The sequence below is a fragment of the Glycine max genome, chromosome 11, assembly GCF_000004515.6.
Source record: "Glycine max cultivar Williams 82 chromosome 11, Glycine_max_v4.0, whole genome shotgun sequence".
NCBI lineage: Eukaryota > Viridiplantae > Streptophyta > Magnoliopsida > Fabales > Fabaceae > Glycine > Glycine max.
In genome coordinates this window covers 1715370-1773779 of record NC_038247.2, presented here as the reverse complement: position 1 = coordinate 1773779, position 58410 = coordinate 1715370, and the positions used below count along the sequence as shown (strand labels likewise).

Below are 58410 nucleotides of genomic sequence, written 5' to 3'. Positions count from 1 at the left end.
TCAAAGCTGTTTTCAAGCTGCACTTTCATGCCACCCAGGTGAGGTCACTTTCATATTCCTCTGAATTTCAATTTTCCTCCTTCTTCTTCTTCTTCTTTCCCCCTCTGGATTTTAATTGTGTAAAAAAGAGACACCATTTTTTTTTACCAACAAGTGTGGATCAGATGACACAGAATTGTTTCAGCTTAACTACTGGTCTCTCGAGTTTTGACAAGGAAAATTTTGCCGGCAGTTACAGTGGTTTGACTTAACTCGAGCGAGATTGTCTCGTGTCTGTAGTCTCATACCGAAAAAAAAAGACAAAAATATTTTCACCGACTGTTTTTTGTTTTCTTGAAAAAAGAAAATGGGAGTTTGGAAATTGAAATAGAATCTGAATTTGAGGATGTACTTATGGTGCTGAATTATATTTGGTTTGGAATGAAGATGGTAAAAAGAGTGGTTGCATTTGGTGATGAAAATTCAGGTGTTTCAATCTGGGATGGATGCATTGGTGCTGTCTATAGTTCCAGGGGACATTGGAAAGCCAACTACGAAATTAGAGAAAACTACAGTTCGTGATGGAACTTGCAGATGGGAAAACCCAGTCTATGAAACTGTCAAGTTTATTCAAGAGCCTAAGACTGGGAAAATCAGTGACAAAGTATATCATTTTTTGGTTTCAACGGTAGGATTTTTTGTTTTTTTGCTCTGTATCATATATTGTAAAATTAGTTTATTTCTGTCAATGTGATCTAATTTCTGCACTCTATGCAGGGGTTACCAAAAGCTAGTTCCATTGGGGAGGTTTCCATAAATTTTGCTGATTATGTGGAAGCCACTAAGCCCTCCTCTGTTGCTCTTCCCATCAGGATTTCTCATTGTGATGCTGTTTTGCATGTTAGTATTTGCTCTCTCACTCTTTCTGACTTTTTTTATAAAAAAAAATAAAATAAAATTGTGGTCCATATGTGAAGTTACTTGAAATTTCAGGAAAAACAAATGAATAGTTTGAGTAAAACATAAGCCAAAGCAATGTTGATCTAGGTAAATTTTATTTGGTGCTTAACAAACAGGTATCAATTCAGAGGCTGCAAGAAAACGGTGATCGAAGGTACAAGGGGGGAATTGCCATTGTTAATTTTGCCTTCAGGTTATAGAGTCTGCCTCAACTCAGTTTTTGATGATGCGGTTTCTTCTTGTTCGATAACATTTGCAGAGAAGAAGATGAATGCGAAGATGCCATACTGAAATCCAATGATAGGAGCTCAAGGAATCAATCAAGTGAAACAAGTAGAAGTTGTTCTTCGGAAGTAAGAATTTCACACTTTTGGGCTAAGATTATTGTCACTTCTTTTTATGTCTCGGCCTATGCTATGTCGCACTTTTTCTTTTCCTCTTTTGGGAAGAAGGGTGCAGGCAAATGTTATTTAAGTTAATGTCATGCTTTCATAATTGAAAATTTCCCTTGATATATAAATTAAACTGGCATGTCCTTTCTAAGTACACATTTATCTATTTCTTTAATTGATATACTATAAACTAAACTGGCATGTACTTTCTAGTTTCTAAGTACATCATTCATCCATTTCTTTTGTTGTTTCACAGGATGTCTCTTCCAAAGCAATCATCAACAGAGCTGAATTGAGTTCTAATTATAGGACATCGAGTGGCTCTGATATGACATTGTCAAGTTCTGATGACAGCTCTGGACTTGATACTCCCCACGAAATTGGATCTAGAAAAAAGAACATCCACCTCAACACAAAAAGGTTTCTTCCAGACCCAGTTTTGCATCATGCTTCAGAACCTCAAAACCTTGCTCTCAATGCCTCAACATCAATGCATGATGTACGTCAGAGATCACATTGGGACTGGTCAGCTGGTTCGGAACATAGGCTAAGTACAGATGATTCAACATATGGTTCTCATCATAATTCTCTTCTGAAGGAAAGCAACCAGCCATCTTCCTCTTTAGAGATTGAAAGTCTCAAGGCTGAACTTGCTGCTTTGGCCAGGCAGGTGAATGTGTCAGACTTGGAATTACAGACCCTCAGGAAGCAAATTGTGAAGGAATGCAAAAGAGGACAGGATCTTGCGAAAGAAGTCATTGTCTTGAAGGAGGAAAGGGAAGCACTCAAGATAGAATGTGACAATCTCAGGTCTTTTCAGAAACGCAAGGATGAGGCCAAAGTGAGAAACAGATCCCAATTGGAAGGTGGAGATCTTCAAGCTCTTGTTGAAGAAATAAGACAAGAATTAGATTATGAGAAGGACCTAAACGCAAATCTCAGATTACAGTTAAAGAAGATGCAAGAATCTAATGCCGAACTGGTTCTTGCAGTGCAGGATCTGGATGAAATGTTGGAGCAGAAAAATAGGGACATATCTAACCATTCCTATATAAATGAGCAGGATAAAAATTTCAAAGAGAAAAGGATAAACCTCTCTAAATGTGAAACGGATGATGATGAAGAACAGAAAGCATTGGAGGAGCTTGTTAAGGAACACACGGAAGCCAATGAGACACACTTACTCGAGAAGAAAATAGTAGACCTCTATGGTGAAATAGAGATGTATAGGAGAGACAAAGATGAGCTAGAGATGCAGATGGAACAGCTTGCACTGGACTATGAGATATTGAAGCAGGAAAACCATGGCCTTGCATATAAGCTAGAGCAAAGCGAACTGCAAGAACAGTTGAAAATGCAGTATGAATGTTCATCTCCTCCTGCTGCAATGAATGACATTGAAAACCACATCAAGAATCTGGAAGATCAACTCAAGGAACAATCAGAAGACTTCTCAAATTCTCTGGCTACCATCAAGGCACTTGAAAGCCATATCAGAGGATTAGAGAAGGAAATGGAGAAACAAGCACAAGGATTTGAAGCTGATCTAGAAGCAGTGATGCATGACAAAGTTGAACAAGAGCAAAGAGCCATCCAAGCCGAGGAAGCTTTGCGCAAGACCAGACTGAAAAATGCTAAAACTGCTGAGAGGCTTCAAGAGGAATTCCGAAGGCTCTCCACGCAAATGACAACCACATTTGATGCCAATGAGAAGGCTACCATGAAAGCATTGACAGAAGCAAGTGAAGTGCGTGCACAGAAAATGTTACTGGAAGAAAAGGTGCATAAAGTCAAAGAAGAAGTTGAGTCAACTAAAGCTGGTTATGAGGTAAAACTGAACCAACTTTCCAACCAAATAGATACCATGAAAGTTCAGATACAACAGATGTTGTTGGAAATTGAGGACAAGTCAAAGCAGCTTCAAAATCAGAAGAAGCACCAGGAACAAGTTATTAGGGATTTCTCTGAGGAGATCGCGTTACTAAAAGCTGAGAATGGAAAGCTTAATGAGGAGATTTCATGCTTACATGATCAAATAGAAGGAAAAGAAATTTTAAGAACTGACTTGGAAGCTATGAACAAATCAATTGAGGAATCAGAGGCACTCTTACAGAAAGGAACTGTGGAAAGAAATGAACTGGTGGGTACAATTGCATTGTTGAAGAAGGAGGCAGAACAGTCATTTAATGAGCTAAACAGAATGAAACATCTTAAGGATAGAAAAGAAACAGAGGTTAGAGTCTTGCAAGCAGAGTTGGAGGCCGTTAGAGCTCAGTACAGTGACGTGAAACTCTCTCTTTCAGAGGACGAAGTTGAGATAGAAAAACTACAAAAGCAAGTTTTCCAGCTAAAGGGTGAATTGAAGAAGAAAGATGATGCTTTAATCAGCGCCGAGAAGAGGTTCAGGGAAAGTAATGGACGCCCACAACTTACCGATGGAACTAAAAATATTCCAAAGAACAAAAAATCTGCTTCAGTTCCTCAGAATTCAAAGGAAATAGCCAGTCTGAGGGAGAAAATAAAAACACTTGAGGTAAGGTCTCAAATACTAGTAGTATGAAGAGTTGGATCATTTTAGAAAAATGCTCGATTCCAAATGCTGATATTTCTATTTATATTTTTCATAATTTCATCTACTATCCATGGTTTTTCACTCTTGAGTATTTTCTTAGGATAAAACTAATTTACTTGTGGTAATTGAGGTGGGCATGCTAATAAAAAGGATTGTTTATGGCAGGGAATGATACAGTCAAAGGAAACTGCCTTGGAAACTTCAACAACTTCATTTTTGGAGAAAGAAAAGGAACTCCAGACCAAAATTGAGGAGCTGGAGAACAAAGTGGAGGAATTCAACCGAAGTATTGCTTTGCAGAAGGTATACTCATATAATGCTAGTGCACTTTATAGACAGTACTAAATTTTAAACCCATTAGTGATTAGCATTGATGCATATTTGATAGCAATATGAAAATTTCTAATTATACTTTTGAGAATTTTGAAGTTTCATTTCTCTTAGGACAAAGCCATTTTGTTCCATGAAGTTTGAATTACTAACCGAATGTTGCTTGGAAAAATTAGAGTTTCATTATTGAATTGTTGATTTATGAAGCTATTGAATTACATATATGGAATAAATGTACATTGGCATGCCCTTCAAACAGGTGGTACAGGATAGAAGCACAGTTGAGCATCTCAAGGCTGCTGCATCTTCCTCAGGGTCTGCATTGTTATTCAAGAGGTCTGAATGCTTTTCTATTTTCCTTCAATGTCCTTTTTCTCTCCCTATGGCAAAGTGGACATTGTTTAGTAATTTATTTAGTAGCAATCTAGTGACTTTTTAGTTTGTCTATGTTACTCTTGTAATTTTATGAATTCAAGCCATTGAATTGTTCAGTTATTGATTATTTTTTGGCCATGGCAGTAACGTAAACTTGCCAGAGAAAGAAGCAGGAACCAGTCTTGCTGACTTATTAACTGAGCTAACGTCATTGAAGGAGAGAAACAAATCAATGGAAAGGGAACTTCAAGAGATGCAAGAGAGATACTTAGAAATGAGCCTCAATTTTGCTGAGGTAGAAGGTGAAAGACAAAAGCTCGTTATGACTGTACGGAATCTCCAGAAAGGCTAATAACTAATAAGTTCCTCCTGATATCTTTGAGCCTGCATTGTATAGTTGAAGCAGCGGCCTTTGCAGCAACTAAACACATTTCTTAACAAATAAATTAATGTGTACAATGGTAAAATACATTTTTTTTCTTAGCCTTGATATTTGCTTCCAAGGTGCTAAATGTGTTCCCCGTTGGGTATCATTTTACAAAGTTATCAGTTTGTAATGCCCAAGTGTTATATTGTTACCAGTGGTTCTTTCTTGTTGTCATGCTCGGTAAACTAGGATCAGCTGTTTTCTTGTGTCAGTTTTGCTTTTATAAACATACATATCCTTTAATCTTTATTGTATCTATTAATAGATAATACAAATGATTAGTTCTTTTATTGATATAATAATTATTTTTATCTGACTTTATTGTTAAAATTTATGTCTCTTGCACACAAACACACACACACACACACACACACACACACACACACACACACACACACACACACACACACACACACACACACACACATTTTAAGCTTTATGAACTTGGGAAGAATTCTTTTATCAGCAATTACTTGTATGCCTAGTAGCCGCCATGTATTCAACTTCTATAGTACATGGAGCTACAACAATTTTAACCATGTATTCAACTTCTATAGTACATGGAGCTACAACAATTTAAAATTTGGGTAACCAACTTATCACCTATCCTTCAAGTGTAAACACGGAGCTGTTTTTTATTATCAAACTCTAAATGGACATAGCCCCTCACAATAAATTACGATCCTTCAAAACATAATACAACATCTTAGGTTTCTTTGATGAATCTAAGGATCTACTCAAACATTCCAATGCTCTCTGCTACAATCTATCATAAATCTACTAATCACTCTCACTACTTATGCAATGCCTGATCTTGTAAAAATCATAGCATACATAAAGCTTTTCATCAGTAATGTTGACAGTACTCGAAACATTTTCATCCTCTCCACTTTACATGTATTTAATATAGTCTTTAATATATGTTAAAAAAAATATGTATTTGATATATATATATATATATATATATATATATATATATATATATATATATATATATATATATATATATATATATATATATATATATATATATATATATATAATGTATTTAATGTAGTATTTATTATATTTACTAAATATTAAATACAATAAACTTTAATAATATTAAAACATAATATTTTATTAAACTTAATAAATACTGTGTGTTTTTTTATAATCTAATTTTTATCAACATAAGAGTATAAAAATTAATAAGGTTACCATTATTTTGCACATTTATTTAGGGGTCACCACCTTAAAATGAACATTATAGGGTGTTAATGTTTTTCTTACGTGTATTCATTCCTGAATTTTAATTTTGAAAACTATTTTACTTTTCATTAGAGTTTGACCGATATTTCTTATAAATAAACAATAATATGATTTGTCATGTGAAACTTTGTAGTTGGTGATATTTGAAGTTGTTATTTGGACTAGCACATCCATGACAAGATATAATTGTCTTTTTATTTTTATTTTACAGATTTATAAACTAAATCCGAATTTTTATTATTTTAAGAATTAAATTCTAATTAATTTATATATTGAGGATTAAAATAGTTATTTATCTCAAAAATAATTTTAAAATAATAAATAATTTTTATACTTTTTGGTAAATATTTTTTTTTTAAAAAAAGAAAAAATGTATGTACAAGTTAGAGACCAATAAAAATACTAGGTTTATATTAAGAATATAAATAATATCATGCTGGCTTGTTTATTAAAATGGTCCCTCGTATGCCATCCAAAAAATGTGCACAAAATGAAACGTCAAAAAATGGCATTGAACGTTCCGTGGAAAGTGCAAGGCTGACAGAGGAACGTATATATAAACAAATGATATTTTCACCTGTAATTTATGTATCTATCTGCCATATATACTAAGAATGCTTATGATTAGTGATGATAGAATGTGATATATGCGTGGCGAAGTTATGATAGAATGTGATATTGTGTAAAACTGGAGACATTATATTGCAGGAAAAAAAGTAAAAACAAGCATGCAATTACTGTTATTTATTTATTTTACTGAGAATAAATAAGTAATGATACATGAATCTACTACATCTATCCCTTCAAAATCTTTTATTATTCTCGATCTCTGTTTTTTTTATATCATATTAAGTTTAGATTTAATTGTAATTTTGGTTTTATAATTTTTTAAATTCATAATTTTGTTGCCTTAATTTTTAATTACAATATTTTATCTTTTAAATTTTATAAATTTATGATTTTTTTCTGATAGATTACTGATTCATAATTATGATTATTAAGATATTAAATTAAGTATAAATTAAATAAAAATTATTAATCATTAAAACAATTTAATAAACGATTATTAATCCTAATATAGTGTTATTATGGTGAAGTTATGTTGACTAATAGAGATAAAAAAAATGTGGTTGCGGAGAAGAGAAGAAACACTATAAAAAATTAGGATTAATAATTTTTTATTTAATTTTTTAATAATTAATGATTTTGATTAATTTATAATAAAATTAATAACTTAATTAATCAAAATTATTTGTTAATAATACATTAAAATGATCGAAATCGTTAAGACCAGAGAATTAAATATTATAATTAAAATTCACGAAATTAAAATAATAAATTTAAGAAACTAGAAAGAATAAAATTATAAATTATTCTTAAGTTTATTATACATTTTTTTCCTTCCCTCTACACGCATATTTACTTATTTTGTCCAATTAAAGTGCTGCTGGATCAGGATTGGCTTTGTGGCTGAGAAATACTTTCCAAAACAGACTCTTATGTCTTCCCACCGATGAAATATTCAATTAATGGCCACTTTATCTTTCACGTACCAAACTTTCAAAAGAGTATGAGATCCCTAAATATTTGGTCAACATCAGTGTGCCCAGCGCTGGATTGGTTTAGATTTAGATGATTTTTTTTAGATTTAGTTATATTTTCAAGTCAACAGTACCACTTGAACTTAATTAGTAAATTAGTTATATTTAAAAGATTTAATTAGGGTTTTATTTACTAAATTTTAGGGTGTGTTTTTTTTAATCCATGAAATTTAAAAATATTTTTTTTAGTCTTTCAATCTTAATAAATGATTTTTTTAGTGTAGGACATAATAAATCGATATTTTATCTCAATTTTTAATACTTTATGATTATTTTTTAGCATTATGACAACTTTAAAATGTAACTTCAAACAGTTAAAACATAAAAATTAATTCATGATCACTAAATTCTGTCACAAAGTTTTAATTTATTATATCAGAACCTAAAAAGAATAATTTGTCAAAAGAAAACCCTAAACAAAAGAAACGGACTAAAAAATTAAAAATACACACCCATAATTTAATAACTAAAATAGTAATTAAGTCTTGTTTAAAATTGTTCTGATAATCTAATTTGTATATTTATTTCAAAAGTTGTTAAAACTAATTTAGCAAAAAAAAAATGGATTGATTTTTTCAAATTAAATCATAATATTAGAAAATTTTGAATTGATGGATAACTTTTGGGTAATTAATATATAGTGGTGCATGTTTTTAGCTTTCATAAATTAATTTATTTTTTAGACACTTGAATTTACACTTTAAAACTGTTATAAAGTATTAAAAATTATCATAAAGTGTCAATTTATTATATCATGAACTAAAATAAATAATTTATCAAAATTTAAGGATTAAAATAAAATTTTTAAACTTAAGAATGAAAAAAAACACCTCCAAATTCAGTAAAACAGTAATTAAGCTTATTTAAAATAATACTTTAAATTTAAAAGTATAGTTTTATTTTTATAGTTAAAGTATGATTACATATAGAAAATTGAAATATAAATTCTTCAAAATTATAAATATCTATTTGATACTTTCTATATTTCTGCCGTATAATATTACTTATTGAAGTATTATAGGGTTTTTTTTTTTAATGCTGAAGTATTATAGGTTTGTGCGCATACAAAATTTGTTTCACTTATATCTATTATTATTGGTATCTTTCTCTTATATTTTCTATCTCTCTCAAAACATAAAATGAGATTAGAGTGTTCACAAAACATTTCCCTCATAAATATATCTCCCTTGTAAATATCTGTTCACCTATAAATCAAGGTCTAAAGTCAAGGCAATCTACGTACCTTTTTGAAAATTAAATCTATTATCCCATGCATCATCATTATTATTTTGAGAAAAACTAATCACAAACTTAACCAAACTATATTTCAATTGTTTTTCAACGTATAAACTACTCTGGTGTACATTTTATAGTACTTCTAGAATTTAAAATGAAGGGGCCGCCGGGCTGGTGTGAGTTGAAATATTTTCGCTCACATTTTTTTCATACAAAACAATATACAAGGTGTATTATATTAAATTTATTGTCCGGATAAAAAATATTAATTTTTTCACATTTATGTTAGTTTTTGGGTATGGTTTGTTGTTGTTTTTCCATGTAATGCCCGTGTTCATTATTTGTAATATAGAGGCTTTGGAAAGCCAGAGGTTAAAAAAAAGGCTTGGATGTAGTTTTGGCATGTGATGGTATACGGTTCTTACAGTTGATGTGTAATTGTTCTATATCTCTAACAGTTTCCTTTGATTTCTTTCGGCCATGTACATAGTTCAAAGCTAAGGCAGGAACTGCTAGTTGTTAGTTTTAGAGTGGTGTATTAGTCTTGTATCTAGATACAGTTTTTTTTTTTCGTGATTTCTCACCTTTTGTATATGTATAGTCAGAATAACTCGTACTTTTTTTTCTTATACATTCTTCTTTGGTTGCTAAAAAGAAACTTATATATAATATAAATTAAAGGATATAAATTTCACCTATTTTTTTCCACGGAATAATCTATATTTACAATATACGATTTCAAATATGTATGGTGTTGTTACAATATTATATAAAGTAAAATAAATATACAACTTTTTCTTATGTACTTAAAGGTGGTTAGTACAATCCTTAATTGCACCATATCTATTATTGTTCAACTTTATTTTTACTTGGGTTGTTTAAAATAACCTTTTTATTAAAATGAATAAAATAGTAGATGGTAGGCCAAGTTTTTCATCTAGTTTTGTGCCTTTCTTGATTATTTTACACCGAACATAAATACAATATGAGAAAAGAGAAACGTATCCAAATTCATCACCATTCACCATAATACCAAATTCCTGTCACAATCTTCTTGGTATGTACAGTAATAAAAATAAAGTCAAATACGGTCTACAAAACTGTTTATTTGGAGAAAATTTAAAAAAGCAACGATGATGATTTACATAATCAGGTTTCAGGTACAGCGAAGCCATATGAGTGCATGCTGATCTCAGAATATATGTTATGTATAGAGACACACACATATATAGAGTGATAGATACTATTCACAAATTCACATTTTGCCGCAAATTAATCCGAACACAGTGACAAAAGCCATTATAAGAGAATGATCTATTCCGCCCTCTACATCCAACGTTAAAACATCATTACCCAGAACAACTCCCGATGACGAGTGTTTTTGCTTTGCCTGCATATTGTCAAAATAAACTAAAAAATCAACACCAAAGTCGAAGTACTATGTATATTTAATTTATTATTTTTGAAAAAATCACAATATCAATTAATGGATCAGAACACAATCTGAAAATCACAATATATATATATATTACGTACATAGGCAACTATGTCTCCATCTATGTTGACAATCTGAAATGTCGTTTTGCCAGCGATTTTCTTTATGCAGTACTTTTTGCACGCCACTGTAATCTGACACGTTACTTTTCTTGTGATCATCTTATAGCATCTTTTAACTTGAAACCACGGCTTCTCCTGGATTTTAAAGTCAGAATTATCGCTACCTCTATAGACATTCCAACGTCCAAAAGCAAGTAGTTTCTGCAAAATATATATGGTTGAAATTAGAGTAAGTTAATTGAAACCGTATTGAATGATCTAATTAGTTTAATAATTTACAAAGTGGACACAATATAATTCCAAGTAGCAACAAACTAATTAATTACCTTGTGTATGGTACAGAGAACTGTGCCTCGCAGATCCAAAAGGTTAACGTGTCTTCTACCCTTTGTGTCATAATTATCAACGCGATAAACGATGACACCATTTGAATCATACACGGTGCAACCGTTAGAGTGGAGAACAAGTGATTTCATCCAAAGGGTATATGATTCTGGTCCATATGACATGCAGGGAGAGGAAGTGGGATCATGAGGGTAAACCTTGGTCATTTTGGCCAAATGATAGAGAGAGATGCCCAAGACTGAAGCGGTGGAAAGGCCAACTGCTGCTTTATAGCTATATCCCAATTAATTACCAACTTGGCAAGTGTCTTCCAAAGGTCAAAGACTCAAAGTACCTTTTCACTATCGTCACACGAAATATTAAGTACTTTTCGCTTTTCAGAATAATTTAATTCGATATATATATATGTCGTACTCGCGGAAAGTGTACGTAAGCACACGTCATTAATTGGTGAATGAAAATTGAAAAGAGGAGAACGTTAATTAAAAGCAACTCAATTAATTAATTAACTAATCCGTTTTCAACTAAATTAGATAGTCTTCTAAAAAAAATTAGTTTGTTTTGTACGATAGATAATAATTAGACGTGGAAGTAGGTTTAAGCCAATGAGATTTTGTTTAAACAAGTTTAGTGTGTTTAAGAAATCTAAGACTTGAGTCTTGAATAATATGCTATTTGTTATAAGTTCTTCTTTTTTAGGGCTAATCTTTTTAAAAGTCTAATTTAACTCGTTAACCAATTTAAAAGCTAATTTCATATAAAAAAACTTCATAAGTGTAACCTATCCCTAAACAAATTAATATTTTCTCTGAACTCATATAAGTAAAAGTAATTAATTTTTTTAATTAATAAAATTAATTAACACAATGTAATTTAAATAAAAAATAAGATTATTGACTAAAATATCCTTAATTTTTTTATTCGTGCTAAAATATTTTTCATTGAAATATGCAGGAGTAAAATGGTGTCAACTTAATAAGGGTTTTGAAATGAAATTTTCTTTTAGTACTCATCTTTTTACAAATTATTTTAGAAGTACAAGATAGATAAAAAGAGGGGGAAAGTTGTGAAATAGATTTTTTTATTTGTATGAATTGAAGACATATATAAAAAAATTTATAATAATCTACACATTATGTTTAATCAAATAAACTAAACCCTAAGTATAATTTTTTAATAAAATTAAATATCTTCTTAAAATAGAATAACCCTTTCCAATTCAAAACTAACAATCTTTAGTTGTTGTATATATAGAGGAAGGAGGTAGAGAGAGTCAAAATTTCCCATTAAAGCACATTTTCAGGATTAGATTGGGCTTGTAATGCAGACAAAAACATTCTATTAAGTTTAGAGGAGAGAATAAAGGGGTGTAACTCGGTTGGTGGAGGAAAATGTGTGAGGAATATAAATTCTTTGATATCATTTACAATTTTTAGTGATAAAACAAGAAAAAAAATTACATCGCTTTATTATATATCGTAAACAAAAATTTATAATAAATATTTTAAAAGTAATATCAACATTAAATTATACTTAAATGAAAATATTAAATTTTTTATTGTCTGTATATAATTATAGTGTATTTTGAAATGTGGGTAAAAAATAAATATAACAAAAACAAGTGATGAGAAATAAGAAATACTCTATACAATATTACACATGGTGTCAATTTTGACTTTTATGAGACATTAATATCAAATAAAGACTTGCATCACAAGGAATCTTTTACTTTTTTATGGCCCAACCCTTTATTTATTTGATCGAACTAAATGGAGAGAGAAAAAAGTTTAAAATTTAGATTGAAAATAAAATAGGACAGAGAAAAATATTTTTAAAAAGTGTTTTCTCATTTTCACTTTGATCAAACAAATATAAATATATCATTCTTGTATTTTATCTGTTTTTATTTTCTTTCTTTTCATGTAAACACACTAAAAATTAAAAGCTGAAAAACATAAATGCGTAGATTTCCAGGTTTCCTTTCTTGACCTGTCATAGTTTATAAATTTAAACTAAAAAATCATCTTATTGATTGATTGATTTTTTTTTTTTTTTTGTAAATGCTTGGGATTTTTTAATTTATATATATTTAACCTAGTTCTGTTGATGTGATCGGAGTTAAAACAAGCAGTTGCATTTGTGGAGTTATCTACAACATGTTGGTAGAGGGCGGTTTATAGAGTATAGATGCCATGCCCACAAGTGATAATAATCTTATTTCTTATGTACTTATCCTATCTACTACATCTTAATTAATCATTACAAGTCTCTCTCTATTTCGGAAAAATAAAGAAGGAAAGAAATGAGTGTTATGTGATATATGACATTATAGCCAGAGAGGAGCAAAATAAAATAAATGGAGCATCTGATCAATATTACAGCCACTGAGCACTTCTTCTGAGATCATAGTTAAGTCAATATATACGGGATCGAAAAGAAATTAAGGCACTGTTAGCTTTTCGTAATATATAAAAAAATTGTGACAAATATAAAAAACGAATTCGTATATACTATTTCTGATTTGTTTTTATTTTGTTACTAATATCATTCATAATAGTAACTAATTAAATTATAAATCATCACAACAGAGGGATTTTATTAGTAGGTGGTGAGAAGGGTCTCACGGGTTTATGCGCTATCCCTTAGTTCCTAACAATACTTGATTACTTATTGTTATTCTTGTTTTTGGCATATTTTGCGCTTCTCAGTAATCTATTTTCCTTGTCGAACCAAAAAACAACTCAACATTATAATTTTATTAATAATGACAAAAATACATATATCATAGATAAGTTGTCACTAATATGAAATATTAATATTTTTACAATTTAAAGAGTAAAAATGAATATTTCCACATTTTATAATAGGTGTAATGTAGATTAATTAAACAAAAAATAAAAATAAATGAAAGAAAATACGAAACAAAAAAAAATGTTAAAATTTTGAATTCATGTTACAATCAATTCTTACCATGATCTTGACGCATGTTTAAATGTAAAATTATTATTGAATTAACTTACATATTTTTTAATATAATTCAGTATTCAAAAATAATTTTATTAAAATTAATTTCATTTAATGTAAACATATGCTTAGTTTATTTCATGATTAAGGTTTTGTTTGAATAAAATTTTCTATAAGCAATACGAGAAAAATAAAATAAAAAAGTAGATGAATAGAGTTATCTTGTAGGTTTAAATTAACTAATGCACCTTAATTTATTGAAAAGTTAGATGGAAAAAAAACTCTATAAAAGTTAAAATCTGTAAGTTGATTTTAATTTATAAGAAAATTTTTATTTATCTGTTTTGAATTTTTCTTCTACTATAGATATTTATAGACATTGTTTCATTTGATACATTAAGACTTCAATTATTGTTAATATTTTGGTCGGGCTGGCAAAATGGGTATGACCCATGCCCAGGCAGGGTTAGACTAAATACAGAAAAATAAGTCTTTTTTGTCCGATTTGTATAGTATGACGGGTCAAATGGATCCGGACCGGGCTGGTCCGAATAGGAATAAAAAACCCCAAGTCCCTAAACCTAAAAAACAGACACCAGCGGCAGCACGCAACAAAAACTGAAAAACACGAGACCACCGCAGTCATCACTCGCGACGTGAGACGGCGAGACCTCCACCTCCTCACCGCTGCCTTGCTGCGCCGCCGCGACGCGAGAGTGAAAGACGGCGAGACCTCCGCACCGCTGCGCCGCCACTAGAGCTCCTCGCCCTCACCCTCGCGAGACCCCCTCATTCCTCATTCAGTCTCAGACTCTCAGCACCTCACCGGCGCCGTTAGAGACAGTTCTCGTTGGACCTCACCCTCTCATCCTCACGGACCTCGCCGCCATTGATCCTCATCTTCACGGACCTCAGGTTTTATTTTCTATTCACCCTCCTCAAGCTCAAGCAGTTTGAAGCTTTGAATATACTATTTCATATTAGTTTGGGAAATTATGTTTTCTGGCTCTGCTATTTCATATGGGACTTGTGCTGGTGTGAGAATTCTATGTTCTGTTTGTTTTCTTATCCGTGTTAGAGGAGAATTCTATGTGCTGGTGTGAGAATTCTACGTACTGTTTGTTTTCCAGAAATGCTAAAGCAGTCGAATTTGCAGTTAATCTTAAATTATATGTTCTGTTTGTTTTCTTATACATGAACCTGATAACATGGGACTTATGCTTGTGTGAGAATTCTGCCACAGCCTTTAAGCCCCCAATTTTTTCCAATAGTTACTATAAAATATTATAATCTATATAGCATGAATTATGATTGCAGATTGTCAGATTGCTATTTTGATCGGTAGATTGGCAGATTTATATTATGATTGTTAATGATAACTAATTGTAATTTGCCATAGCCTTAACTGATTGACAGATTACTATTATTAAGTATTAAGAAATTGTTTCTTCTTGATTCTTAAATATAACGGATAGAATATTTTAAAAATTGTATATAGAATTGTTACTATAGTTTTTTTTATTCATATATACTTTTGTTTTTTATCCATATATCCAGAATCTTTTTGGCCCCTCTTTTTTTATCCATATATCCATATCTATTTTTTGGACACTACCGCAAATTACAAATAGTCCACCATTAACTTCTATATAATTCCAATGTTGTTTTTTGTTATACTAAACACAAATATGAGAAGTGCTTCCTACTGCATATCTGGTTGAGATTGTCATTCTTGTGCATGATTATTGGATATAATTTTTGGGATCTCATTATACAATTGACTTTGATTCAGGAATGCCAGAACGCAAACCAGTTGTTGGGTTATCATGGCAACCACAGTTGCCTATTCCATCATCATTAAAAGCCACTGATGGGTCTCACACCAAACCTCAAACTGAGGCATCAAGCACTGTTAGGAAATCCAGTTCAGAGCTGGTTGATGGCCTTTTTGTCCCTCCAAATGATCCCAAAAAATTAAACAAGTTACTGAGAAAGCAAGCTAAAGATACTGCTGGGAAAAATTGGTATGCAAAGCTTTTGCATTTCTGAATGCTAGCAAGGCTGATTTTTTTTTCTTTGGTTTTTTATCTATTCATTTTTGCATAGCTTAGCTGGATGTAGTGATGGTAACCTGTTTTTTAATCAAACAGCAACATATTCATGTCCATTTTATGCAGTTATCTTTTCTTATGGTTTCTCTTTTTCTAAGTTGGAATATAAAATGGAATTATCTTATTATATTAATCTGTCAGGTTCAATATGCCAGCCCAAACCATCACCCCTGAGTTGCAGAAAGATTTGAAGTTATTAAAGGTGCTTTTGAATTTTAACATATCTACCTTCCTTTCTACAATGTTTTCTGAATATGGTCAAATATGATGTTTTGTGAAAGTAGCTTGGATTAAGCTAATAACATAACGTACACATACATTATATTCAAAATGAAAAGAATTAATGAAAGTGAAAACATCAAAGTGGGTGATTCTGCTTTCTCCAAGTGATACGGTAATAGAGGAACATTTAGGATTTTAATTTTTATTATTGTTGTGGAATGAAAATATTAGGTCCTTTTTATGTTCTACTTTTACTTTATAAGAAACCTTCTCTTTGTCTGGAACTTGGATTATGTAGGATGTAAATTTAAATTCTTGCTTCTCGCTAATTACTGTATGTTTCAATGATTAGTAGTATTTGCTGCTTCCTTTGTGCTTTTACCCCATTTAAAACCAATTAAAATTATCAGCCCTGATCTGTAAATGTTGAAGTGTTACCTTAGAACTCTTCTGGAAACTTCCTTGATGTGGTGAAATAAGATGCATATTATTGTATAAAATATTAAGTTAAACTCACGCAATGGCTATGTACATTTGAGGATGCAATGACAAATGTTGAGTCTTATTAAAAGCATCAGAAAAACAAAGTCATGCAGAGATTTGAATGTATCTCTAAATTTGTGTTGAGCTGTCTAGTTTTGTTTTGTGCACCAGTTCTTATCCTTAGACATTAACAAGCATGTATGTTGATGGTTACAGTTGAGGGCTGCCCTTGATCCAAAGCGGCACTACAAGAAAGGTGATTCCAAATCGAAGACACTTCCCAAATATTTCCAGGCAAGTTTTTGGTTACATTCTAATATGCTATAAATCACACAAGCATATGTTTTAGTGTTATTACTTCTTCCATCAAAATATGAATTTCTATTTGACAGCTTTTTTATCATTTGAAATTTTGAATATGATCAGGTTGGGACAGTTGTAGATTCTCCGTTGGACTTTTTCTCAGGCAGATTAACAAAGAAGGAGAGGAAAGCAACGCTTGCAGATGAGCTGCTTTCTGATCAAAACCTTGCAGCCTATAGGTAAGACGGCCTTAAACGATATTACTGTCTGGTTAAATATGAAAAGACCTCTCTAAATTAGAGAGTTGTTTATGCATGTTCCGATGCTCTCTAGGTTACTTATTGTTCATTAACTAATTTTTCTAGGAAGCGGAAGGTTCGAGAAATTGAAGAACAAAATCGACCAGCTGGGAATGAAAAGTGGAAGATTAAGGGTAGTAATTCCCGTAAGCGAGCTAAGGAAAGGAGGATTTACTGAAGATTAAGGGTAGTAATTCCCGTAGGCACAAATTATAATGCTTTTTGCAGTTTAGAATTATTACAGGTTATTTGAAATACCTTAGCTGTAAAACCTATTGATGATGCTATGTGTTCTTCTATCGTGTTTCATATTGTCATCTTTGTTCACATTATAAAGATTTAGGGGAAATTGCACTCACCTTTCCACACGTCTTTTCAAACCCTTGTAGTTTTTAAACACTCACCTCCCTTATTTGTTTAATTTAATCTAAAGATAAAAGAATACCAATGTCTTTGTTTGGGAATTTTGTGTTTCAGCTTAAAACAGGATTTTTTATAATGAAGTTAAAGAAATACCTTTCATTTTGTTTTAAAAAAAGTATTGGGGTTATTATATTTTTAGACCCTAAACTAATATTCCTGTTTTTAATTCCCAATTTTTTTACTGATTGACATCATTTAATTTTTTTTTCTGACCTTATTTTTAGTTTTTTAACTATTTTTTTCATCATTATTTTTATTCCCTTAAAAGGGGGATTAAAATCAGTTTATAAAATTTAGGGGCTCAACAAAAACAAAATTCTGTATTGATGTGTACAATTTTTTTATTCGTAAGAATTTAACATAGTATTAGGGAGTTTACTTATATACACATTTTATTTAATCATCTGAGTTAGATCCTAGATATTGGTTTGGATAATTTGAAATTAGATGTTAAATAATTTTCAAAACTGTTATTTTTTATTTTGAACAAAACTTATGGCAGGTTGAAATGTAATGTTTATTATTATGTATGGATTATTATCCTTTTATAGTTGCTCTCTTTTATAGTTGCTCTTTTGTTTTGCAGAACGTATAATCCAGTACTTTTTATGTTAATTTCAATTTTTCTACCTAATTTTATTTTTTATGCTCGTCATTTTATTATTTGCTTTGTATAATAATAAATAATAATTGCTAGCGATTCAGTTATGGTTACTCATAATATGAATTATTATCTTCATCGCATTAAGTTTTTAAAATGTTACTCAAAAGTTTTTAGAATGTTTTTAGCACCCACATTATTTTTAGAACACGTGTCATCATTTATAATTTTATATTGTCCTCTTATGGTTTGAAGTTGGCCTGAAGTTAGAAAGTTAATTTTTAACTGCAACAGTAAATTTATTAAATTGGAAATATTTAGGTCAATCTTATAAGGAACTTATATCTTATTTGTGTGTGGCTTGTTAGGATCAAAATTATTGAATTATGATTAAAATTTAATGGGGACTAAAATTGTTGGATTAAGATTCAAGTGTTGAAATTTAAATTAATTAGTTGAATTAGAATTAAAAATGTTGAATTAGGACTAAAATTGGAATGAGAATTTTGTTTCTAAGAAATTGAATTTGAAGTGATTACGTGTTTAAAGAATTAAAAGTAAGTAATTTATCTCAAACAACAATTTGAGAGAATGATAATTGATTATTGTCTAAAATAATTGATTATTTTGTAAGATAATTGATTATTGTCCAAAATAATCAATCACCCTAGGTGTGAAATATGTAAATAGATGAATATCTATTTAGATGGCTAATTATTAATTAAGGATGTGAATTTGATTTAATTTGGATGATTTAATAGATAATAATTTTTTTCATAAATAAAATTAATTACTTTTTTTGAAAAGAAATCTTTTTTAATATTGACTTTTCTTAAATCTATTTCCTACCTCTTAATTAATCTTAAGTATAGGCTTAAGCATGATTTAACTTGACTAATCATAATAAAAAGTAATCTTTCATAAACAAAAAAATAAAAATAAACAAGCTAAGTGAGACTTTAGGAAGTGTTCTAGTGTTTCAACTTTGCAATATGGAAACAGTGTATATTACAAAATTTCTGGTACACTATTCCAATTCCCTACTCTCTTTTACAGTGCATTTATTGATTGCGTGTCTACTTTGATAATTGTTAATTAAATTAATTTGGAATTTTCTCTCTCTAAAATTACAACCTTCAGTATTTATGTACGGCAATTATTTTGCGAAAACTATAGAAATAACTCTATTTACTTCCTTATTAAATTATAGTCATTTGGTTACAAAGTATACTTAAATTTCCTTGATGCGTGAAATAGTTTGTTTTCTTTCTTTTCTAATAACAATCGTAACCATCAAATGCAGAATACTAGATAAGGTCTCAACTGTGTTCACGATATCCAGCACTGATGAATATGTTCCTAGAATTCCACAGATTACTCCGAGCAACCTCCTGATGGTATCATAAACAAGAGAACTAAAGTAAAGAAAGATATATATAGAAGGAATACGTAAACAAGTTGGGATAATATTGCATTATTATTCTACAGTAAATGTTAGCCCCCGTTACTCATTTTTAATATAGTATTGCATTATATATGAAAAAAGATAAGCATACTTGGATAGAAGTTGCTTTTTTTCCCCACATCTTTCATAAAACATAAACTTGGTATTATCACTTACCGAGAAAATTTGCATTTTCCAAATTAGATTGCAATATAATTGGAATTTCTTACAAGAGATTGAAACAATAACATAAATTCATGTAAAGTTGATGTCAACAAAATATAATAAAGATAGGTGGCAATTATATAAAGCAAAATACATAGGTATTTTGATATCTTAAAAATACAGTAAACTCAATGCTTAACATATTCTTCCATACTAGTGCCTTGTGTTGAGAAAACAATCTTAAAAATGCAGTAAGTTCAATGTTTCATATAAACCGAAGTATTTTGACTTTTGGTCTAAGACAAGTGCATAACCTTGATTACAACCATGAATTAGGTCTTTTCATAAAAAAATCACTGCATAAAATCATGACTTCCTAATTTCATTCATGGAAAATGAACCATTTGTAATTTAGACATCAAAGATGGTGAGAAGGAAATATATGTGTTCCTCTGTGTATGTGAGAGTAATTGTAAGTCTAGTGTGTTTGCTTGCTTACCACAATAATGAAGAGAGAGCCAGTTAAAGTCATCACAAACCCTGAAATTATAATAAAATTGATATGAGTCATTTAGGTTCATAAGGGTTCCCATTTTTTATATTGGAGATAGAATTTAGGCTAAGTAGAAATAGTACAGAACACACCCATAACAACAATCATAGTATTGCAAAAACTCCTATATATCATAACAAAAATTTCATTAAGGACATGCTATGTTGTAAAACTGAAAACAAAAGGAATCTCTTTTACACTTTGAAGGACCTGACAGAATAAACATTATACGAAGATCCTTCGGCCAAACAGTGGGGATAGTAATAAGTGCAGCCAAAAGTCCAAAGAAGTGCTCAGAGTCTATCTGGAAACTACCCAAATCTAACGAGGTGCCAGGAAATAGGCCAGTGAGGTTATCTCCTTCCAAGGTGATGAATTCCACACATGACTACACTCATAAAAAGATTTCTAATAATTATAGTGCAGACTAACAAAATTCAGGTGTTATTAAAGGAAATATAAGAAATGATTACAGAACTTACATATAATTCAGTGTACAGTATGATCTACAATAATTCCATAAGTATAAATGGATTAGTATAACCACTAAATTTTGCATTAGTGAGAAACATTATATCTCAACATTCTTTCTCACTACTATGACATGAGTTTGGATTATAAAACAAATAAAGATAAAATGTGAATCATCTTTAGAAGTAGTCTGATAGGGCCATAAGTTAAAATGAAGAGATCAAAGAAAGAAGGACTAAAATCAGAAAAAATCATGGTACAGAGATCAAAACAATCATCTAGCAAGAGTAAAATAAATTGACTTTGATGAGGTCCAAAGAAAATCCAATGCTAGATCTAGAAGGGAGAAATTTAAGCCAGTAGTTTGAAGTAAATCCTAATAAACACTTTTCTAAAAAGCATTGCACAACAATTTTCAATTAATTTAAATAGAAATATAGATAAACTCACTGAAACAATAATACGACCATATTTTCCTAATGCAACTTCTCCTATGTCTGGGTAGCTAGTGATTACTTCTCTGCTTTCAAAGCAGTATCTCATGAGGGTGAATGTATAGCAACAAATGACTGTAAAAAGAACCATCAACACCATGCTTATCCACCCAGCTTCTTTCAATGTATAAGGTGTAGACAGAATGTGAACTCCATCCATCATATTAGTAGTCGATATCGATCATCTCATAAATTAACCGGGTAGTAATAGAAATTGAGAAAATGTGGTTAGACATTTTTAGATAGAATACTACTTACATAACAAAGATTAAAAAAATCATAATCTTCTTAAAAATCCTTTCAATAAGCTTTTGATTATAAGTTCTTTTCAACACCAATATACATCGAATTTGCAATGTTTATGAAGAATGAATTCATATCATATAAAGTGTTCAAGGATACAACAACAGCTTGCAACGAAATAAGTAAATAACATACCATTGAAAACTGTTTGAACGAAACTGCATCATGACCAATGGGCAATTCACCAGATAAATGTTTTTGCATTGAACCTTCCTTCCACGATGTTGAGTCTTTTCATCTATGTCCAAGTTATTCTTGGAACGATTTTCAAAACTGGAATATATGATACTTGGTACTCGTAGAATTGATTCAAATTTTGGAGTTGCAGCAAGTGTGTAAGAATCTGTGGTCTCTCTGTTGGAACAAAACAGGGAAAAAAGTTAAGATTAAAAGATTGAATTCTAAATTTAAATTAATTTTGACAGAAAAAAGTGAAATAAAACAATATTAAGACTATGTATTTCATGTCTTTAGAAATCACATTGTAATTGCGGGTCAAATGCGGTTGCGGCTATTAAATTTGAGCGCCCTTAAAGTTGTAGGTAACTCAAGTTTTTGTTTCTTGACTAAATTAGGATACAATTTATGATTTTCAACATAGCTTCGCATCAATTCAAATTAAAGAATTTAAGTTTATAACTAGGATTCTTAAGTTGGAAGAAAAAGAAAAATAATGCCCTGTCATATTTTTTTTTTTCCTTTCAACATGTTGGGCCTTTGTCTGAATAAACGGTGAAGACTGAAGCCTCTTGAAAAAAAAACCGTGAATTCTGCCGAGAGTCCAACACATTATTATAATAAGCCCAAGGAATTCCCAAGTGTGGGCCTTTAGTGCTTATTTGCTGAACCTTAAAAACGGAGTTCGTGCTCATACCAAGACCCAAGGCACATTAGCCACAAAAAGTAAAATATTACAGCAGGTGAATGCATGTAAAATGTTGGCATTTTAATACAAACAAACCTTTAGCTTCAAAACGTATAAGGAGAATGATATTCATACATCTCATTGATCTCAATTCTTAACCTCTTATATTTCACTTTCACCCAATTTTTTCTCTCTTTCTACTTCTATGTTAACCCAACCTTTAAGATGATGTGAACTTGAGTAAAACTTCTATTCTTTTTTTTTTTTTTTCAATAACCGAGTAAAACTCTAATTCTAATCATAAAATAGTAAAAAAACTTTAAAAAAACGTATCTAGGTTTTATCCTCTATATATATAACTATTAAGTTATATTACGATTTATTCAGCCAAAAAATATTATATTACGATTTAATTAGTGGCAAATATGTTTTCGAGTCTTTACTCATGAGGTACTTCTTGTGTTTAAGTAGAGACATACTTCAATACATTTTGCTCATCGAAAAAAAATTAATGACAAACATGTTATCTCACACTTAAAAGTAACTATTATAATTTGTTATCAGGGTAAATGTATGTAGAACAAAATATTGAACAATACCAAAAAAAAAATTTCAGATAAATTAAATTAAGAAGCACTGCATCACTTGAGTAGTATTTATTCGTGGCAGAGTTTGGGAAACATGATAATGTGACTGAGGAAGAACGTATGCAGATTAAAAGAAAGCATGAAACTTATGAACGTCATAATAATTATCAAGGTAGGACCAGCGGCTCTATTTCCGCAGAAATATTCCACAAGACATTTTAAGGTCATATATGGACGGTGTGAGAAAAATCTTTGATTGCAAGAGAGGCAGAGAAATGAGACTGACTATGGTGGGAACCAATTCAAAGCAAAAAGCAAATAGAGAGCTGGGAAAGTACGTAGAGGAATTCCTCTATCTAGGGTATTACTTGAAAATAAAGTTATACATGTGGAGGTCCTTATCGATAAAACTTAAAAGCTCATGGCCATGTGACCGTACTCTACATACAAGCAAAATGAGGACTTGGCATGGGTCTGCCTTTTACAAAAGCTAAAACTATTGCGTACCCGACCTGCTTCATCTTCGATACTTCATATATCTAATCCATTGGCTCTCTTAAAATCTATTTTATACTCTGATATTTGTTCCTTTGCAACAAGGGAGCTTACTGGTGTTTTTGGCAGAAATGAACAAAAAAAAGGGTGAGAAATAGAATAGATAAACATACAAAAGAGAGAAATAAAGTGTATGGAAATAGATTAAAAAAATAGTATAGAGATTGAGATGTTTGTTTTGAGAGAAACATTGAAAAATAAAGAAGGGAGAAATAGGAAAAAAAAAACAATTTTAATTGATTAACCAAGTTCATAATTGATTAATATATTCCCTCAAAATCTAAACTAACCATTATCAAACTTGATAACCGATTATTTTCAATACGAAAAATAATTGATAATCGATTATTCAGAAAAAATAATCAATTATTTTACATGAAAAACACATTAATTATTGTAAAAAATCTCGACTGTTGTACAAGAAAATAAATCAATTTGAAACCCACATTTTTTCTTCTATTTTCACGGTGTCAAATCACTAAAATTTCTTATCTTCTCTCCATTTCTCCCTTTTCCCTCCTTTCCTATCTTACCGTCGGACCACAAGTCTTCACTTTTAAATTGTGTCTATTTATGAATTTTTCTCTATGTTTTTTTTTTCTTCAGAAAATCAAAACAATCAGAGCTAGCTAGTCTGATGGGAAATTGCTTTTAAACGCATTATTTTTTTAGTTCTGATAATTTATGATTTCCGATTGATGGTATTTAATTTTCTTTTATTATTATTTTTACAAGCATAATTAACTGCGTTTTAAAGGCGTCTAACTATGCACTCTTGATTCGAAATCATGACACGATGAGGTTTCTCCTTCCTTTAAATATACTCTAACTCTTAGAATGTCTTGCTTGGAAGCATTAGTGAGGGCCTTTCAGGTTTGAAAAATTATCTCCATTTGTCTCGTAATTAACCCCTAACATGTATGGAGAAAGTGACTTTGCCCTTACACCATTTAAACATATAATCATATCAGAGTAACGAAAAGGTGAGGGGAAATCAATTAAAATGAAAGGGTCTTCCTATTTAATTAATTATTTTTTCCATGATGGACAATGCTTTATTGTTTTAGCCATAATATTAAACAATAAAGTAAATGACTAAACAAGTACAGAGGACATAAACATGAAGACAGAGGCGTAAATATTAAATAAACTAAAATTAACCCGAAGACTCATGATGGCAATCTTTATTAGGTATAGTAGCCTATTGTTGATATTCAAAAACACAATCAAGAAAACGAAAGGTGGAGTGGGGTTTGTTATATTTCAAGGCTAGAAGATGTTTTACACATTACACATGCTTTGATATTGGTTTTTGTTGGAGAACAACTGTGAACTGTGGAATTTTGGAAGCGTCTCATGCCTTTTCAAAAAAACACTTTTGTATTAAATTAAATATCAAACCGACCAGTAATCACGGTATAAAAAAATACAGAAATAATTAATTTGGCCCGAACAACGCTTTACCAAATGCATCATTCGTATTATTTTTCCAAATAGTTATCCAGTACACTTAAAAAAATATAGGGGAAGAAAAAAAAAAGTCAAGACAAGCAAAAGGAAACAAAACAATAATATAAAAACGCACCGTTTTACGTCTTGAAAGAACGGGAGGAAAAAATCACGTTTACTGTGATGATTTTTTTTTTATATTCTGACAATGATTGATTTTAAATTTTAACAAGTCATTCTATGGTAATTCCTGAAATAATTTTTTTACAATATTCCTGAAGTAATTAGATACAAGCTTGCTATAATGCTATTGGCTTTTTATATATCGCAATCTTATGATAATCTTTTTGTAACAGATCAAAATTGATAGAAAATAACGTTTTTAATGAATAAAATTAAGAACATTTTCCTTAAAGAAAAAGTCTTCAAAAAAAGGAAAAGAAACCTGTGAAATTGATTGAATATATACATGTTTGATCGAGCACAGGATGTGGAGAGAAAAAAAATAAGCACAACAATTAATTAAGCAATGCGCACTTTCACAGAAAATTTTGTCATTATTAGATAGAAGACCAATCCCTTGGAGTTTGAACATCTCGTAATTTATGATTACTCGGTGTTTAACCTACATAGTAGTTGTTGACTAAAGTAGAACGACTTTCGTCAAAAACGTTGAGATATCAATTCCTTCTTTCACCAACTCCACGAGATAGTTTAGTCATAGTAGTAGTAATCTATCCCCACTCCATCATCAATTACCTCACTAATCACTCTAATTAATTGATTTGACGAAGCATAAAAAGAAAATATGAAAATAGTTGTCTTTACAGCATAAATCGTCATTTTGAACATATTTATACGTGTTAATATAATACCTTTACTTTTCTTACTAGATTACTTTCCTTGATGACATAAATTATAAAAATGAAAAGGCCTATCTTTAACAGCTTATGTGTATGTGGCAATCTTAATCAAATTAATTGTTGGCACTTGCTTGTTGGCTAAACTCTCTTTCAATCCAAGTTTTCATTTTTGCTATGGTTTGAGAGTCCATTGTCATTGTCACCCTAACAATTTGCTCACTTTTAGTTTTCTCTGTCTCTCATTCCAACCAGCTAGTTGGTTATTCTTTCCACCGGTAGTTGCCAAATCTTGGATTTTTAAACTCCTCTTTCACTCTGCTGCAAAACCTGTTAGTAGCACACAATGCTGATTTTTAGAACCTTTTATAGTACTTAGTTGCAGCTTTTCAATTCTTCTTCTTCTCATGAGTTCTACTCTTTCTTGGAAAGTGCTTTTGAATTCTGTTAGATAGAAGTAAAGTGAAGTTAAGTGAGTGGCTAACAAAACAAGATGAAGCCTTGCACTTCATTGTTGTTTCTCGCTTTGATTTCCGCGCTCTCGTTTGTGGTTTCTGACATGGTGCCCTCAAACGAAGGTATATCTTTAGTTGGAGTGTTCACTTTCTTTTTCAGATCTCAGCTATTCACTCATGTTATACTACTATCTTTGTCTGCTCCTAAAATCTTGTTAATTTTTTTTTTCTACGGTACTAATGTGTTAGGTGTCATTAAGTAGCAAAGATTGGTAGGTAGCTCAATTTCCTGTGTCAACTTGCAAGTTTCGAGACTGTGTGATTGGTTTTGCTTTTCATGGATGTGGTCTTTTTTTTTTTTTTGTCTTTTGGCTACCCGAGTTTTTATTACGGTGCATAGCAATGAAATTTTAAGTAATTTGCATTGTTTCTTTCTTTTCTTGATAGTTTGGGCGCTTAGGAGCTTCAAAGAAGCTGTGTATGAAGACCCATATCAAGTTTTATCCAATTGGGATACGGTGGAATCAGATCCTTGTAACTGGTTTGGCGTCTTATGCACTATGCTTCGCGATCATGTCATCAAGCTGTAAGATATTATTGGTCTTTTCTGACTGTTGCTTTTTCTGTTGTTATTGGTGGTGGTGGGGGGTAGGTGTACTGTTGCTATTTGACAAGGTTCATGACGTGAATTTCTAAGTTAGCACATTTCTAGTAATAAAGATTGGGATTCTTCTTTTTTTTGCAGGAACATTTCAGGATCATCATTAAAGGGGTTTCTTGCACCAGAGCTGGGGCAAATCACCTACTTGCAAGAACTGTATGTTCATCTTTTCTCCTAGCCATACTTGATCCTAAAAAGTGAAAATCTTTGGTTTAGTCATTGTGATTACTATGTGTCTTGGTTCTGAAATATCATGGTTGAAGCTAATTTCTGCTTCTTATTTTTATGCAGAATTTTGCATGGCAACAGTTTCATTGGAACAATACCTAGAGAGTTGGGTGTGTTGGAATCTCTCAAGGTGTTGGATTTGGGAATGAATCAGTTAACGGGACCAATTCCTGCAGAGATTGGAAATCTAACCCAAGTTGTGAAAATGTAAAAGAAATTCAGTATGGTCTTCCCGAGTAAATAAAATTATTGAATCTCATACTTATTCAAATTTGTTTACATTCCTGTAGAAACTTGCAGTCCAATGGGTTGACTGGTAGGCTACCTCCTGAGCTTGGAAACTTGAGATACCTTCAAGAACTTCAGCTGGATAGGAATAGGCTTCAAGGACCTGTTCCTGCTGGTGGTAGCGCAAATTTTGCTTCAAATATGCATGGGATGTGAGTGTAATTTTTATAATTGAGTTGTTATAGTTTGATTCCAAGATTCCTTATCCTTATTCATTTTCCTAATAACTGGTTGTTAAGCACTTCCTTTTATGAGTACAGCTATAGATTGTAGCTCCCCTAGATACGTGTTGTGCATAGTGATTGTTAGATGAGCTTAATTTTGGACTTGAATACAATTGAATGGATGCAAATTACTGTTTTTTTTTAATGTCACTTGTTTCACGATTTCACCACTCATTAGTCGTGACTAATGGCAAAAGAGAAATTTTATTCATTTTTTATTTTATTTTATTTTTTGTATATGATCATGCTTTAGATTTATCTTTGAAGTTTACTATAAAGGAGATAATTTGGATATATGCTAAATGAAATAGGATAATTTATTATTGGCAATGACTAGTTTCAAGTTTTCAACATGTTCAGGAGCCATTAAATGCCCTTTGGGTTATGAATCGGCTTAAAACTATTGTGGCTGAGCAACATGTAGACAGATTCAACATGAAGTATAAAAAATCAAGTTAAACCGGTCAAAGATTGAATGTTGTTAATCTGTCTCTTATAAATTTGTATAATTTCTTCAGGTATGCTTCAAAGGAGAATGTAACTGGCTTCTGTCGTTCGTCTCAGTTGAAAGTAGCAGACTTCTCATTTAATTTTTTAGTTGGTAGCATACCCAAATGCTTGGAGTATCTTCCAAGGTACTTTTCTGATACCCTGGTTGTGTTGGCATTCTACTCCTACACTATATTTAGTAAACATATACTATGTCTAACAGGTTAAACTTTCAAGGGAATTGCCTCCAGGGTCAGGATTTAAAGCAGCGGTCTTCTATACAGTGTGGTATGTATTGACATTACCTTTCAAGAATCTAAGATTTAAGGCATGGATCAAATGTCTCTTCATAGACACCTCATAAAATTTGAATCATGCAGAATAGATGAAATGAGCTGAGTCTTGAGTTTACTGGTATTCACTTAGTATTCCTCTTTTGAAAACCCAAGCCCATGTTAAGAATGGATCTATGCGATATTTACAAATAAGAATTTTGTCAAATCCAACATATGCTGTATAACACTTTTTACCATAAATTGCTCCTTCCTAATTTTGTATCTAATACTGAACTATTATTTCATAGCGGGTGCTTCACCTGCCAGTGCCAAGAGCCAGCCAGTGGTGAATCCAAATCACCAACCTGCTGAATATGTGTCCAAGCATCACAGAGCATCGAAACCTGTTTGGCTTTTGGCTCTAGAAATAGTAACTGGAACTATGGTGGGCTCTCTCTTTCTGGTTGCTGTTCTTGCTGCTTTTCAGAGATGTAACAAAAAATCATCTATCATTATTCCTTGGAAAAAATCTGGAAGCCAGAAAGATCATACGGCAGTATATATAGGTATGTAGATTCTGTTTCTTTTTCCCTACTTTCTATTTACATCTAGTATTTCTAGAGCTGTTTTCAACATAATTGGCTTTATTAATGTGCAGACCCTGAGTTGTTGAAAGATGTGAGAAGGTATAGCAGACAAGAGCTTGAAGTTGCCTGTGAAGACTTCAGCAACATAATTGGGTCCTCACCAGATAGTGTGGTGTACAAGGGAACAATGAAAGGTGGGCCTGAGATTGCTGTGGTTTCCCTCTGCATCAACGAGGAGCATTGGACAGGATATCTTGAGCTCTATTTTCAGAGAGAGGTAATGTAAATTTTCCTATGCCTACCGCATGCTAGAATTTGCCCACAAATAGTTGTCCAAATCTCTTAATATTTCTTTATGCCATTCAGGTGGCAGACTTGGCAAGGTTAGATAATGAGAATATAGGAAAACTGCTGGGCTATTGTAGAGAGGACACTCCATTTACAAGGATGTTGGTTTTTGATTATGCTTCAAATGGGACACTTCATGATCACCTACATTGTTGTAAGTCAAGTCTCTCAGCTCATGTGTATATTTTAAATTTTAAGTGTTTCAGTTCCTTCAGCATGCAATTATGACTGCAGATGAAGAAGGATGCCAATTCTCTTGGACACGGCGTATGAAGATTGCCATAGGCATTGCACGCGGACTCAAGTATTTGCATACAGAAGTGGAGCCTCCATTTACTATCTCAGAGCTGAATTCTAGTGCTGTATACCTTACAGAAGAATTTTCCCCTAAGGTGCACGCACTAGCTAGTTCAAATCTTCAAATTTACCAATTACAATTTTTCTCAATATCTCTTGAAGTCAAGAATGAGCAGAAATAGAGTAACATGCACCTATGTTTATATACAATGCATTATGTTGGAGATCCAAAAGCTTGCTTAAGATTCTCATTGTCATCAACCTGAACTGCAGTTGGTTGATTTTGAAAGTTGGAAGACAATCCTTGAAAGATCAGAAAAGAATTCTGGTTCCATTGGCAGCCAAGGTGGTGTCTGTATTCTTCCAAATTCCCTTGAAGCACGCCATCTTGATACCAAAGGAAACACATTTGCTTTTGGGGTACTTCTGCTAGAGATAATCAGCGGGAGACCTCCATACTGTAAGGACAAAGGGTACTTGGTGGACTGGGTAAGAAACTTTCCAAAATTTGATGTTTAAAAAGAGTGAACTCTTTTTACTAAGCTGTAACGTATATATATGTGCTGCAGGCCAAGGACTACCTTGAAATGCCAGATGAAATGTCACATGTGGTGGATCCTGAACTGAAAATTTTTAGATATGAAGACCTCAAAGTGATATGCGAGGTAATAACTCTTTGTATCAACCCTGATACAACTGTGCGTCCATCTATGCGAGAATTATGTAGCATGCTGGAGAGCAGAATTGACACATCAGTAAGCGTGGAGCTCAAGTCATCATCTTTGGCTTGGGCTGAACTTGCACTTTTATCTTAATATAGTCAAAACTCAAAATTAACAGATCTACACTAAAGCAGTTATACCTTTTCTGATTACTTTCTTCTCTTCTTTTTTCATTTTACTCTTCAAATTTCATTTCTACTGTAAATGATTGCTCAAAAAGGGTTTGTGTTAGGCTTAAGCATGACAAGGTCTCGTTGTATAGCACTAGAGAGGACTAGTAGAAGTCCAGAAATTGTTAAAATAGAACAAGATTGTATTGGACAAGTGTTTTCTTTTGTGTATTATACCGAGCATTGTGTTGTTCGTCCCGGACCCTTTACCCTACGTGTTTTTCAGAGACCTGGCAGATTACGTTACCTATATTATGATGTAATAAGGGTTACTTTTTACAAAGCTCAAAGTGGTGTTTTGAGTTATTATAGAAAATCTCAATCTGTATTACTCGCTCCAGTCTTTTTTATAAAAAAACAAATGATAGTGTATTAATACTATTATTTTTTACCAAAAGGACTAGATGAAGTATTATTTTGTTGGGTTTGTTACCCACCTTGGAAATGGTTTGGTCTGCGTGGAATAGAATAGTTCTCGCAACTAACCTGCATCATATAAGGCAACGGGAGCATGAATTATTGAATCGGTCAGGATATCTGAGCCTTTAGTAATTTCTCTATTGCTTGTTTGACTTTGAATGAAGAGAAAGAAACGTTCTAATAGTCATGTCAGTGCCATGCACTGTCCCGTTTATTTCTAATGGTTGCATTAATGTAAATCACGAGCCTTTTTGTTTGTTTAGCGCATATAAATATTGTATCGAATAAGAGAAGTGTAAAAAAGAGGTGCATATAATAAATGCTTTTACATAAGATTGGCAACCTATGATAGATGCTACTTGATCTTGAACCAGCCACTCACATAATTTCCTCTTGAAACTAACCAAGATCAATGGAAAACTGAAAAAATGTTTGGAAGAAAGATGCATTGTAATAATACATGCCATTTTGGATTAATCGTTGTCGAATCCAGGCTAAAATAAGCAATAACACACAATGGCCCCCAATGTTGTCAAATAGTTAGGAAAAGAAAAGCAATTTATAACTGTGAAGGAGAGCTGAGATAGCAAAAGGGGGGGGGGGGGGGGGGGACTTAGAAGGCTCGCGCTTTCACAAGGTCCAAGCTCATTTCACTTGGATCAGTTGCTTGCATATCGACTTGAATGCCATCCAGCTCCCTCTTGAATCTATCCTTGGAACTTGCATACACCATCTTCATCCTCACCTTTGAAGTGTCTGGTGACCTGCACCCAAAGAGTATTCAACAACTTGTCTTATTAGTCTTAAGATGTTTGCATTACTACATAGAAATATAGAATGCCAAGATATATTAGAAAAGTGACTTTGGTTTCTATTGAAGCCAGGTGAGTCTATTAATTAACCAAGTGCAAATTTGTATGTCCTGTAATAGACCAGTACCATGCAATGAAGAAGATCTTGCTTTTCTGGCAATTCTCATCAGTTGTGAAATCAAAATCATAGACGGCATAACGACACTCATCAGCTGGCAAACTGGCCTGAAAATCATCATAGCTTTCCGTAGATTCCCCTATTTTGTCGACCACAACTTGTTGTTGCTCAATTTTGAATGTAATGAAGCGGTAGACTCGCTTTGCTTTAAGCTCCTGGAACCTCAGTTTGCAGTCATCATGCACAGCCATTCCAGACGCTGCATTTGCCTGTCCCATAGTTTTTGTCATCAAATGATTCAATCATTTGTTGTTCCACACTTTTTCCATTACAATTCAAGAATTTTATTCACTCTTTGTCACAGGTCACAACATGCAAATTTTATGTTGTTTTGAGTTAAGGTGAGAATTTAGAATTTTTCTGTAGTTCTGTTTCCCAAATTGTGTTCCAATTCCCATTTTTAAGAGGACGTAAAACACGTAACCTTCATGAGACATTAAGAAACATAGAAAGTTTTAAATTGGTATCATCTTTTGAAAATCGTTGATTTGTTGTAGGGGGCTTGCATGCACATGATGAAATGGCTTTTCATTCTCCTAGACATTATCGATCATATCAGCTCCTACTTTGATAGAAAATTTCCAGTTTAATTAATGTCTCAGAGCTCAAGTTTCATCATCATACGTAAAAAACAATCCTAATTATATGAAATGTAAAATATTCAACTGTAATATAGTATATACAAAGAAACCATATGATATGAATATGAATCGGTGATAATATTGGCATTCAAAGGTCGATTGTCCGAATTTTCCAAAAAGTGGAAGGAAGGTAAGAAGAACACAATTATTGTCAGCAGGATAATTCTCAAAGCAGCAACAACTGTTATACAGCTAATAGGCTTAAATGACATGCAAAAAAGAAGAGAAAAAAGATAATCAAATACGTACCATTTTGCCAGCTATGAGGAAGAAGCGCCCTTTGAAAAGTGTATGAAACGAAAGGGATGGGAGCAATAGAGAATGGAAAAATGGGAGCAACAGACTCAATGAAAATTATGGAGTAATAACTGATAAAGATCCTTGTTTTTGGGAGCCACGAGAGGTGGAATTTTGAGAAGAATAAGATTGTGGTTAGAGAATAGAAACTGGGTGAGAAATTAATGGATGGGTCTGTTGCAATCGAATTTGCTTCCTTGCCAATATTATGCACCAACGTTAATTTTAACTGGCATTTTCCAAATTAGGAGAAGCCTTAGAGAAATCATGTCCCTAGTGACCAATAAGTTTCCAATTAAATTTGATGATATAGATTTTTTTAAGTACATTTTTCATTTTAGAGAAAAAGTATAATGGGATAATAATGTTTTAAAGAAAACAAATCAAGATTTAATAATGTATAATTTTTTTAATAAAATTTAAGTTGTTGATGTTTCCTAAGTAGAAATAAGCTAGATCAAATATGAATTTATTTAAAAAAAAATAAATTATGTATGATGTACTTATAATTGTAAAATAGTTTTTCATTATCATTTAATTACATATTAATATATATATGATAAGTTTGTTAACTTTTATAATAATTATTTTAAAAAATTTACATTAGACTGATATATAATGTAATTTTATATTCTAGATTAGTGCAGGAAACAATTTTGAGGTTGGAGGAAGCAACTACCTTTCATTCAGATCTAAATTTCTAACACATCCATATTAACCCTGAGATGAGATGTGGTCTCAAGTTAGGAAAAAGTTGGTGCAGAATTAGGCCTGTTCTGAGAGTGGGTCGGTCAGATAAACAGCTAAGAGGTTATTTTATCCTGCACTCTCCATTATTACATCCTACACCTCCCATTATATTTCGTTCCCGGAATGTAAATTTACATTCCAGAATAGACTCTTTGAAAAGTAATTGAGAGGTGTCTGATGCAATAATGAAAATGCAGGATATAAATGTCCAGCTAAGATGATATTTCAATAGCCTAATAATGAATGGGCTTTCTTTCTAGAGTCCAAGTCAAGTTTGGTTGGCAGGCTCTAAACATAATGGATGACGTCTTTGATAGCCCAAATAAGAAATACCATTGAATTGAATAAAATATATAAGGAGAGAAAGACAAAAGGAGATAATAAGGGTTCCAATCATGACAATTTTTTAGTGCTTCCGTAAACAATGTAAAATGTATAAATTAATATAAGTGGTAATACATTTTCTCTCGTCTTCTTATTATAATTAACGTAGTCATTTGCGTAGAAACTATGATTTTGGGATTAACCAATCACCAATGGTTGTATATATTACCCATTCCATGCATGAAGTTTGCGGAGTTATGGTGTCGTATTCTCTGTAAATGTCGAACATGACGGTATATATCTGAGTTTATATTTGGAAAATAAGGTAGAATCTATACATGGAGGCAATTGTTGATCCACGCTCGAATCCGTTCTGCAAACCCTTCACTGCGTCCTCGAAGCCCGTGTGGGCCTGACCACCGAAGAGGCCCAAGTCCTCACCAACCACATCCTTCAAGCCAAGGCTTAAGCAATATAGACCTCCACGTGGAAGCCGATGACCACTCCATGAAACTAATCGAAGATTCTCTGCGGACACTCCCAGGAATTCAGGAAACAGGGAATGGGAATTGGAATTTCAAGGACAGAGAGATTCTCACAGACGCCAGGAAACAAAACACTACTATAGATCTTTCTTATGGAGCTTGCTGCTTATGTATGTTCCTGACTTCCTGGAATTAAGGACGCGCTGGATGCGAAAATCGTGAACATGCTTACAGTTGGGGTGGTTGCACGGTGGGTGCTTTCTACACCGGTTCAGTTTGTGTTGGGGTGGCGGTTTTACTATGGTTCTTATAAGGCATTGCGTCGCGGCACTGCCAACATGGATGTTCTCATTGCGTTGGGAGCAGAGTCACGTAAATGAGAGCATGATAACAGGGGTGGGATCAGAGAGTGCTCTTTCGCAGATTGTTCGTCTTGTGGAGTCAGCTCAGATGGCTAAGGCGCCTGTTCAAAAGTTTGCTGATCGCATTTACAAATACTTTGTGCCTCTGGTAATTATGAATTGTGTAATGTAGTGAAGTAATTTGTTTATTTTTATTGAATTATTGTTTGTGCTTAAAGGGGTGGAAGTTTTCTGTGCAGGTGATTGTGATCTCGTTCACTACTTGGCTTGCCGCTTGCCTGGTTTTTGGCTGGAAAATATCATGCTTAACCCAAGTCTTGGATACCGTCTTCTATGGACAGCTTTGAGCTTGCTCTGAGTTTGGAATATCGGTCATGGTCATAGCTTGCCCTTATGCTTTGGGTTTAGCAACGCCAACTGCTGTTATGGTTGGGACTGGAGTTGGTGCATCTCAGGGCGTGTTCATCAAAGGAGGCCAAGCATTGGAGAGTGCACATAAGGTCAGCATTTGCATTTCACATTTGTTAGCCACTTTATTTTTGGATTTTCTTAGTCTACGTTGGTGGGCTTAATATTGAACAGATAATAAAGTGGCAAGAACAAAATAAACATGGGAAAGACCATTAATATATCAAGTGCTGTTTGAGATTCATTTCTGCTAATTAGGAAAGGAGTACTAATGTTGGTAACATGTTCACTTTATATCATTTCTCAGTTCATAATATGATGTATTGTTGTTTGTTAACGTTGTGCTGGGTGAAGGGAAATTGTTATTGGATATTAGTATAATCTGATTTTTATTGTGTTTTTTCATTCCTGTCTCTCAAAACTTGGTTAGAAGTTAAAATGGAGAAACTGCTCCTTGGTTGTATGTTGTGGCATCTCAAAATTATCTATAAAAGCTTTCTTGATTTTATCAGGATTTACTCACTAGTGAATATGTTTATGATTTTCTTGTAGGTGGACTGCATTGTTTTTGATAAGACGGGTACTCTCTTGAGGTGTGAATTTGCCACCCCGGTGCAGTTCATCATAAGGAGAAGGTTCTATGTTGGGGCATATAAAGCATTGCGCAAAGGTTCTGCTAACATGGATGTGTTGATAGTCTTAGGGACAAATGCAGCGTATTTCTATTCTCTTTATGTCGTGGAAAGAGCAGCTTTGTCTCGGCATTTCAAAGGCAGTGATTTCTTTGAGACCAGCTCTATGCTCATTTCGTTTATTCTGTTGGGGAAGTATTTGAAAGTGTTGGCAAAGGGAAAGACATCTCAGGCCATTGCAAAGCTTATGAACTTGACACCCGAGACAGCAACCTTGTTAACTCAAGATGATGAGGGAAGTGTGGTTAGTGAAAGACAAATTGATAGCCGGTTGATACAAAAGGACGATGTGATCAAGGTTGTTCCTCGTGCAAAAGTAGCATCGGATGGTTTTGTCATATGGGGACAAGGTCATGTAAATGAGAGCACGATAACTGGAGAGGCAAAGCCTGTGGCGAAGAGGAAGGGTGATATGGTGATTGGAGGCACTGTGAATGAGAATGGGGTTTTGCACGTTAAGGTGACAAGGGTTGGATCAGAGAGTGTTCTCTCTCAGTTTGTTCGACTTGTTGAGTCTGCCCAAATGGCTAAAGCTCCTGTCCAAAAAATTGCTGATCATATTTCTAAATATTTTGTTCCTCTGGTAAGCCTAGTACTACTGACTATTTTTTCTGATTTTGCTCATTAGATGATTATTGATGGAGTTAGAGGAATTACATCTATGCTCATCAGTGCCTTAGTTTGCATGTCATTGTTCTTTCTCTTTCAACATGGCTTTCCTGGTTTCTAGCTGGAAAGTTGCATGCATACCCAAAATCTTGGATACCATCTTCCACAGATAGCTTTGAGCTTGCACTTCAGTTTGGGATTTCAGTAATGGTCATTTCCTGCCCTTGTGCTCTAGGCCTAGCCACTCCTACGGCTGTCATGGTTGGTACTGGAGTTGGTGCAACACAAGGTATGTTGATCAAAGGGGGCAAGCATTAGAAAATGCACACAAGGTTAGTAAGTGGCGTTAACATTAATTGCTCTATAGGTTTCATTAATAAAATAGATAAACTTTTTGTTACATGCTGAAATTATGTGGGTTCCACTTTATATTTAGTGAATTCTATATAAATTTCACTCAATAACAAAGAGTGTTTAGAAAAGAATATGTTTAGTAATATTAAATTCACTCACAACTTACGAAATTGCAGGTGAATTGCGTTGTGTTTGATAAGACATTGACCCTCACCGTTGGGAAGCCAGTATGTGGCTCCTACCAAATTGATGTGTACAATCACTCTAAATATTGTCTTGGTTTCTGTCTGCTATTTATAATCGTGGTCTATCCTACTAAAGATGCCCATTTTTATCATGCGGGATACTTCAAAATAATTTCACACTTTAGTCCTGAACCTATGTAAATAAAGATGTGTCACATTTTAGCGATAAAGTACTACAAAATACTACATTATTAAACAAGGATGCCAATCCCTATTTTTTACATTTAAAATCTGGTGTTACATTATATATATATATATATATATATATATATATATATATATATATATATATATATATATATATATATATATATTCACTACTATTAAAAGTCGGAATATCGAGTTTTATAAAAAAAAATATTTTCAGCACTCCACCATAAAAAGTAGAATAAAATAAAGGGTTAATCATATTTTTAGTTCCACACTTTTTAAATTTTTACTTGCTTGAATAAATTTTTTGACTGATTTTAATTCATGAACTTGTTTTATTAATACTTTGATTTGTACGGTCAAACATCATTACTAAATAATGATGTGATTTAATTTTATTATTATTTAGTAGCGGCTTATTTTGAGTGGTTTGTTACCAACCTCATTTGTTTCTGATTTCTCACCAATCTCCGTTGTATTTGTATTTATTTATTGTCTGTATCTGTATGTATGAATTACTTGCAGACCCACTGGCATGACCATGATATGAGACAAAGACACCAATGCTAAAGCCTGTTGGAAGAAAAGGCCATTTCTTAAAGTCTGGAAAACAAAGATAAAAGGCAAGATGCACATATGGAGATTGTTGTGGCAATAATGGCCGAATTAAATACTGGAGATGGCATTACAAAGTCAATGGAGCCCATGACGTTTAGCCCAACTTGAAAGGGGAACTCCATGCTGCAATTAAAGGCGTCGTTTAATATTTCCCCATCACATTAATGACTCATGTCATGCTAGCGCAAAGTCATTGGTTATTTATCAGTAAACTCCCTTAATTTTAAAATCCAATTAACTATTAGAAATCAAAAAATAACATTACTTGTAAACAGTCTAAAGACGAAAATACCAACAGACACAAATACTAGTCGCTGTTCCTTAACCAAGGAATTTATGATTCAAATCCTAATCTTAATATAAAATAAATAATATTGAAAAAATATTTATCTAATGCGCACTCACGAAAAATTAATCACAACTATAGAGTGAATAGTTAATAGTAATACCATGTTCTATAAGCCGTTTTTTGGAAGTTGGTAAGTTCAAATAGATTTATACAAAAGAAATAGTAGAGTGCTACGAGCCTAGTCAGCAGCAGCTTATGTGCACTTTGGGTTGGATACGAATGAGATGTGATGCGAGGTGACATACATAAGATAAGATGAAGATGGGCGCAATGCGCATGGTAGCATTAGCAGTTACCAGAGAAGAGAAACGAAAGTTACGAAACTATAAATAGAAAAGGGACGAGTCAGAGTCAGAAGCTGAAGCACGGGTAGCCTTTGTCTTTTACACCTTGCATTGGAGACAGTGTCTGTCTGTGTTGTTGTTGGCATTCACCTCTCAGAACTTAGTAATATAATGCCATTGTGTTTGTTTGTGGTCACCCATTCTATTCTATTTCTAACCTGACCAGTGACTGTGAGCACCAACCACTTCTTTTCCCTCCTCCTCTCCCACTCAAACACAAACACGCCTTTTTATTTTTTTTTGTTGCTTCCTCCTCGTCACTTCCACCATAAACGAGGTATTCTTAACTAAGATCTTGTTTTAAGAAGCAGATCCACTACATAGTCCATACTGCAACTTTTTCTCTCCTTTTCTAATTTTTTTTAATCTTTTACTGTTATTTAAGAGCCTTCATTTTTTTATCATCGTGCATGATGTTGTTGTTAAGTCATACTAGTATTTGTTTATTTATTTTCTTTTAAATTTGTGGGATGAGTCCATTCACCTACGCAAAGCTCATGTGTGCGTGCCGTGTTTAATGGATCACTAACTTGGAGCTGAAAAAGCATGCAATGCCACATGCTCATTTCTTTAAATGCGTGTTACATAACAACGGGTTTGCACTTGAGCTAGATTTATGAAGAAGTAAATTTTGACCCCCATTTTGCTTTTCTCCTGCTAAGCCTCATATTTGCTTATAGTTTGGTTTGGTGCTCGCTAACTCTACTCTTATTTCTAGTGGCTTTGCATTGATCCATCCCATTGCTCACTGAACAGAAAAAAGAACAAATCTTGTTGAACTTGTTACTCGTTTAGATCCCTTGCAAATCTGCTCTCCAAGGTGATGTATCGGTTTTGTATCTCCCTTATTTGTTTCCTTTAGTAGAACTTGTGTTACTTTGCCGCTGAGATTTTTTCCCCCATTCAATATATTTTTTGATTGGTTTTATGAAACAGTAGCCGTTACATTACATAGCTCCTCTCCCCAAAATAATCCACTATCATGCATCATAATATTCAGTGCGTTCATCTCCTAATGCAAGCTCTGTTATACCATCACTCCCACATCTCATTAAGTCATTGTAACTGCCTCTTTTTTCCGTAACATCAAGTTATAGACTAGGTTCCCAGTAGAGTAGCAGCTTGCATCTTGTTCTAATTATGTTTCTTATGGAAATATGCATTAATGAATATAAACTTGCAGTTGTACAATTATTTTGGCGTACTTTGATCAAATTATGTTGATTGTGAAAATGGTCCATCCTTGTTGCTAGCTAGTTGTTCATCGCTATTATAGTCTTCCTTTGTTGTATAGATGCATGCTCAACCCTGTATTTGTATAGTATTTGCCACACTCATTACCTTCTTGGATGTTTTGTTATGTGTGTAAATGTAGATGCAAAATATACATAATTATGCATCAAGTGAGTCATGTAAGATTTGTACTCATATAGTCAAGCAGCTTTGTCCCATCATTGAGATTTCAGTTGCTTTGTCATAACTTTTTTATTCCTCTTTGTAGGTATCTACAGTTATCGAGTTGTTCCCACTAGCCAAAATCTCATTTGGAAATAGAAACCTGACTGCCACATTCAATTATGAACAACTTCAAGTTAGGGGTAGATGTGGTTAGTGCTCACAATCTATTACCCAAAGATGGGCAAGGTTCATCCAATGCCTTTGTGGAACTTTACTTTGATGGACAAAAGTACCGTACGACCATCAAAGAAAGGGATCTTAACCCAGTTTGGAATGAGAGCTTCTACTTCAATATATCTGACCCTTCTAATCTTCACTATATGGCACTTGATGTCTATATCCACTGCCACACCAAAGCTACTAACTCCACTTCTTTTCTTGGCAAGGTTAGCCTTACCGGGACTTCTTTTGTCCCTTACTCTGATGCAGTTGTCTTGCACTATCCATTGGAGAAGCGTGGTATTTTCTCTCGTGTAAGAGGAGAGATTGGCCTTAAAGTTTACATCACTAATGATCCAACCATAAAATCATCCATTCCAACTCCTGTTGTTGAGTCCATGCCAACAAATTATTCAAGCTCAACACATTCAGAAGTTCGAGCACCTGCAAGCACAATGACAAACAGTTTGCCGAATGAAAAGGTTGAGTCAAGACACACATTTCATCATCTCCCTAACACAAACCATCACCAGCACCAACAGCACTCCTCTGGCTTTGCAGATACTCATTATGTAACAAAGTATGAAGCTGATGCAATGAAATCTGAACCACAGCCTATGAAACTAGTACGCACTGCTACATCAGTACAACCAGTTGATTTTGCACTTAAAGAAACAAGTCCATATCTTGGTGGGGGAAGAGTTGTTGGTGGTCGTATTGTTCATAAAGACAAGACTGCTAGTACATATGATCTTGTGGAAAGGATGTACTTTCTGTATGTCAGAGTTGTCAAGGCTCGTGAGCTTCCTGCTATGGATGTTACTGGTAGCCTTGATCCATTTGTTGAGGTGAGAATTGGAAATTACAAAGGTATTACCAGACACTTCGATAAGAATCAGAGTCCTGAATGGAATCAGGTGTTTGCATTTTCAAAGGACCGGATGCAAGCATCTGTACTTGATGTTGTGATCAAGGACAAGGATCTCATCAAAGATGATTTTGTAGGCATTGTGAGGTTTGACATCAATGAGGTTCCTTTGAGAGTACCACCAGATAGCCCTTTGGCTCCAGAGTGGTACCGCCTTGAGGACAAGAAAGGAGAGAAGAATAAAGGTGAGTTGATGCTTGCTGTCTGGATTGGTACTCAAGCAGATGAGGCTTTTTCTGATGCATGGCATTCAGATGCCGCCACTCCTGTTGACAGCACACATGCGATCTCTGCAGTGATGCGTTCAAAGGTCTATCATGCACCAAGGTTATGGTACGTGCGTGTCAATGTTGTGGAGGCGCAAGACTTGGTTCCTACAGAGAAAAACCGTTTCCCTGATGTGTATGCCAAGGTGCAGATAGGAAACCAAGTGCTGAAAACAAAGACAGTTCCAGCACGAACACTAAGCGCACTCTGGAATGAAGATCTTTTGTTTGTTGCTGCTGAACCTTTTGAAGACCATTTAATTATTTCAGTTGAAGATCGGGTTAGTCCAGGAAAAGATGAGATCATTGGGAGGATCATCATACCACTGAACTCCGTGGAAAGGCGTGCAGATGATAGAATCATTCATTCTAGATGGTTCAACCTGGAAAAGCCAGTTGCTATAGATGTTGATCAGTTGAAGAAAGAAAAGTTCTCAAGCAGAATTCAGCTCCGGTTATGTTTAGATGGAGGATATCATGTTCTTGATGAGTCAACTCATTACAGTAGCGACCTCCGCCCGACAGCAAAGCAGCTGTGGAAGCCACCAATTGGGGTTTTAGAACTTGGAGTGCTGAATGCTGTAGGACTCCATCCAATGAAAACAAGGGATGGTAGGGGCACATCTGACACATACTGTGTAGCAAAATATGGTCACAAATGGGTCAGAACAAGGACCATTGCTGATAATCTGTGTCCAAAATACAATGAGCAATACACTTGGGAGGTTTTTGATCATGCCACGGTTCTTACAGTTGGTGTATTTGACAACAGCCAGCTCGGGGAAAAAGCTAATGGTTCTTCAAAGGACTTGAAAATTGGGAAGGTCAGAATTCGCATCTCTACACTGGAAACAGGCAGGATTTACACTCACTCATATCCATTGTTGGTTCTTCACCCAACCGGGGTTAAGAAGATGGGTGAACTTCACTTGGCAATACGGTTTTCATGCACTTCTTTTGCAAACATGCTTTACCTATACTCACGACCACTGCTGCCCAAAATGCACTACGTAAGGCCATTCTCTGTGACGCAGCTAGACATGCTGCGTCACCAAGCAATGAACATAGTGGCTGCTAGACTTGGCCGGGCAGAGCCACCACTTCGCAAAGAAGTGGTGGAATACATGTCAGATGTGGACTCCCACCTTTGGAGCATGCGGAGAAGCAAGGCGAATTTCTTCAGACTGATGACTGTCTTCTCTGGTGTGTTTGCAGTTGGAAAATGGTTTGGTGATATCTGCATGTGGAGGAATCCTATCACAACAGTGCTGGTTCATGTGCTCTTTCTCATGCTTGTTTGCTTCCCAGAATTGATCCTTCCCACTATTTTTCTGTACATGTTCTTGATAGGGGTATGGAACTTCAGGTATAGACCAAGGTACCCTCCTCACATGAACACAAGAATCTCACAAGCTGAGGCAGTGCACCCGGATGAGTTAGATGAAGAGTTTGACACATTCCCTACGAGTCGTAGCCCGGACCTAGTGAGAATGAGGTACGATCGCTTGAGGAGTGTGGCTGGAAGGATTCAAACAGTGGTTGGTGATTTGGCCAGCCAGGGAGAGAGGATTCAGGCACTGTTAAGCTGGAGAGACCCGCGTGCTACATCCATATTTATTACATTGAGTCTCCTATCTGCGTTGGTGCTCTATGTTACTCCTTTTCAGGCTGTGGCTGGTTTGGCAGGGTTTTACATCATGAGGCATCCCAGATTTCGCCACAGGCTGCCATGTACCCCAGTCAACTTCTTCCGGCGCCTCCCTTCAAGAACAGATACCATGTTATAGGTAAGTGATTTTTCAAACCAGTTTTTTTTTCTCCTTTTTATTGTTTTATCTGGTATTCGCTGTGTTTTAATTTTGTAACGCTATAGTTTGTGATACTCCCTAGCAAGCTCAAGATTTGTATGTGGATTATAATTCTTTTTCTTCTATTTCTAATGTTTTGGGCTTTGACTTGCACCTAGTACATGTAAAAATGAGTCAAGAACTTAACCGGTATAGATTTTGGGAAATCCATTCCAGATCGAGACTAAATTTTTTATCACCTAGTTATCATGAAAACCTGTTTCATTTCAATTAATTTCGTTTTTTACTATTAGGAAAAAACGGTTGAGAAGAGTGATATGGAGATCAACAATGTTTTGACTTTTCAGAAAATCAAACATTTAATATACCTGATTCTAATGATCAGTTAGTTTCCACCTCTTTCAGAGGATGAACGTTAATTGAATTATGAACTTCAACCGCTAAAATATGCCGTTCTACAAACATATTGTATCTGGGAGCACGACCGCACAACGAACACATAATTAAAGCACATCTCGACGTGCACATTATTATTCAGTCAACGGAAAAAGTACTACGTGCTTGCATGATAAATGGTATAACGATTGAAATATATCAACACGCAATTGTAGGAAATCTTTGCGTGTTTGGAGTAAGGATGAGAAATAAAATGGATTTACTACAATTACATATTTCGACTTTTCCAATACAACGGTATTGAATATGTACAAAAATATACTAACACTATCATTTTTTAATGTGAAGAAACTTGAATGAGTGAAGTGCTACGGCTCTTTATTTATAAATGTTCATATCTATAGTGTGAACTTATTCTATAATATTGGATAAAATATTTATTTTGCATATGTTTAGGATAGACCACCAATTATAAAATGCAGACAGAAATCAACAAATATTCAAAGTGAATATACTCAACCATTTGGTAGGGTACATAGCCACATTCATTAAATAAGTTTAGGTTAATCTATTGATTAACCTCGAACACTATTTAGCAGGATTCACATAAAACTTATGGACTAGTATATAAATGTTCCATTAAAAAATATGGTACTAATCACCAATCCTTCGTATTTTCTGGCTGCATGAATCGCTCCTACAATCTCCAATCTTATCCTAACGCTGAAGCCTGCAGGAAGAAAAGGCCATTATCATGTTAGTCTGGAAAACGATAAAAAGAAACGGAACTAGGAAAACGGAAAGGACGTATCAGAAACTGAAACTGGGGTAACCTTTGTCTTTTTCATCAAGCATTAGAGACCATACATACGTGTCTGTTGTTTGTAGGCATCAGTAGTAGTAAACACTAATGGCCTAACATTGTGGTCACCACTCACCACCGCACACCCTTTTATATTTCTAAGCTTTTGCTACCCCTTCTCCCCGCTCAAACACACCCTTTTTGGCTGAGCAGTGCTGCTTCCATGTTCTCTCTCTCAGGTTTCTAACACAGTGCTGGCTATTCAAGTAATGTGGTGTTTTGAAAAGCAGCACCATTACATAGTCCATATATATCTCAAGAATACGGCTTGTATGGAGTATAACTACAGTTAGATAGTTAAAATGAATTTCTTAATTTGTTGTTACAGGCATTGAAACTGAATAACTGAGTTGTTATTGGCAGTACTATAGTTAGTTAATTAGCTCGGGTGCAATATATATTCTACTGTGACCTGTGTAACATGTGATTAATTCATTTTTTATTAGCTCGGGTGCAGTTCTATCACGGAAATCCTTCTCTCTTTTCTTCTTGTTTCTCTCTTCCAACTCAATCTCATCTGACACCTCTGCTCATTTTTTATTTTCTTTTAATTAGAAGCATTCACGGTTAGTCTCTAGGTAATAGAAAAATCCGAAATTATTTTTGAAAGTTGGGATTAACGAGTTTTGTTTCTTATAGTTAGCTTTGATAGAACGGTTTACGTGCCGCGAAAAATGTGAATATTTGACATTCACAACTTTTTCAGATTGTTTTTTGCCACTGCAAGTTTCCTATCTATTTTTTTCTTCTTCTTATAATGAATCAGGAGCAGCAGTAGAAATCCTTTATTATTTTTTCCACATCGTGCATCATGTTGATGTTTAGTCACAATTTTTAAAATGTGTGGATGAGTCCATTCAACAGATGTGTGTGCCATGTTTAATGGATCACTTAGAACTGAAAAAGTATCACTGCCACATGCGGATCTCTGCTTGTAGATAATTTTTACAAAAAGTTTTGTACATGAGCCCGGTTTATTAAGTTACGGAGATGTTGAATGTTAATTGCATTATGAATGTCAACCACTAAAATATGCCAATCTGTAAACACACTGTATCGGGGAGCACAACCGCAACGAACATATAATTTAGCCCAATGCGCATCTCGACGTGCACATTATTATTTAATCGAGGAAAAATTCCTCGTGCTTGCATGATAAAGTATTAGGTGAGAAAACCATGATTAATTCTTCCTCTACTATATAAAAAACCAAAGATGAGGGAATGAGGGATACTAACATTGTTCTCACCCACCAGAAAATGGCAGTGTCTATATCCAGAAAAAGATCAAAATCATCTAGAAAACCAGAGGCTAAACAATCTTACTTTTGCCTTACCATCGTATACAACTTTCTTAGTAGAATTTCTGCTTTAGTCTTCCTAATAATCCTTATCTACATGTGGTCCTCCTTCTCCACCTTAATAACAGGAAACATCATTCATGTTTGCTTTTCCACAAGGAAGGTCAACAGCCTCTATTGTCTATCTGCAGGCACTCACCCCTCCTTGGAAATTCCAACCTCCACAACAAACAATAGTAGTTCTATTATTACTCCTGGAATTGATCAGGGTAATGCAACTAATGAACCTGCTAAGTTTCCAGATATCTCATATCTGGTTACTACTAGTAGTAGAGTAGATATCAAAGATAGAGATGACAAAGTTGCAAATGCTGTTAAGGTCGTTGAGGAACAATTGCAGCTCCATCGATCCTGGAGGTCAAAGTCAAGCAAAAACCAAGCAACTTGTGATGCTCAAGGAATATATGTATATGATTTGCCATCCAAGTTTAACAAGGACTTGGTGGGTCAATGTCGCGACATGGTTCCGTGGCAGAACTTCTGCGGCTATTTAAGTAACGAGGGGTTGGGCGAGCCTATAGCCAAGCTTGGCAAAGGGTGGTATAAGACTCATCAATACTCACTAGAACTCATATTTCATTCAAGGGTCATGAAGCATCCATGCAGGGTCTATGATGAAAATGTTGCAAAGCTCTTCTATGTTCCATTCTATGGTGGTTTGGATATCTTGCGATGGCATTTCAAGAATGTATCGAATGATGTGAAAGACAGCTTGTCTCTGGAATTGGTTAAGTGGCTTGAGAGACAAGGAACATGGAAAAGGAATTCGGGTAAGGATCATGTGTTTGTGTTGGGTAAGATTTCGTGGGATTTTAGGAGAAGCAGTGACTCTCCTTGGGGTACTAGATTGTTAGAGATTGACAAAATGCAAAACCCCATTAAGCTCTTGATCGAACGACAACCGTGGCATGAGAATGACATTGGAATCCCTCATCCAACTAATTTCCACCCTCACTCAGACAATGATATAATCTCATGGCAACTGAAAATCATTAGATCAAACCGCAAAAACCTCGTCAGTTTTGCTGGAGCAGCAAGGGATGATGCAGAGGACAACATAAGGTCAACATTGATTGACCAATGCGCTTCATTAGGTAATGGTAAGTGCCATTTTCTGAATTGTAGTTCTGTTAAGTGTGATGAGGCTGAGTCAGTTATAGAACTTTTTGTGGAGTCTGAGTTCTGTCTGCAGCCTCCAGGGGATAGTCCAACAAGAAAATCGGTTTTCGATTCACTCATATCGGGTTGCATTCCGGTTCTTTTCGATCCTTTCACGGCTTATTACCAATACCCCTGGCACTTGCCTCATGATCATGATAAATATTCTGTGTTTATGGACAAAAAAGAGGTGGTACAAATGAATGTGAATGTTGTGGAGAGGCTAACCAACATTTCTTCTAGAGAGAGGGAAAACATGAGAAGGTATATTACATATGAACTGTTGCCTGGATTGGTGTATGGGGATTACAACGCTGAGCTTGACAAGTTTCAGGATGCATTTGCCATTACAATGAATAATCTGTTTGAGAGGGTTAACAGGTTAGATGAAGCACACAAGGATTGACTCTGTTCTTCTGTTTATTTGTTTGATACTTTCAAAAATGCTATGTAATGTTTAGATTTTATTTTATTTTTTGCGCTTGATGCTCTGTTCCCAATTACTCACTAACAATACTTGTAATAATAATATAAAGTGCAACAATGTTAATTTTTTTTCCTTGTTTTTTTTAGGAAACTTAATTGATTGAATTTACCTAAATTATACTCGCTCAATGTCAATGTATTGTGTACTTTACCTGTTTCTTCTTTTAAGATTATATCTGAGCACTAAGATTGGGAAGTCTTTTTCAAGTCATAATTTGTCCCTGAGCTCATTTTTCCTGGTTTAGTGGACATTTTTTTCTTAGAGCATAATGAAGAAATCCACTAAAGTTTTTCTACTTAATGGGTTTGTTTGGTTTGGATTGTAGCGTGAACATCGAGAATATACCATTGCATTGCATTCTCGTGATCCTTAATCTAGAGGCTAGTAGAACTACGGATTGCGGTCCTCAAGTTGTTGTTCTCTACTTACCTTGACCAATCTGGATGCGAATATTAACCTTGCAGACGCTTTCACACAGTCCAAATCAGATTAATTCTAGAATATAGAGGGAATAGCAATAAGAAAAAAAAAATGATTTCGTTGTAGTACTCTTGAATACAGAAGCATAATTTTTGTAGTTTTCTTAACTTTAATCATTAAATAAAAATTACAACGAATTGCATTAGTTTTTATTAAACGATTATAGTAACATTAGATAAATAATTTTTATAATTCAGTAAAAATAAATAAATTATTTGTATAAATGTTTATTCAAATGCAATATTTTCATTTCCTAGTAGTCAAAACAATAATTTTGTAAACTTGAATTTTAATTTATAATTATCCCTTTAAAAATAATTTTAAATAAGATCAGAAAATGAGAAAAAAAATAGGTATATAAATATAAGCATTTCTTTTTCATATCGCATTATTTATTATATCTCTCACTTTAACATTTTTTCTTCTACCTCCTCACCCAACAAAAAAAAAAAACAGTAATTTTACAAACTTGAATTTTAATTCAGGATTATCCCAGAAAAATATATTCTGATACACGATGATACTAGATTTAATTTGTTAGTTTATTTTTAAATAATAATTAAAATATAATAAATCAATTTTATTTAATTTTAAAATGTATTAAATATATAATAAAATTTGAGTAAATAGTATATGATAAAAAAAATTATCCTATCATCTGATAACAAATTATTATATATATGAAAGGTTATCAATGACGTAACGTAAGTCCGTAACCTTTGAGAAGCATTTGGTGAATGGTGTTGACACTTGGTTATACGCTTCTCACTTAATTACGTTACGTGTGCATGTGTGAAGCCTCCACGACGCGGAGGGAGGGAGGACGCTATAAAAGTGAAGTTATCCGGTTGTTGAGTGCATTTAACTCTCATCATTCTCATTTTCATTATCTTACCACTTTCAATTCCAAATTCACTCTCAGAAATTAGAATGGCTAGCCAATCAAACACTAAATCAGTTCACGATTTCACAGTTAAAGTATGTTTGCTTACACATTGATGATTCCCACTTGTCTATCTCTTGGACCAAAATGATTATGTTTGTTTGCAGGATGCCAGGGGAAATGATGTTAATCTCGCCGATTACAAAGGAAAGGTCCTTCTCCTTGTCAATGTTGCCTCACAATGGTACATACTAATTAATTTATTATATGCTTTATGCACTTTTGCCCTTGATTATTTACTTTTTCTTCCTATTTTGATGTTCAATATTTGATTGATGCAGCGGCTTGACTAATTCAAACTACACAGAGCTTAATCAATTGTATGAGAAATACAAAGGGAAAGGTATGCTTTATAATTATATATATATATATATATATATAGCTCTTTGTTTTATCCTAGTTCGATCTTCATGTTACTGCTATGTTCCTTCACGCACGCTTATATATATTTATTTAGCAACCATGGATAAGGGTCTCCCTTTATCTCATTAATTCTAAAATACTCGGTTTTCTAATTCTTTTATGTAGGACTTGAAATTCTGGCATTCCCGTGCAATCAGTTTGGGGCTCAGGAGCCAGGAACTAATGAAGAGATTGTGGAGTTTGCTTGTACTCGCTTCAAAGCTGAGTTTCCCATTTTCGACAAGGTACGTAGGTTCTGTCCTTAATTAATTCTTCTCACTTATCTCATTCTTAGAATCATCGATCTGTTTCATTGAATTAGGTGGATGTGAATGGTGACAATGCTGCTCCACTGTACAAGTTTCTGAAATCAAGCAAAGGTGGACTCTTTGGGGATAGTATCAAATGGAACTTCTCCAAATTCCTTGTTGATAAGGATGGAAATGTCGTTGACCGTTATGCACCCACAACTTCTCCTCTTAGCATTGAGGTAGGTTCATTTGTATGATGCCATGCATGCCACCAATATCAATATGCTTGCTTTTGAGATAACACTAATATAACAAATTTTTCGTGTTGATGTCTGCAGAAAGACATAAAGAAGCTGCTAGATGCATGAATGACTGGAGTGGCCACTAAATGAAAAATAATGATTAGAATAACATCATGAATAATGTACTGCAGATCAGATATTAGTGGAATTTCCTCCGAATTTGTACTGAAACAGTTGCTCTGCTCATGTACCTCTGAATTACTATTTGCTTCTTCATCTATATATAAATTGTGTTGTGTATCAATTTATATATGTAAACGAAATTCATTGCTCGTTTCATTCTTACTCACTGCTCAAACGTGACCCTTCTTTGCTAGTCCGTGTTCTATTAATTATTATGTGTAATATTTGAAAAATAGATATAAACATTTAATTAAAACAATTTTGTTAGTAAAAAAATATAAACCATACTCTTAACGGAATACAATACGCACAACTAAAAAAATTCTTAACGGAATTATTTAAAGCCACAGAATCCCTTTTTTCAGTTATCAATCATATTTTAATTGGATTGAACGTGTATAACTATCGGTGCATAAGAGTTGAGAAAATGTTTGTACAGAATTTTATGAAATAATTTAATAAAGAGAGAAATAAAAAGAAAAAATAATTGATATAAAAAGTATTATTATAATATTGTGGTCGTACGTAGATACGACAAGAATCGTACCACGTGTGGAATCCTTACTGGTCACAGATTTCAACGTTTGAGTCTGAAAATTGAAGAGCTTATGTGTTTCTGTTCCATTTTAACGTGTATGTTCTGTTCTACTTGCTCTCAAGTTTCATCTTGGGCTGTAGGCTGTAGCATACCATGACCACCAAGGATCCAAAATCCGTGTACGACTTTGTTGTCAAGGTTGGTCCTCTTACTTCATGTGTTGCTTCTTCTAAATTCTTATCTACTTTCCCTCATCTCTGTCTCTATGTTGAGTTAAATTACTTGGATGAACTAAGACTGTTACTTACCTATTTTGGACTATGGAGGTGAAAGAATTGCTTTTGTTTCTTTCATTTTGAAGATTCTAGACTAAAAAAATAAAGGTTAGACGATAAGAGCTTTAACAATTACTTGCAGGATGCTAAGGGAGATGATGTAGATCTCTCCTTTTACAAGGGAAAAGTCCTTCTGATTGTCAATGTTGCTTCTCAATGGTATTCTTAATTTATTACTTCTTTTTTTTTCCTTGATTGTGCCTTTTATTAATTTAAAGCCTTCATATTTTCATCTTTCTATTCTTTTCATTACCTACTCTCCCCACTAATGTTATAAATTTCGAGAGAATTTTACAACAATAGTTTGATCATGTTTGGGATTGAGACAGCGGCTTGACCAACTCCAATTATACGGAGCTGAATCAATTGTATGACAAGTATAAAGACCAAGGTTTGTTATTTGTATTGCTGTTTATTTTTAGTCGTTTTCAACTGTGTAACCATCATAACCTTACTGTTTATCTTTGTTTCTTTCTGTTGTCTTACAAGTATATTACTGGGTTGATAAACTTAATTAGGCCTGGAGATTCTGGCATTTCCATGTAATCAATTTGGTAAGCAAGAACCAGAAAGCAATGATAAAATTGTGGATTTTGTCTGCAGTCGCTTCAAATCTGAATTCCCCATCTTTGATAAGGTAGTTCAACATATAACTGATCTTGGAAAGTTTACCTGAACTACCATTTTTAAGCACTCCGACTTGTCAAAATTGTGATATGATACTACTAAAAAAAAAGTCAGATTTTTGTATTTTCCGTTTTGCTATTCTGCTAAATTATTTGAAGAACCGTGACGTGTACTGGTATTATATATGTGTCTCCTTCGATCTTGTGCTAGATTGAAGTGAATGGGGACAATTCTGCTCCTTTGTACAAATTCTTGAAGTTGGGGAAATGGGGAATTTTTGGTGATGATATTCAGTGGAACTTTTCCAAGTTTGTGGTTGATAAGAATGGACAAGTAGTGGGTCGCTATTATCCCACCACTTCTCCTCTCAGCCTTGAGGTAAACACTATATTATTCTATAAATTACTTCATATGCTTTTTGCTGCTTCTATTGTATTCACAAAAAAATAACGCCGCTTCTATTGTATTCACAAAAAAAAAATGCCGCTTCTATTGTAATTCTTTTGACATCCTTTTTTGTACTGCAGCGAGACATTCACCAGCTTCTGGGTATTTCTTGAAGGCAAAAAGATAATGTCTTCCTGAGCTCATTATGTTCCCTTATGTGGTGAAAATGTAATGCAAATATGCACAAACTGATGCAATTAATCTTATGGACATCATATATACCATGTTCCATATCATGAATTCGTCCATATGTCTTTGTTTCCTTTAATTTCATCGGGGTGGTCTAACTGTCTCCAAGTAAAAATGGGATTAAAAAATCTCATATAAACCAATAAAATTACATAGAATTGTACATAAAAAAGTCTAAACAAATTGATACAATTTTATTGGGTCACATTACATAGAATGAGATTGTTTAACCTCATTTTTAGTTGGGATTAGTTATACAAAACCTAGTTATAAATAGGTTCACCTATGAAAGTTTCAATTTTAATGATTTTTTTCTTATGCTGCTTATCTTTTATAAATGCTACAAGTTGAATTTTACCTTCTAAACTACCAAAAAAATTATTCAAAGAGAAGCTTAAAGTTCAAAACTAACTATCACTTTAGTTCATTACGACTTACAAGCACTATGCAAAAAAAAAATTAAAAAATAATATTGACAAACGACTTCAAGTTATGTTTTTAGTGTTTTGCTCCCTAAATGACAAAAAAAAAGCTACTGTACAACAAATCAGCCATGTCGAATGCTAATTTTCGTTGTAAATTTTATAGTATTAAATAAAAACGGCCTATAAGGTATGTTTAAATGTTAGAAATTAAATATACAAAATCTATTATCCTTTATTCGTGATTATTAATATTTTATAATCATACTTTGGAAGTAAAAAACCTAGATATCTAACTCCCTCAAAACTAAAATAGCCGTACTCTAATTTTCTATAAATACATAAAGTATTCAAAGACAATAACATTAGAACTCAACTGGAATAGATAAATATTTCAATATTTTTGTTGAAAGCTCAACGTGCATGAAACGAGGGAATATAAATTTTAATTGCCTCAACTAATTAGGAGCAACCACACTACCTCCAACTGAACCTTTCTCACTATTCTTTTGAACTGCCATTAGCCAGTCATTTTCCAATAAACCTGCATTCGTGGGTTGTACGGAGATAAATCAGTTTCACATTCCTTTTTTATAGATAATCTATGTAAACTGTTTAATTGTGAACCTCAATAGATTGCCTGGAAAAGTAACGAAATAATGCATTTAAGTGAGATCCTAGATGTGTAATAATCAGCACCACATACTTCCCACTTTTTTAATCTTCACATTTTGCCTTTCATTTTTTCATCAAACATTTTTTGCAAAGTCAAGACTGTTAATTAACCCTGAAATCCATTGGTTACAGCATAGGTTAGCGCGAACTTGTCACCCATCAACAGTGATAGATACGAAGAGTCACAATGCTCACAAATTCGGTTCATTTACAAGAGATCTCTATACAAAACTACAAAGTCTCTTATAGAATAATAAATGGTCTTCACCCACGCGTCAAGTCAATACCAGTATGTGGATGTGCACTTTTAACCTCTACTGGCCTTGACGATGCAGGCCAAATGCCTGGGGACGGAGAAGAAGAGGTGTAGTTTTGATTAGGTGGAGGAGCACTGGCTGGAGACGCTAACTTATCACTACTCTGAGGCTCTGAACTGCTATCTTTTGTAGTAGTAGTGGTAGTGGTCACTTCTTTAGTCTTTGGCTTGGAGCCCCCATATACGAAACTGCATGCTACCACCTGCACCAAGCAGAGTCTCAATTTCTTAATGCTTTGGATTGGGGAAGGTTTGGATCTAAAGCATGCTAAGATGCACAATAACACCGATTATTATTGAACGTCCCTATGCACAGTAACAACTTGCTGTTGCTGAACTTACTATTCTAGCATATCTTTTTTTTTTTTTTGATCAGCATATCTTGAATGAGCATCCAAGAAAAATAAGAATAATTAGTACAAGGAACCGAGATTTTGGGGCAATACCTGCACTGGGCTTGCAGCAACAAGCCTAGTAACACCACCACCAATGATATGACCATCAGGACTAGAAAGGGAAACACTCATGCCACCCGTTCTATTGTGAGGTCCACCTTCTTCAGCAACCAAGTAAGAACCAGACAAGCATAATATTTGAAATCGGCCCTGCAAAAGGTAAAAAATAAAAGATACAATGTTTATTATTGCATAAGAACCAATAACCTAAAGCACTTTAAGCAGTACTCAATCTCATTAGCTGTTGCATAAAGCTGAATTTTTACACACTACAATACAATACCAGAATTGCTGAAATGAACTTCATTAACCTCTTTATACTTGAACAGCGCAGAACTATAACTAAATTAATTAACTTGCTACACAATAATAATTTATCACTAAGTTGGAACCATGAAAAGGAGATAGAGATGACAATGCAGAGGATACTTCTGATGTTAAATTTTCTAGTAGTGAAGGAAAGTAGTGTTTAGTTCTTTAACCTCATATGTAACACTGATGCTAGTAGAAGCGGGTTGGCGCAGAGTGACTGAAGAAATTGTCCCAGTTCCTGTTAAGATGCACACAGCCCTTGGTCTCTGCCTTGCAAATGACAATAACTTTGCTACAATGTCCTGAATCATTCAAGGAACTTCTGAATTAATGTGAAATAATAAGTAACAACCTTGAAGGTTTACATGATGAATACAGCAATTATGCTTATTATTTGAAGGTTGAAAATCAAATTAGATGATTCCAATAAGTATCATCAGTTGCACACAATCAGCAACCACATTTATGTGTGATGTAATCTTCTGTAGTTTATATGCCATTGATAATCCAAGACTGTGACTATTCAATCCTTGTGTGCATTCAGCAATTGCCAATTATACAAACCATCCACGAGGCTTGCATGTCATGAATGGAAAAAGAAAATAATCATATCAATGGTATTAAGAATAATAGAGAAGCACCCTATAATTTAAAAAAAATATATCCAATGATATTTTCTGGATGTCAAAAAAATTTTTTTTGTTTGGAAATTTCGGGGGGGGTGTGGGGGGGGGGGGGTAAAATTTAAAAATATCCCACATGAGCCCAAGGATTTATCAAAGAAAAAGAATTAAACAAATAATCAAACCTATAGCTCTTCTGAAATAATGGAAGAATATAACTACCTCCCCAACTCCAACGGTGATAACATGAGGTGAAAAGGCCAGTCCTGCAGAATTGTTCATCCATTCACCTAGGAGAAGAACAGAAATGCTGTTGAAAACTCTAGCAAAATTGATAGAAGATAGCATTTTCAATTACGACTGTTAGTTACCATCAAAATAATAAAAAAGAAACAATTGCACCAGAAAGGGAAGGGTAAAGGGCAAAACTAAGGGTCTAGGTTTTCATGGTTTCAAAATTCTTTTGGGATGAGGGGTGAATCTAGACCAGAAATTTGAATGGTAACTGCCAATAATTAAGTATTGCAGTCTTTACATAAGATATATAAGATTGACATTTGAATCATGATAGTGGAAACTTGCTTCTGTTTAAGCACATGCTTGAGAATCCGCAATAAGTATTGTGATCAGTATATAAGATCAACATAGCAAATCATGATAATAGACACTTGCTTCTGTTCAGGTGCTTGTTTGAGAACCTACTTTTTTTTTAGTTATTTCAAAAGCTATCTCAGGAAGCTCACAAAAGAAATGTCGTTTTTCAAAATAAGCAGAACCAAACTCGCATTAATCTCCTCAGTTCAATCAATAAATGTCCAGGAAATCCATGTATTGTAATGATTACCAATTCAAGGATTCTTGAAGCAGGATTTATGACTAAGAGGTAATGAGATAACAATAACTCGGAGTCCAGGACCACAAACATAAAGCACAATAATGGCAAAAAATAGAAAAATATTCCAAACAGATAAAAGCAAAAGAAAAGAAGAAAATAAAAATTGTCACTTCAAACAATAGTGTGTAGAAATGGAAAAGTAACAGTATGAAATGAAAGGATGCGCATCCACTGCCTTTCTTTAAAACATTATAAATGAAAGCAAAATAGGAAACTCAAAGTCAGGATGTAATCAGAAACTAATACCTCATAGTTTGTTATACAGTGCATGTATTTGATCATAATCTCATTTATTAATTTTCTCGGAGAAAATACATAATTTAGTCTCTTAAAAGATGTTTAGATGTATTGCTTTGGTCCCCGTTTTTTTTTTTCATCCATACCCCAAAAGGATGAATTCAAAACTTAAAAGCAAGTTAACAATTTCAATAGGAAAAACTTGTCAGCGAGCTGTCAACTTCAGGACCAAAGAAACAAAGCAACATCTTTTGGGGACCTTGTCAACAATTATTAACAGATCACTTTCCTCTTTCAAATGATACTTTCACTTTTGAGAAGCTAGATCCCAATATGAACAAGATCAAGTAATCAACAGGAAATGATAATTTCAAACTCTCACATAATTATAAAAGTACCTAGAGTGGCAAGCTGTTGCTTCCTTCCACTTCCAGGTGGGCGCCCCCTGGGTCGTTTCTCCGAAGAAGTGCCCGATCCCGGGGTGGAATTAGCAGTGGCAGACATGGGAGAGAGCATCAAGGAAACAGATCCATCAGGGCCATACTTCCTAGGCCTCCCTCTTTTCTTCTTCACAGGCTCACCAGAAGAAGGCACTCCACTTCCACCATCAGGAGAGGAACCTGTGTTAATGCCATGACTAAAACTAGCATGTTGAGGCTGAGACTCTACTTTAAATGCAGAACCTGGAGAGACATTTGACAAAGCTCTAAAGCCAGAGGGTGGTTGAAACCCTCCACTCTGTGTCCCGGTTCCTGGAACAGACCCACCAACCCCTCCTCCTCTATGCTGCATGTAATATGGAGCAGAGCCACCAGGAAATGCCATGCCTTCTCTCCCATCCATGCATTTACTAACAGGTTTGTCAATTGTGATAATTTTTCCTCCTCAACTTCAAACCCTTTCACTGGTGCTACTAACTTCTTAAACTATGAAACTAGTGAAGATGTAAAAACAGGGGTTTAGCTAGGTACCCTTCTACTAGTCAAAAGCAAATAGCTTTCACAATGATGGAAAAAATAGATCTTTAACCCTAATGCAAAGAAGAAAGAAGAGGATCTAAAGCCCAGAAGCTAGCTCCAGATATTCAAGTAACAAGCTCGGAGATTTTGTCAAGTGAATGCACGTACAAGGGTCTCGTTTACCTAGAAACACCACAAAGAAGATGAGTTGCGAATGCCAAAAGGTTGAAGAAAATAAGAGAGGGAGTGGCTTTAGAGGTGAAACAAAATCAGCATTGAAAATCCCATGGCAGAGGTTAGCGAGGGAGGGAAAATGTAGAAAAACCAGAGGCTAAGATTGAGAAGAGAAAAGTGAAATTAGCAAGGGTGGGAGTTCAGTTCCTGAACCAGAACCATAACCATAACCGTAACAAGTTAAGAAAACAAAACCCTAGATTTGAAAATCTAGGGTTTTGACAGAGGAATGCAGTGTGGGGGTGGTGAAATGGGGGAAAAAGGGGGGAAGAAAAGACAAAGAATGGACTTCACTTGGGACTTGAGACGAAAGAGGGGAAATTAAAATAAAATGAATAAATAAATAAGAAAGAGCATTTGAATTAAAGTGCGTTAACATTGCCAAAAGAAAGTGGGTTAAGCAACCCAAAAGTATTGTCGTGTAAGATTATTAATTTTTGAGGCAGTTTAGAAAATATCTGATCTCTGGCAAGGAAAGAAGAAGAAAAAAAGCGCGTGTGTGAATGTGAAATGAAAAGGATAGCTATATGTATCTGCATTGAACGAATATGTTGAGTCCGAAAATGGATAAAAATAAATAAATAAATGGGAAAGGAGAATAGTGGTGTCAATTTGGAGGGACAGTGTGGGCCTACCAAACACAGACCAAATGTCCTTTTTCGTATAACTAATGGTCAGGCTACTGACCCCCTTCGCCCTGCGGAATCAAAACTTACAAAATACTGCTATCATTATTGATTCTTTATTTTAAAGTTTTATAAAAGTAATTTTAACCAATATTTTAACGGTTTAAAATCTATATTT

At 33.8% G+C, this 58410-nt stretch overlaps 12 protein-coding genes and 1 pseudogene across 16 annotated transcripts in view; 9 read left to right on the top strand and 4 right to left on the bottom strand.

The window, feature by feature from the left end:
- The window catches only part of LOC100792680 (putative leucine-rich repeat-containing protein DDB_G0290503), a 5725-nt gene extending 521 nt beyond the window's left edge, over positions 1-5204 (top strand). Inside the window, exons 1-9 of the mRNA XM_006590464.4 lie at positions 1-38; positions 467-667; positions 757-879; positions 1056-1093; positions 1199-1292; positions 1588-3864; positions 4069-4206; positions 4493-4569; positions 4753-5204. The exon at positions 1-38 is cut by the window's left edge and continues 521 nt beyond it. Coding sequence (XP_006590527.1) covers positions 1-38; positions 467-667; positions 757-879; positions 1056-1093; positions 1199-1292; positions 1588-3864; positions 4069-4206; positions 4493-4569; positions 4753-4960 — 3194 coding nt within the window. The 3' untranslated portion in view covers positions 4961-5204. The remainder of the gene's footprint in view (positions 39-466; positions 668-756; positions 880-1055; positions 1094-1198; positions 1293-1587; positions 3865-4068; positions 4207-4492; positions 4570-4752) is intronic.
- Positions 5205-10199: 4995 nt separating this feature from the next.
- LOC100786480 (protein LURP-one-related 4) lies at positions 10200-11259 on the bottom strand. Its single transcript, XM_003538314.5, has 3 exons — positions 11007-11259; positions 10660-10881; positions 10200-10513 (listed from the first exon to the last, which is right to left on the bottom strand). The coding sequence occupies exons 1-3, from the start codon at positions 11229-11231 to the stop codon at positions 10379-10381; spliced, it is 582 nt and encodes a 193-aa protein (XP_003538362.1). The 5' UTR covers positions 11232-11259; the 3' UTR covers positions 10200-10378.
- Positions 11260-14492: 3233 nt separating this feature from the next.
- Positions 14493-17716, top strand: LOC100785966 (rRNA-processing protein fcf2). The gene is made up of 6 exons (XM_003538313.4): positions 14493-14904; positions 15782-16013; positions 16242-16302; positions 17022-17099; positions 17232-17347; positions 17474-17716. The coding sequence occupies exons 2-6, from the start codon at positions 15784-15786 to the stop codon at positions 17583-17585; spliced, it is 597 nt and encodes a 198-aa protein (XP_003538361.1). The 5' UTR covers positions 14493-14904; positions 15782-15783; the 3' UTR covers positions 17586-17716.
- A 1890-nt stretch (positions 17717-19606) lies between these two features.
- LOC121173014 (amino acid transporter AVT1A) lies at positions 19607-24114 on the bottom strand. Of its 3 annotated transcripts, none has more exons than XM_041006557.1 (4): positions 23821-24114; positions 21997-22215; positions 20540-20580; positions 19607-19822 (listed from the first exon to the last, which is right to left on the bottom strand). In XM_041006557.1, exons 1-4 carry the CDS (start codon positions 23832-23834, stop codon positions 19806-19808), a joined length of 291 nt encoding a protein of 96 aa, XP_040862491.1. In that variant the 5' UTR covers positions 23835-24114; the 3' UTR covers positions 19607-19805. The 3 variants fall into 3 exon arrangements, with proteins under 3 accessions (XP_040862491.1, XP_040862489.1, XP_040862490.1); XM_041006555.1 differs by lacking the exons at positions 19607-19822; positions 20540-20580 and adding exons at positions 20626-20981; positions 21076-21099; XM_041006556.1 differs by lacking the exons at positions 19607-19822; positions 20540-20580 and adding exons at positions 20626-20981; positions 21076-21099 and having other exon boundaries at positions 23826-24114.
- Positions 24115-25777: 1663 nt separating this feature from the next.
- On the top strand, positions 25778-31095 carry LOC100792145 (probable LRR receptor-like serine/threonine-protein kinase At1g63430). Its single transcript, XM_006590463.4, has 13 exons — positions 25778-26755; positions 27080-27218; positions 27378-27449; positions 27585-27728; positions 27812-27961; positions 28552-28668; positions 28746-28810; positions 29106-29363; positions 29456-29661; positions 29751-29886; positions 29967-30124; positions 30303-30518; positions 30599-31095. The coding sequence occupies exons 1-13, from the start codon at positions 26671-26673 to the stop codon at positions 30842-30844; spliced, it is 1992 nt and encodes a 663-aa protein (XP_006590526.1). The 5' UTR covers positions 25778-26670; the 3' UTR covers positions 30845-31095.
- A 541-nt stretch (positions 31096-31636) lies between these two features.
- LOC100785437 (actin-depolymerizing factor 7) lies at positions 31637-33462 on the bottom strand. Of its 2 annotated transcripts, XM_003538312.4 has the most exons (3): positions 33222-33462; positions 32281-32540; positions 31637-32105 (listed from the first exon to the last, which is right to left on the bottom strand). In XM_003538312.4, exons 1-3 carry the CDS (start codon positions 33222-33224, stop codon positions 31955-31957), a joined length of 414 nt encoding a protein of 137 aa, XP_003538360.1. In that variant the 5' UTR covers positions 33225-33462; the 3' UTR covers positions 31637-31954. The 2 variants fall into 2 exon arrangements, with proteins under 2 accessions (XP_003538360.1, XP_006590525.1); XM_006590462.3 differs by lacking the exon at positions 33222-33462 and having other exon boundaries at positions 32281-32561.
- Positions 33463-34567: 1105 nt separating this feature from the next.
- Positions 34568-35567, top strand: LOC100791624 (probable copper-transporting ATPase HMA5). The gene is made up of 2 exons (XM_026124348.2): positions 34568-35338; positions 35430-35567. Exons 1-2 carry the CDS (start codon positions 35129-35131, stop codon positions 35535-35537), a joined length of 318 nt encoding a protein of 105 aa, XP_025980133.2. The 5' UTR covers positions 34568-35128; the 3' UTR covers positions 35538-35567.
- On the top strand, positions 34631-37748 carry LOC121172729 (probable copper-transporting ATPase HMA5; annotated as a pseudogene).
- On the top strand, positions 37198-43731 carry LOC100777951 (FT-interacting protein 7). 2 transcript variants are annotated; one of them, XM_006590460.4, is made up of 4 exons: positions 37198-37480; positions 38174-39236; positions 39678-39779; positions 40461-43731. In XM_006590460.4, the coding sequence occupies exon 4, from the start codon at positions 40537-40539 to the stop codon at positions 43555-43557; it is 3021 nt and encodes a 1006-aa protein (XP_006590523.1). In that variant the 5' UTR covers positions 37198-37480; positions 38174-39236; positions 39678-39779; positions 40461-40536; the 3' UTR covers positions 43558-43731. The 2 variants fall into 2 exon arrangements, with proteins under 2 accessions (XP_006590523.1, XP_040862488.1); XM_041006554.1 differs by lacking the exon at positions 39678-39779.
- A 2338-nt stretch (positions 43732-46069) lies between these two features.
- Positions 46070-48028, top strand: LOC100791094 (xyloglucan-specific galacturonosyltransferase 1). Its single transcript, XM_014763665.3, has one exon. The coding sequence runs from the start codon at positions 46096-46098 to the stop codon at positions 47758-47760; it is 1665 nt and encodes a 554-aa protein (XP_014619151.2). The 5' UTR covers positions 46070-46095; the 3' UTR covers positions 47761-48028.
- Positions 48029-49115: 1087 nt separating this feature from the next.
- Positions 49116-50504, top strand: LOC100500036 (putative glutathione peroxidase). The gene is made up of 6 exons (NM_001249005.3): positions 49116-49299; positions 49372-49448; positions 49546-49607; positions 49793-49911; positions 49989-50156; positions 50256-50504. Exons 1-6 carry the CDS (start codon positions 49252-49254, stop codon positions 50283-50285), a joined length of 504 nt encoding a protein of 167 aa, NP_001235934.2. The 5' UTR covers positions 49116-49251; the 3' UTR covers positions 50286-50504.
- A 466-nt stretch (positions 50505-50970) lies between these two features.
- On the top strand, positions 50971-52512 carry LOC100527034 (uncharacterized). The gene is made up of 6 exons (NM_001250703.1): positions 50971-51078; positions 51298-51374; positions 51545-51606; positions 51734-51852; positions 52053-52220; positions 52370-52512. The coding sequence occupies exons 1-6, from the start codon at positions 51034-51036 to the stop codon at positions 52400-52402; spliced, it is 504 nt and encodes a 167-aa protein (NP_001237632.1). The 5' UTR covers positions 50971-51033; the 3' UTR covers positions 52403-52512.
- Positions 52513-52852: 340 nt separating this feature from the next.
- LOC100790569 (AT-hook motif nuclear-localized protein 5) lies at positions 52853-58102 on the bottom strand. The gene is made up of 5 exons (XM_003538653.5): positions 56812-58102; positions 55504-55571; positions 54829-54960; positions 54338-54496; positions 52853-54094 (listed from the first exon to the last, which is right to left on the bottom strand). The coding sequence occupies exons 1-5, from the start codon at positions 57254-57256 to the stop codon at positions 53840-53842; spliced, it is 1059 nt and encodes a 352-aa protein (XP_003538701.1). The 5' UTR covers positions 57257-58102; the 3' UTR covers positions 52853-53839.
- Between the last annotated feature and the right edge of the window lie 308 nt (positions 58103-58410).

Excerpts from the sequence above, each read along its gene's own strand:
- LOC100777951 (XM_041006554.1), top strand. The coding sequence starts at position 40,537 with ATGAACAACTTCAAGTTAGGGGTAGATGTGGTTAGTGCTCACAATCTA.
- LOC100527034 (NM_001250703.1), top strand. The coding sequence starts at position 51,034 with ATGACCACCAAGGATCCAAAATCCGTGTACGACTTTGTTGTCAAG. Across the intron at positions 51,079-51,297 it reads TGTACGACTTTGTTGTCAAG|GATGCTAAGGGAGATGATGT; the intron begins GTTGGTCCTCTT and ends AATTACTTGCAG. Across the intron at positions 51,375-51,544 it reads GTCAATGTTGCTTCTCAATG|CGGCTTGACCAACTCCAATT; the intron begins GTATTCTTAATT and ends GGATTGAGACAG.
- LOC100790569 (XM_003538653.5), bottom strand. The coding sequence starts at position 57,256 with ATGGATGGGAGAGAAGGCATGGCATTTCCTGGTGGCTCTGCTCCATAT. Across the intron at positions 54,961-55,503 it reads TCACCGTTGGAGTTGGGGAG|GACATTGTAGCAAAGTTATT; the intron begins GTAGTTATATTC and ends TGAATGATTCAG. Across the intron at positions 54,497-54,828 it reads GCATCAGTGTTACATATGAG|GGCCGATTTCAAATATTATG; the intron begins GTTAAAGAACTA and ends TACCTTTTGCAG.
- LOC121173014 (XM_041006555.1), bottom strand. The coding sequence starts at position 22,065 with ATGCAAAAACATTTATCTGGTGAATTGCCCATTGGTCATGATGCAGTT. Across the intron at positions 21,100-21,996 it reads CGTTCAAACAGTTTTCAATG|ATCATACTGTACACTGAATT; the intron begins GTATGTTATTTA and ends GAATTATTGTAG. Across the intron at positions 20,982-21,075 it reads TACTGTACACTGAATTATAT|TCATGTGTGGAATTCATCAC; the intron begins GTAAGTTCTGTA and ends TTATGAGTGTAG.
- LOC100791624 (XM_026124348.2), top strand. The coding sequence starts at position 35,129 with ATGGTTCTTATAAGGCATTGCGTCGCGGCACTGCCAACATGGATGTTC. Across the intron at positions 35,339-35,429 it reads ACAAATACTTTGTGCCTCTG|GTGATTGTGATCTCGTTCAC; the intron begins GTAATTATGAAT and ends TTTTCTGTGCAG.
- LOC100785437 (XM_006590462.3), bottom strand. The coding sequence starts at position 32,561 with ATGACAAAAACTATGGGACAGGCAAATGCAGCGTCTGGAATGGCTGTG. Across the intron at positions 32,106-32,280 it reads AAGATCTTCTTCATTGCATG|GTCACCAGACACTTCAAAGG; the intron begins GTACTGGTCTAT and ends CTTTGGGTGCAG.
- LOC100791094 (XM_014763665.3), top strand. The coding sequence starts at position 46,096 with ATGGCAGTGTCTATATCCAGAAAAAGATCAAAATCATCTAGAAAACCA.
- LOC100786480 (XM_003538314.5), bottom strand. The coding sequence starts at position 11,231 with ATGACCAAGGTTTACCCTCATGATCCCACTTCCTCTCCCTGCATGTCA. Across the intron at positions 10,882-11,006 it reads TTCTCTGTACCATACACAAG|AAACTACTTGCTTTTGGACG; the intron begins GTAATTAATTAG and ends TATATTTTGCAG. Across the intron at positions 10,514-10,659 it reads ATGGAGACATAGTTGCCTAT|GCAAAGCAAAAACACTCGTC; the intron begins GTACGTAATATA and ends GACAATATGCAG.
- LOC100785966 (XM_003538313.4), top strand. The coding sequence starts at position 15,784 with ATGCCAGAACGCAAACCAGTTGTTGGGTTATCATGGCAACCACAGTTG. Across the intron at positions 16,014-16,241 it reads GATACTGCTGGGAAAAATTG|GTTCAATATGCCAGCCCAAA; the intron begins GTATGCAAAGCT and ends TTAATCTGTCAG. Across the intron at positions 16,303-17,021 it reads AAGATTTGAAGTTATTAAAG|TTGAGGGCTGCCCTTGATCC; the intron begins GTGCTTTTGAAT and ends TGATGGTTACAG.
- LOC100500036 (NM_001249005.3), top strand. The coding sequence starts at position 49,252 with ATGGCTAGCCAATCAAACACTAAATCAGTTCACGATTTCACAGTTAAA. Across the intron at positions 49,300-49,371 it reads TTCACGATTTCACAGTTAAA|GATGCCAGGGGAAATGATGT; the intron begins GTATGTTTGCTT and ends GTTTGTTTGCAG. Across the intron at positions 49,449-49,545 it reads GTCAATGTTGCCTCACAATG|CGGCTTGACTAATTCAAACT; the intron begins GTACATACTAAT and ends TGATTGATGCAG.
- LOC100792145 (XM_006590463.4), top strand. The coding sequence starts at position 26,671 with ATGAAGCCTTGCACTTCATTGTTGTTTCTCGCTTTGATTTCCGCGCTC. Across the intron at positions 27,219-27,377 it reads CGCGATCATGTCATCAAGCT|GAACATTTCAGGATCATCAT; the intron begins GTAAGATATTAT and ends TTTTTTTTGCAG. Across the intron at positions 28,669-28,745 it reads TGCTTGGAGTATCTTCCAAG|GTTAAACTTTCAAGGGAATT; the intron begins GTACTTTTCTGA and ends TATGTCTAACAG.